At 44.2% G+C, this 72,089-nt stretch overlaps 1 protein-coding gene across 1 annotated transcript; it reads right to left on the bottom strand.

The window, feature by feature from the left end:
* Positions 1-13,077: 13,077 nt before the first annotated feature.
* PFN2 (profilin 2) lies at positions 13,078-64,680 on the bottom strand. Its single transcript, XM_069975424.1, has 3 exons — positions 64,337-64,680; positions 22,343-22,535; positions 13,078-16,065 (listed from the first exon to the last, which is right to left on the bottom strand). The coding sequence occupies exons 1-3, from the start codon at positions 64,466-64,468 to the stop codon at positions 15,968-15,970; spliced, it is 423 nt and encodes a 140-aa protein (XP_069831525.1). The 5' UTR covers positions 64,469-64,680; the 3' UTR covers positions 13,078-15,967.
* Between the last annotated feature and the right edge of the window lie 7,409 nt (positions 64,681-72,089).

Genomic DNA, 72,089 nt, shown 5'->3' with positions numbered 1-72,089 from the left:
CAGAACATCCAAGCTGTGTTCACCTAGGGTCCTAGGCACCAGCGTTACATCATTAAAGGGACTGTGTCATCAGAAAATGACCCATTGATGACATGTATAACCCTTTAGGGTATGTGCACACTACGGAATAGCGACAGATAACCCATCGCGCATTTCGCAGCTCGCAATTCTTTGGACGGAGAACGGAATCCTCCCGAGCATAGAATGGAGTCTACGACACGGGCGGAGACGCGCGCCCGCCACAGTGCGCTGGTGGGTGTGAGCTGCGGAATGCGCAACGGGTTATCCGTCACCATTCCCTACCGTGCATGCACCCTTACAGTGGCGACAATGGGACTTTAGTGATCTCACTAGTGTTACAGAGCCCCTTCCAAGGTGCATAGCTATTACTCATCTTCTCCATTTCAGGGAGTGGGACCAGACCTAGTCTATTTGCTATAAGCAGACACACCTTTCTGGCCAATTGAAGCACAGCACATATTCCTCTCTGCTATGTCATGACATAGGGCTGGTGAAAGTGCACTGAAAAGGCCACTTAGTGCAGGAAAATTATTTATACAGTACCATAATATAGACGGCATGTGGAGGAAGATGGTGTTAGAAATACTATGGGTTTTCAAGGTGCTATGTGATCAGAAATTAAAGAGACAATAGAAGTACAGCAACGAAGGGGCAACACTTAAAGGGGAACTCCAGGTAGAGGGGGGGGGAATGAACCTTCTGCAGAAACATATAGCATTACTATCCCAGTTTTGAAACTACCAAAAATCCATTTTTTTTGTTTTGTATTGTGTGTCTGCACTTCCTGGTTGAGCAGTTGTACACAGTACTACAGGTTCCAGAATGCATTGCTTTCCCTTAGCTGTTCATCACAGTCCCCCACCCCGCCCATTCCCCGCCCAAATCTGTTGCAGAACATCTAGGCTGTGTTCACACATTGCAGTTTCAATGTGCTACTGAATTTTTTGTAGTACTTCATTGTAGCCCCACCCACACAGCATGCTGTATTCTCTACCTGTAACACCACACAGCACACAGTTACTACCTGTAACACCACACAGCATGCTGTATTCTCTACCAGTAACACCAAACAGCACGCTGTATTCTCTACCAGTAACACCACACAGCACGCTGTATTCTTTACCTGTAACACCACACAGCACGCTGTATTCTCTACCTGTAACACCACACAGCACTGTATTCTCTACCAGTAACACCACACAGCACGCTGTATTCTCTACCTGTAACACCACACAGCACGCTGTATTCTCTACCTGTAACACCACACAGCACGCTATATTCTCTACCTGTAACACCACACAGCACTGTATTCTCTACCTGTAACACCACACAGCACACTGTATTCTCTACCGGTAACACCACACAGCAGGCTGTATTCTCTACCTGTGACACCACACAGCATGCTGTATTCTCTACCTGTAACACCACACAGCACCCTGTATTCTCTACCTGTAACACCACACAGCATGCTGTATTCTCTACCTGTAACACCACACAGCACGCTGTATTCTCTACCTGTGACACCACACAGCATGCTGTATTCTCTACCTGTAACACCACACAGCACCCTGTATTCTCTACCTATAACACCACAGAGCACGCTGTATTCTCTACCTATAACACCACACAGCACGCTGTATTCTCTACCTGTAACACCACACACAGCACACTGTATTCTCTACCTGTAACACCACACAGCACACTGTATTCTCTACCTGTAACACCACACAGCACCCTGTATTCTCTACCTGTAACACCACACAGCATGCTGTATTTTCTATCTGTAACACAACACAGCACACTGTATTCTCTACCTGTAACACCACACAGCACCCTGTATTCTCTACCTGTAACACCACACAGCATGCTGTATTCTCTACCTGTAACACCACACAGCACCCTGTATTCTCTACCTGTAACACCACACAGCACACTGTATTCTCCACCTGTAACACCACACAGCACGCTGTATTCTCTACCTGTAACACCACACACAGCACACTGTATTCTCTACCTGTAACACCACACAGCACGCTGTATTCTCTACCTGTAACATTACACAGCACACTGTATTCTCTACCTGTAACACCACACAGCACACTGTATTCTCTACCTGTAACACCACACAGCATTGTATTCTCTACCTGTAACACCACACAGCACACTGTATTCTCTACCTGTAACGCCACACAGCATGCTGTATTCTCTACCTGTAACACCACACAGCACGCTGTATTCTCTACCTGTAACACCACACAGCACGCTGTATTCTCTACCTGTAACGCTGATATTGGAATAAAGTAATGAACTTTTTGATTTATTCTTTTCTTTTCATTTCCATGCACATATTATGATCAAGCATCTTTTATCTTTGAAGTTGAGCCCCACATTAAGGGGCCATTTACACAGAGAGATTATCTGACATTATCTGCCAAAGATTTGAAGCCAAAGCCAGGAATGGGTTTGAAAAGAGGAGAAATCTCAGGCTTTCCGTTTAGAATCATTTACTTGTGTTACTGCATCATTTTTGTGAATATGCTGCAGTACTGCAACGTCACTCCAACATGTGTGAACACAGCCCTAATTTCACTGCACATTTTTGCACAATTAGAGATATCAGTGCAACACCTGCTTCTGGCTGGTCAGAGATGGTGACTCACTCTGGGGATTGGGGGATCCAGCCCCGCCTCCTGTGACATCACACCCTGCCCCCTGTCTGCATCATCAGCCTGATCTTAGTAAACACACACAATGTGAGACAGAAGCATGAAAGATTTGTCTCCTAAGGGGGGAGAGCAGTGGGAGCAGGAGACAATGTGGATTGGGACAGAGGCCATTTTTCTTCACTTCCTGGATTTCTATCAGCTACCAGTGTGGCAGAACCGTACAGATACGGTAATACATTATATAGACACATCTATATAACTTTTAATGTACTTTTAATAGAAAACAAGTATACCTTACCCAGAGTTCCTCTTTAAGGCCCTACCACACAAAGCAATTATCGGCTGTTACAGCCGATAATCGCCTCGTGTAATAGAAGGCGATGATAAGCCGACATGAACAATGTTGGCTGACCGTTGTCTTTCAACATATTGAAAAATCAACAATTACAATAGCACCAATCTGCTGCAGTCAACCCATGGAATAGGAGTGACGGCAGCAGACCGCGGCTATCTTCTATGGGCTGCCCAGACGATCAAGTGATCACCTGTACAGCCCCCCCCCAGCTCTTACCTGCTCACTGCTGGCGCATGTAATAGTGCCGGCAGCGAGAGGGGAACGAGGAGCAAGTGAAGGCTGATGTGACAGGTCGGCCCTCGCTTGTTCCGTCTCGTTGCCCCGTGTAATAGGGGCTTAAGCCCTGAACTGCTGCTGAGAAACTAAATGGATTGGGCAGAATGGGGGGGTAGATGTTAGGAATCACATAGGCTATCAAATGGAGCAAAGATGTTTATTTAAAGTGTCTATTGTCTATTTATCTGTGTTGATCCCTGATTTCTTTGAAAGGTCTCGTAATTGTTATGGCTTTTACATGGGTAGTCCAGCATTTAAAAAAAAAAATATATATTCTTAAAGGACAAGTGCCATGAAAAACTTTTTCCCAGTAATTGAAGCACATTATAAAGTTATATAACTCTGTAATAAGCTTCAATCGCCTATCTGCCTCCCTTCCCTGTCTTTTCCCCTTCCACCCCCCACCAGGAAGTGTCCTGACTCACACAGACCTGATTACTGTCGTCACCGTCACCAGGCAGCTCCTTCTTGTGAGAATGAGTCATCAGCAGGAGGGCTGCTCTAGGTCCTGGTACACCAGCCTCCCCCTCCCCTCCTTGTCAGGTGACTCTGCTTGGTCAGCTTATCTTCTCTAGTGACATGACTCCTTCACTGAGTCCACGGCAGCAGGAGAAAGAGGGTATGAGGGGAGGGGGGAGCTGCCTATGTGCCGGAGTCAGTCTGAGGGAAGATAAGCAAGTGAGATGTGACAAGTGATGGCTTGCAGTTGTTCAGCCAATGGGAGCTGAGCAAGCCTGTCACCTGACAAGGCAGGGGAGGGGGGAGGCTAGTGTAACAGGAGAAGGAGCTGAGAGAAGAGCTTGGTGACGGTGACGACAGTAATCAGGTCTGTGTGAGTCAGGACACTTCCTGGTGGGGGGTGGAGGGGGAAAAGACAGGGAAGGGAGGCAGATAGGTGATTGAAGCACATTACAGAGTTATATAACTTTGTAAAATGCTTCAATTACTGGGAAAAAGTTTTTCATGGCACTTGTCCTTTAAGTTTCAAAAGTCACAGAGGCTTTGCCAAGCTTCTGAACCCCTGAGGGCTGTACTGCCTCCTCGCTCCCCCTCCTATGTCTGAGCCTGCTTGGGCTCCACTTCATGACTTTGGGAATACCTCTTTGCACAAAAAAATAAAAGCATTTTTGTACATGATGGAGGCACAGATAGATATATGAAAGGTACCATGTATCTCCTTAAAAGGGTTATCCAGCGCTACAAAAACATGGCCACATTTCCCCCTACTGTTGTCTCCAGTTCAGTTCAGTTTCAAAACCCCACCCAAACTGGAGACAACAGTAGGGAAAAGTGGCCATGTTCTTGTAGCGCTGGATAACCCCTTTAACCAAGGGCCATTTCTAGTACCATGCGACCACACGAAAGACCAACAATGAGTGGATGGAACCCCATACATTGGCTCTGTTTGATAAATTGTATCTATATCCTGTATTATAATATCAAGCTCAGGAATATTAGCTGAGGAATCCTTTCATTAAAGAATATCGCAATTTGTTATCAATGGAAAGAAAGCATGTAAAATATGTATGTATATAATACATATATCATAATATATAAATGTAACATAGCACTGAGCACAACCTCCACACAGCCGTGCATGGATCATGTTTTATTTATCTGCATGAAGCTAAAGCCGTGATACATTATTCAGTTATAGTGTTATTTTTGTGACTTCAGAAATGCTGATGCGCTGCCCAGTTTCTAACCGCATTCAATGCTCCATCCCTAAGTGAACATGCCTGGTGATATCCGTGTCTCTCACAATCTAATAGAAACCAGCTGGAGCAGACGTGATGAAATTCCAGCACTGGTTATATATTCCATTGGGAGATCTGCAGCAGAAGTGTGTTTCTAAGCAATCCCGTCTCACCATCTCACGGTCTGAAAGGGAATAGTATTAGTCCTTACACGCTATAAAGCACTGTACTGTCATGCATGCAAAGACGTTCCCGGTAGAGAACAGGGGTTAACCCCTTTGCTTCCAGAACCTTTTACAATTACCTGGCCTTAATAAATTTTTTTAACCCACAAGTAAGGGTATGGAATACCGGTATACGGAATACGCGCAGAGACTTCAAGCGAATTCTGCTTTCCACCCAAAGAATTGACATAATCCTAAAGAAAACCTTGGCATGCTTCTTGTAATCAGAAAATGTGTATATATATATATATATATATATATATATATATATATATATATATATATATATTTTTTTTTATTTTTTTTCCTACACATTAAAAAAAGATATATTGCAATAATGCCTCTGGCTGCTGAGGAATCATGATAGATAAACACTTTCTGCCAGTTTTTAGCTTGTGCCACTAGGGGGCAGGATGTGCAATCATTCTGTTAACATCGGAGGGCAGGTTGTAATTGGCTGCAAGCAGGAATGTCTCCTCTCTCCCCCTCCCTGCTTTATTTACACCTGGAAGCTGAGTTCTAAGCAGGGTTATGTATGGGAGGGGAAGTAAGGGTACGTGCACACTACGGAATGGCGACGGAAAACCCGTTGCACATTCCGCAGCTCACAGACTGACTCCACACGGGTGGATTCCGCCACAGTCCGTGAGCGGGTTTTCCATCACCATTCCATAGTGTGCACGTACCCTAGGGAGGTGTTACAACTTAAAGCACGTTGGGAGCTCAGAAAAGCCTCCTAGGTCTCATTCACATGCCATTTTTTTTTTTTCAGCTAAAATTGTGGATCCATATTTTTTTGTGGTAGTATTACAATGGTAACATCCACAATAAATACTGATCTCATAGACTTCTATTCGAGTGTCTGTGCCACAATTACAGTCCGCACTAGGACATGTTTTTTTGTTTCGTCACGATTCTGCATAATTGTCAGATGTGTGGATAGGCACATAGAAACCAATGGCATGTAATAGCAGACTCGCAATAACGGACACATTTTGAGGACGTGTAGATTAGGCTTTAGGCTCTTTGAACTATAGAATAAAAGCATTCTTCTATGTTCTGGAAGCAGGAAGGTACCTGTCTCCTTGGCCTAACAGCTATCTTAGATTCTGTAATGCAATATAAAATGCAGCCAGATGTTAGATGGAGCTCAATGGAAGTTTATAATCTTCCTTACACATATGGGGGAGATTTATCAAACATGGTGTAAAGTGGAACTGGCTCAGTTGCCCCTAGCAACCAATCAGATTCCACCTTTCATTTTCCAAAGAGTCTGTGAGGAATGAAAGGTGGAATCTGATTGGTTGCTAAAAGCAACTGAGCCAGTTTCACTTTACACCATGTTTGATAAATCTCCCCCATGTGTGTTTTTTGGGGGTGGAGTTTTTGTCTCCTTTCTGGCGTTTTTGAAGCTCTGTGGCAGTTTTGTCAAAACGCAGCATGCTAAGGGTGTGGTGTTTTTTCTCCCATAGACTTCAATAGCAATGTTCTGGTTGTCTCAAAAACGTCATTGTTGTATGTAATTAGTTTTGTCATCTTTTGTGGTCCAGCAGCTAGGTCATGTGATGGCAGAGGGAAAAAAAAGTTCAGCAAACCAAATCACCTAAACCCCAAAAATATCATTCACACATGAAGTAAATAATGTGAGAAAAAAATGCAAATGAATGAAGAAAACGGCATGGGCTGCATTGGAATTTTTTTTTTTCGCCTGAAAAACGCCAGACAAAAAGTGTGCAAGGGAACCCTCAGGCATGGTTTCACAGCCTCATTTTTTAAGAAAAATTTGTTTTTCGTCTCCATTCAAGTGTTTTCTTTTTTTTGCAGAAAAACACTGTGACTGAATGTCAGCTAAAAGATAACAAGGAAATATAAAACACAGTACAAATGCTGCTTTATATTCAGCTGTGTTTTTCTTCACTATGAGTCAGATATACTTCACATAGGGCGTTTACACAGATTTATCCTGGCCAAAGCAAGGTATGAATTTGAAAAGAGGAGAAATCTCAGTCTTTCCTTTATGACCTGTTCCCTGTTTAAAGTCTGTTCCTGGCTTTGGCTTTAAAGGATCTGTCAGATAAATCTCTCTGTTTAAACGCACCATTAAACAAACGTACTAGGGGACACAATTTAATCATTGAATTCAATGAGTTTCAGTCCCGTTGCTCCAGGTGTATAACTATCAAGCCTGCACAAATACAGCATGTTGTTGTTGCAACTAGTCAGTTTGTGAAGTTTCTTCCCTCTTAGCACTTCAATGATCAGCTGGTAGTGTTATTATTGAGAAGTGGAAGTGTTTAAGGGTAGCTTCTAGAGATGAGGGAACCTGGAGCATGCTCGAGTCCATCCGAACCCGATCGTTCGGCATTTGATTAGCTGCTGAAGTTGGATAAAGCCCTAAGGCTATGTGGAAAACATGGATATAGTCATTGGCTGTATCCATGTTTTCCAGATAACCTTAGAGCTTTATCCAACTTCAGCAGTCACCGCTAATCAAATGCCGAACGTTCATATTCGGATGGACTCGGACTCGAACCCGGTTTGCTCATCTCTAGTAGCTTCACACGTACCATATCGCAGCTCATTTTCTGCTGCGGATCCGCAGCAGATTTGACTAAATGAATAAACACACCATCAAATCTGCAGCTGATTTTACAGTGCGGATTTAATGCTGTGCTTATTCTTTTAGGCAAATCTGCTGCGGATCCGCTGCAGAAAATTAGCTGCGATACCGTATGTGTGAAGCTACCCTAAAACCGAAGGAACTGGACACTGTGTGAAGTTACAGATTGGGGTAACTGGGTGCTCAGGCAAATTAAGCAACTGGATTGAGGAGCAGTGGAAACATTATGATGAATTACACTTCTCTATCTGGCAGTATGATGGATAAGTCTTGGTTTGGTAAATGCCAATAGAGATAAGCGAACCGGGCTCGGGTTCAAGTCGATCCGAACCCGAACGTTCGGTATTTGATTGGCTGGGGCTGCTGAACTTGGATAAAGCTCTAAGGTTGTCTGGAAAACATGGTTACAGCCAATGACTATATCCATGATTTCCACATAGCCTTAGGGCTTTATCCAAGTTCAGCAGCCACCGCTAATCAAATGCCGAAAGTTCGGGTTCGGATGGACTCGAGCATGCTCCAGGTTCGTTCATCTCTACAGGAGAACGTTACCTCTGCCCTAGTGCACACAGCAAGGTCCATAAAGAAATGCTTGGGCGAGTTTGGTGTGGAGGAACTTCACTGGCCGCACAGACCCTTGACCTCAGCTCCAGAGAACAGGATGGAGATTTGTGAGCCAGGCCCTTTCATCTGATGTTAGTGCCTGACCTAAAAAATGTTCTGCATGAACGGTCAATAGAGATGAGCAAATTTACAGTAATAGCTCAGCACTTTATTTTTACAATCCGCTCATCAGCCTGCTGCCTTTTTACTGACTGACACTCCTCCCTGGGCGGGTGCTGGGAAAAGCTGGATCCAGTCCTGGAAAACTTCTGAAAGTAGAAGCTATAATTACTGCAAAGTGGGGAATAGCAATGGGCGAACCTCAAGAACGCTTAGGCTCGTCTGAACCCGAGTATGTGGCATTTAATTGCCGATGGCTGAAGAAGTTGGATGTAGCTCAAGGTTGCCTACAAAACATGGATACAGGTTATGGCTATGTTCACACACAGTATTTTTGCTCAGTGTTTTTCAACCAAAACCAGGAGTGGTTTGGAAACACAAAAAGGATCTGTTCACACACTGTTGAAATTCAGTGGATGGCCGTCATTTAATGGAAAATAACAGCTATTTCAAAACAATAGTAAAATAACAGCAATTATTTGTCATTAAATTGCATCCATCCACTAGATTTTAACAGTGTGTGAACATAGCCTATGTTTTCAATCCACTCCTAGTTTTGGTTTAAAAATACTGAGCAAAAATACTGTGTGTGAACATAGCCTCAGGCTGTATCCCTGTTGTCAGGACTTTCTAGGGCTGCACCCAACTTCTTTAACCATCAGTAATCAAATGGCAACCCAAGTGGTCTCAAGGTTCGCTCATCTGTATTTTAGCCATTAGGATATAAGATTGTACAGTACTAACTTATTTGAGGGTCTTCTCATTTGGCTGCTCTCCTATTATACATTTCCAAAGGTTCTATCTGTATTCTGTAATATTTTCCTTAGTTTACCCAGCTTTTCTTTAAAAGAAAAAAAAAAAGTCCTATCATTTGCATACTTTTACCAAACTTAACACAGAGCTGAGAACAACCAACATATTTTACTGTTTCATATTCATTTCCTTCTGCTTTTGACTGTAATCTGCATTTTTGATATTTGTAAATTTCAAGATTCTTCCCGATTTTATTTTTCCTTCTTAGCTGGAGAAATGTTTCATTCATTAAAATAATCTCCTTGACCAGAATGTTGCTGTTAAATAAACATTGTTTTGTGTCATCTGAGATTTATTTGCTATGATAAGAAAGTAGGGTGAACATCCTTAACCCCTTAAGGCCAAAGCCTAAAATGACCTTGATGATGCAACAATTTTCAATTTTACGTTTTTTCTTCCTTCTCACCTTCTAAGACCCATAACTCTTTTTCCTTCTACAGCTCCATGTGAGGGCTGGTTTTTTTTTCCAGGAAGAGGTGTGCTTTGTACTCGTAATCTACAATAAAATTAATGCCGAAACCCCCAAATTATTATTTGTGTAGATTTGGAGCTATTAATCAGTTTTTATTAATTTTGTTTTACCACTTTTTGTTCACCATGCAGGAACAATATTGTTTTAATAGATCAAACAATTATGCATGCTACGGTATATATGTTTATTCATTTTATTTTTGTGTTTATTTTTATAAAACCATTTTATAAATAAAACAAATCAAAATAAAATAAACAGATTATATAATATAGCGTGCATAATTGTCTGATCTATTAAAATATTTAAAACTTTTATTGGGGGAGATACGGTCATGTTTAAAACTTTTTTTTACACTTTTAGGTCCTCCTAGGGGACTTCGACAGTTTTACATTAGATTACTGACACTGATCTATGCTATGCCATAGCATAGCATTTATCAGTCTTATCTGCGATCATTGCATAGAGCCTGCCGGGAGAAAGGTAAGAGACCTCCAGCAGTCAGTAAAAACAACCGGGACCCCAGCAGTTGCATTTCTGTCACTGTTTTAAATGCCCACCATTAACAGAAAAGACCCGGGTGCTGATAGCAGCCGGACCCCATGCTCTATGAGCTCACTTTATAGCGCCACACGATCCACTGGTGTACCGGTATGTCATGGGTCCTTAAGCAATAGGCTCCCATGACGTACCAGTACACCATGCATCCTTAAAGGGTTAAAGTGTAACTGTTATTTAGAAATGAATAGTACAAGCCATTTTAAGAAACATTGGGGGAGATTTATCAAACTGGTGTAAAGTAGAACTGGCTCAGTTGCCCCTAGCAACCAATCAGATTCCACTTTTTATTCTTCACAGACTCTTTGGAAAATGAAAGGTGAAATCTGATTGGTTGCTGGGGCAACTGAGCCAATTGCAGGATAATGTTTTGCAATGCTTCCTATTCCCCCTTTTCTGTGCTCACTCATCCCCCTTGGCCCCTCCCCCATTCATAGACCATAATGGACACAGAAATCCTGCTTCTTCTGAAGTGAGGGGGTGGGAGGATGCAAAACAGCTTTTTGACTAAAGAAGGAAACTATTTTTTTAATAAAACCTCTTAGTTTCTTAAAATTACATGTACTTCTTGATTTCTGAAATGTGACATTTAAATGACAGTTACGCTTTAAGTGCTCTTTTTCTGCCAGCTCCATAATAATCCACAGGGAGTATTTTCCTTTTTTTTCTTGCATATTTTTGGGGCACTACTCAGTACTCAGTCACATATTATCCACAGTCACTGGGCCCAGCCATGTAATGTTGCCACTGACCTTTTGGAGAGTTGTCTATCCCATCCATGTCCAAACTGTTGGTTTATAAATGAATGAAAGCTGCTCGCAGGCATAAATCATTATACAAATCTACACCTGCTGGAAAAAGGTGTAGATATGTTGGGCGAGCCTGCGCAGGGCCATCCGGATTAACTAAGGGGCGTGTGCCTCTTAGAAAATATGGCTGAGAAAAAGGGGACAGGGCTTTAAAGGGGAACTCCGGACAAGAAAAACTTGTTTTCTATCATTATATCAAAAGTACATTAAAAGTTAAATATATGTGTCTATACAATGTATTACTGTATATGTATGGTTCTGCCACACTGGTAGCTGATAGCAATCAAAGGAGACAAATCTTCCATGCCTCTGTCTCACATTGTGTGTGCTTGCTGAGATCAGGCTGATGATGCAGACAGGGGGCAAGGCGTGATGTCCCAGGAGGCTTGGCTAGATCCCCCAATCCTCTGAGTGATTCACCATCTCTGACCGGCCAGAAGCAGGTGTTGCACTGATTTCTCTAATTGTGCAGAAGTCTGTAGTGAAATTAGGGCTGTGTTTACACATGTTGGAGTGTCATTACAGTACTGCAGCGTAATTACAAAAATTATGCCGTAACACAAATAAATGATGCTAAACGGCAGAGAGGATCAGAGCCTTATTGTGGGGCTCAATTTCAAAGATAAAAGATGTTTGATCATAATATGTGTGTGGAAATGAAAAGGAAAAAAAAAATTCTAAAAGTCCTTTACTTTATTTCAATATCAGCGTTACAGGTAGAGAATACAGCGTGCTGTGTGGTGTTACAGGTAGAGAATACAGTGCTGTGTGGTGTTACAGGTAGAGAATACAGCGTGCTGTGTGGTGTTACAGGTAGAGAATACAGCGTGCTTTGTGGGTGGGACCACAATGAAATCAAATTACTACAAATAATTCAGTAACAAAATTAAACTGCAATGTGTGAACACAGCCTAGATCAGGTATGTGAAACTCAGGCCCTCCAGCTGTTGCAAAACTACAAGTCCCATTATGCCTCAACAGCCAAAGCTTTGGCTGTCCAGGCATGATGGGAATTGTAGTTTAAAAACATCTGGAGGGCCTGAGTTTGACATGTTGTTCTGCAACAGATTTGGGCGGGGAATGGGCAGGGTGGAGGACTGTGATGAACAGCTGAGGGAAAGCATTGCATTCTGGAACCTGTCGTACTGTGTACAACTGATAAACCAGGAAGTGCAGAAACACAAAACAGAACAAAACAAAACCCCCCCCAAAACAAATGGCTTTTTGGTAGTTTTAAAAACTGGGATAGGTAATGCTTTTATGCTTCTGAAGAAGTTTCATTTTTTTTAACCTCTACCTGGAGTTCCCCTTTAAGAGCAGGCTCATAGGCAGGCTTTCATAATTGCCCCCACCCCCCACACACACACACTTACTGACAGCAGCTCCCTGTGTACTATTCTAAACAGAATACTCACTCACTCCCCCCCACCCTTTAATGAATCTGTCCACTTTTTCCGTATCACATAAGGCACTACCTCTTGCCTGTTTCTTTCTTTCTCTACATATCTAATCCCTTTACTGCAGGCACTGTAGTTCCCAGTTCTCTTGGCTCCTTCTTGCTTCCAGTGATGTCACAACCATACAGAGACTGCTCTGATTGGCTAGTCAGGGGCTGTGGCTGTACCCTGTCTCAGTCTGGCAGCTCTTGAATGATCAAGATGTTATGAATAAAGTGATGTAGGAGTGGCCCTATTACACAAAGCAATAGTCTGCCAAAGCAGGCCGATGGGAACATGGGATGTGTGAATATAGCCTAAGGCAAAAGGTATGTATTGTTTATTATTTAACCAAGTTTCACTATGGAAATAACACCCCACCAACAATACCCCAAGAAATGAGACAACAATTTGGTTGGAATAAATTTAATTTCATCTGTCTGTAAACAAGGTGTTTTAATAGTTTATGGCATTTTTTTAAATGCATATTAAATCAGATGAGTTAGACTGTATCCCAGATGTAACAAAAGTGCAGGGAAAGATATGGACAAATTAACAAGAATGTTTACAGTTTTTTTTTTTCATCTTTTACATGATACACAAGACAAACGGAAGCAAAATACTAAAATGTCTTTACAGAAGTGCCATTCCAGAGGATGGAGGACCTCGTGTCAGTTAAAAGCCATCTCACAGCTTAGTTTTGTCATATGGCACAGAATACATATGAAGCTATCACAAATACAGCCAGGTTCATTCTAAAGAATGCCATCTACTATTCTTTAGTACAAAGAATCCATAGTTTTCATTTATTAAAATAGGCGGTGAGTAGTGGATTTAACTGACGACCAGGTTATACATATATCAAATAATACAAGGAAGAAAAAAAATTATGTACTGAACTGATTCTGCAGCAAAAGTTTCCCCAATTGTTAATTCGCTGTTACGGTTTGTCAGCAGCACTATTGCAAACTACTAACCCCTTAAAAACTATGAAGAGAATCAAGCAGCAATGTCATTGTTCTTAGGAGAGCCAGCCAATAAAAATATAAGCTGGAGTACGTCACTACAGCCGGCAGTCCCTTCCTTAAAAATGGGCCAGTCGTGAAGTGAAGGTGGCCATCTTGTGGCCTGAACCAAAGTTCAGAGTATGTTCTCCAACTGTGACACCGAGGTATTACGTAACGCAAGACTTACACCTCAAGGTGACTATCTCCAGGTCAGTGGTAATATTGAATATTTATTCAACCATCAAAACAGCTCCTTGCACTTTGTGACTGGTTTGCTTTAAGATACATTAAGCCTTTAAGTGCTTGGGAAAAACGTAGCTGCAATTGGTCCTATGAACAAAAATATACCACAACATATGTATATTATTATTATTATTATTATTTTAAGGGTTTTGATCACAATATTCCCTAACAAAAGAAAAAAATAAAATAAAACAAAAACCTTAGCTAGCTGATCAAGAGCCTGTGTCAATGGCTCCTTCAAAAACGAAGGATTTTTATCTGTAGTGTTCTAAAAAAAAAAAAAAAAAAAAAATTTTTATCAAATTTATTGTTTGTTTTTTAACCTACTCAAGTTCTTGTAGAGTTTGAAGTATACAGCAGGATCTTTGACCAGCCAACCTCCACTAAAAATCTTATGTGGCGGACAGGAAAGGCAACACTGTCATTTAAGCTAATGTCACAAGATCACAATAGAACTAAACAAGAGTATTGAGACTTCTAGGAGGGAAAGGGAGACCAGATCATAGGTTACGTAACATTGTGATATGGGCTATTAGGAGCCATGTCAAATGCTTACAATACAGATCCACATAGAGAAATAACTTATAAATATACCCCCAAATCTCTTACAGCTTACAGGACTATATACGCAAGGCCCTCCTATATTGGCGCTTCTGGACCAATTCTCATATTCACTCTCATGTCTGTGAAAACCTTTGCTGTGCTGCAGTGCTGGGTGTAAGATTTTATATGGGGCTTATATAGTTAAAAGGACAGTTCCCCATCTCAACTATGATGAAGGAATACATGCTAAAAATGGCTTTAAAACTTTTCTTAAAAACAAAAAACATGATTTGGCATATACTAGTGTGAAATAAAAAGGTGTAACAGTTATTGCACCGAAAACCATCCCTCCGAGCAGAAAGGTCAATGCCAACCTGGTAACAGGAGCACTGTGATCTGCACTCATAATAGAGAAGGGATCCATCAGAAACGCACCTAAATAAAATCCAAGGGTAGTGTGAATGTGGACCTAGAATTTAGTGTTTGTGTAGTTATTTCCACCTGTTTGAGCAAAGGAAGACTAAGTTGAGCTGTGTATATGCTCAAACCACTCAAAAGGCAGTCGATCCAGTGGTTTTATTAGCAAGATTTTATAGTGTTTTTTTATTCTGTGTACTACCATTCACCCCATTATACATATGCTTATGGCCCCATGCCTCATTTTAGTCCTGCAGACTTAAGACGCTAGGCTTCTACCTATACTAGGCCTAGACTTCGTGCAAGACAACACAAGCATGTGCTAAATACCCCAAGCTGGTAGCAGAGCAGCACAAATGGGAGAATCTCCTGACAAAACTGGGTTGTAGATACAATGCCAACCTCTTTAGCGGTTTATACAGAGTCAAGTACTTTGTGTTTTAAAAAAGAATAGGACTGAAAGTTATTTAGCTGAGGTACAATTTGTGGCAAGGTTTACATTCGGTACTCAAGTTGTCTTGAACCGGGACTCAAGTCCACAGTTTACTACACAAGTCTCAAATACAATGTGTCAGACACTATGTATGCTAAGAAAATTGGATGACTAGCTCGTAAACATACTTAAAGCCACATAATTCACATTATGGAACTACAAGTATCGTGGGTGGGGGGGCATGAGTAATGTCGACATTAACATGAAAATAATGGGTAAACGTAAGACAATTTGTAACCAAATCACCCACAGCCTGAATGATGGCGAGACACAGCGAATGCTGGCAGGAGATGCTGCTCAGTGGTAAAGCCTTTAGGAAGGGTGAAAGCAGTTAACAGAACATCCAGTTGGGTTGTCCCAATGTAGACATCATTTGCCATAATAAACTAAAATTGCTTGAAATGACAAAAACAAAATAAGAAAAAATAAACACTTTCCCCACTTAAATAGGGATACAAAGGAGACACAGGTTCATCCCCCATCACCCCCGGTTATTGCTAATAAAATTTCCAGATGAAATGATGCTTTGTTCAGACAGGAAAGTTTAGTAGCAATTTTTTTTTTATTTTCCCCCTAGAACTTAAGTTGGCCTAACAGCTAGAATCCCATATCTCTCAAGTATTTTGCCATTGCAAACGCCTTTTTATTCAAGCCGCCTCCATGGACTCCTTCCTTGCCCATTGCAAAGACCAAGACTGAAAGAGAAAAGAGAAAGATGGTTACATAAAGAGAATCCCCTTACTGAATGTAGCGGTACAATTCCTCACTCATCATCAGTTTACATTTTCACATACACAAGGAGACAGTGCTATATTTGGTATTATTGTCTATGGAAAAATGCTTTTATTGCCCTGTGCAAAGTATCAGAGGCTTTCCCAAGCCCCTAAAATTGTCCATGCTCCCCTTCCCACCCCTGCTTCATTAAGATGCATTATGGACAGGGGCGTAGCTAATGTCTCCTGGGCCCTGGTGCGAGAGGCCAACTTGGGCCCCCCCCCCCCCCCTCCTTTCACGACCAAGTGATGCTATTGTTGTGTGTGTGTGTGTATATATATATATATATATATATTATATATATACACAGTGGTGCCTTGGATTATGAGCATAATTCGTTCCAGGACCGTGCTTGTAATCCAAATCCACTCTTAAACCAAAGCAAATTTTCCTATAAGAAATCATGTAAATGCAGACAATTGGTTCCACACCCCAAATATATTTATTATTCTGTACTGTACAGTAATGAAGAGGATGGGAAACACAAGGGTGGACAGAGACTGCAGGGAGTATGAAGGAATGAGCAGGGCAGATGTGGGCACATACATGCAGCACTCTCTGTCCGGGGAGAGAGGGGTTACAGCTATGGAGAGATTACCCCCCCACACACAGTCCTGTCCCCTGATGTAAGCCCCAGCCTGAAGGGGATCTGCTATGATTTGGAAGGTGTTTAGAGTACAGTGCTGTAGACCCCGCTATGCAGGCCATGCCCCTTCTCCACTCGCGCTCCCACCCAATACAGGAAGTTCTTAAACCAAAGCAATGCTCTTAAACCAAGTCACAATTTTGAAAAACTGTGAGCTCTTCAACCAAAACGCTCTTAAACGAAGTTACTCTTAAACCAAGGTACCACTGTATATATATATATATATATATATATATATATATATATATATATATATATATATATATATATATACACATACACACACACACACACACACACACCAAGACAGATATTACCTATTACTGCCATACTGTTACCGACCAAATCCTGTATACTGAGACCAATATTACCAGTAATACCAGTATATAGGGAGGAAACATTACCGCCACACCACAACCACTACCATCACCACCATATTGTTACTGACCAAATCCAGTACACTAAATCACCTCATCCAGTCATATAGAGGTGGCCCCAGCTCTACACAGGCTCTATACACCATATACATTACACTGCAGTTATATCAGGTGACTCACAGGAGACGTCTTTTCTGATCGGAGTTCTTTCCTTTTCATCATCTTCTCCATCCGTCCTAGGCCGTTATGAGAACTTCTCCAAGCCACGAATCCACAGAATCTGCCAGACAGACATATTAGGCTCCACACTCTGACACCATCTCCATCTCTCTACACACTGCACATCTGTACTGTCCCCTTTACACCCTCATTTAGTGGGTAGCCCTGACTCTATGTGACCTCCTAATAATATATGCCCCCCTCTGTGTATTCCCTCTCCCCCTATGTTGCCCCCCCAAATAGATGGCCCCCTCTACCCCCTCCCTTATAGATGGCCCCCTCTACCCCCTCCCTTATAGATGGCCCCCTCTACCCCCTCCCTTATAGATGGCCCCCTCTCTCCTCACCCTCCCTTATGGATGGTCCCCTCTCCCCCCACCCTCCCTTATGAATGGCCCCCTCTCCCCCCACCCTCCCTTATAGATGGTCCCCTTCCCCCCCCCCTCCCTTATAGATGGTCCCCTTCCCCCCCCCCCTCCCTTATAGATGGTCCCCTTCCCCCCCCCCTCCCTTATAGATGGTCCCCTTTCCCCCCACCCTCCCTTATAGATGGTCCCCTTTCCCCCCCTTTATAGATGGTCCCCTTCCTCCCTCCCTTTATAGATGGTCCCCTTCCTCCCTCCCTTATAGATGGTCCCCTTCCTCCCTCCCTTATAGATGGTCCCCTTTCCCCCCCTTTATAGATGGTCCCCTTCCTCCCTCCCTTTATAGATGGTCCCCTTCCTCCCTCCCTTTATAGATGGTCCCCTTCCTCCCTTTATAGATGGTCCCCTTCCTCCCTCCCTTATAGATGGTCCCCTTTCCCCCCCCCCCACCCTCATAGATGGCCCCCTCCTTTCCCCCCACCCTCATAAATGCCCCCCTCTTCCCCCCACCCTCATAAATGCCCCCCTCCTTCCCCCCCACCCTCATAGATGCCCCCCTCCTTTCCCCCACCCTCATAGATGGCCCCCTCTTTTCCCCCCACCCTCATAGATGCCCCCCTCCTTTCCCCCCACCCTCATAGATGGCCCCCTCCTTTCCCCCCACCCTCATAGATGGCCCCCTCCTTTCCCCCCACCCTCATAGATGCCCCCCTCCTTTCCCCCCACCCTCATAGATGCCCCCCTCCTTTCCCCCCACCCTCATAGATGCCCCCCTCCTTTCCCCCCACCCGTACAGGCTGATAAAAAAACAAAACTTAACTCACCTGACATCGCGCTCCCACGTTGATCCTCACTCCTTCGCCTTCGGTCTGTCCCCGACTGCTGCGCGGCTGCCGGGGGTGTCGCGTCTTACCCCCGGCAGCGCGCGCATCCCAGAACTCCCTGCGCGCCGGAAACCGGAAGTCAGGGCCCAAGGCGCGCAGGGAGTTCTGGGATGCGCGCGCTGCCGGGGGTAAGACGCGACACCCCGGCAGCCGCGCAGAAGCCGGGGAAAGACGGAGCCAGTCTCTTGTGACCGCAAGCAAAACAATGCTTGCGGTCACAAGAGTGATTGATCGGGGGGCCCCGCGGGCCCCCCTTGTGGCGGGCCCGGTCGCGGCGGCGACCCCCGCGACCACGGTGGCTACGCCACTGATTATGGAGGCACAGACAGATATAAAAGTATATGGTCAGCAGTCTGAAACAAGGATGAAATATGACAGATTCACTTTAAATTTCACAGAAGGCTTTTCACTAGGTGGTTAACGGGGTACCCCCAAATACCCAACTGTTATATCAACACACAGAACCACAGTTCAGCAGATTGTGAACAAATTTGGAGCACCAGATATTTGTTGGTTTGGAACAACAAACTCTGACTGAACAGAACGCATTAGCTTAAAGTGACACTGTCACCCCCTTTGTTCATTTTGACATCTCTACACAGGTGTAAAGGGTAAATTTAGTGTTTTTCATACCTTATTTCATATCATATGTCATGGTGCTTGTTCAAGTAAAAAGTGTCCTTTTATCAACTGCAGATTGTATTAAGTGGGCGTGGCCTCGCGGCATTAGCGCCACATAACCCCGCCCACAACGGCACAGTTGGCCCCGCCCCCTCGCCGGCCATTGGAACAGGCTGGCCGAAAGGTCTAGACCCCACCCCCTTTACGTTGGACAACCAATGGGCGTAAAGGGGGCGGGGCCAACCGGGCCATTGTGGGCGGTGTTAAGTGGCGCTAGTGCCGCGAGGCCACGCCCACTTAATACAATCTGCAGTTGATAAAAGGACACTTTTTACTTGAACAAGCACCACGACGTATGATATGAAATAAGGTATGAAAAACACTAAATTTACCCTTTACACCTGTGTAGAGATGTCAGAATGCACAAAGGGGGTGACAGTGTCACTTTAAAAGGGTTGTCCGGAGTGTTTTTTTTTTTTTTTTAATATACTGCAGCTGGCACATAAAACATTCTATGCTTACCTCTCCGCGCTCCTCTGGTATCCTTCACTGACTGCAGGGCCTACAAACTGGTCCTGAGAGTGACAGCCTGCTCAGCCAATCAATGATTGAGACGGACCAGCCCCACAGCCAGTGATAGGCTGAGCGGGGTGTCACTCCTGGGACGAGTTTGTCTCGAAAGTGAAGGCTCTGCATTTAGCAGGGAACACCTGTGACACAGAACAACACCGGGGGAGTGCCGGAAGGTAAGCATAGGATGTTTATTGTTTCATATGCCCCAGCAGCAGTATATTAAAAAAAAAATACCAAATGCTGGACAACTCCTTTAAAGGAACCAGCTAATTTTGGCCCTAAAAAAAACTGGTGAATTGTGGTTACCCTCTTACCATACAATCTTGGAATTATTTTGCCAAAGACTACATGATAGTTTATTATTCAACAGCACAAGTACTTTGGGTTATTCTGGAGTATGCAGTTTAAACTATTTTAACAAGACAAAGAAGAATGTGTGTATGGCACAGCTGTCAGCACAGTAGGATGCATAAACTCGGAAACATAAATCAGTATTATCCCAATAGGGGGTGGCTACAGCAAGGAGAGAATGGACCCAACCATTGCAGAATGCTTTATCTGCCAGGTGAAGTCTCTCTGATCCTTGCTATGATTCATGACACTCCAGCTCCTGACACGTGAGTATACCTGCTGCTGTGCATGCCTAATATAAGCCCTGCAATAGAACATTAGTGAATGATAACGCATGCCTCCGCAAAATGTAATAATATAATGCAGGGCGCCAAGCTGCTTAGTAACCAGAATGGGGACAGCTTTCCTCATGATTCCTTCTAGCTCAGTTTTGAAAATCTGCAAGAACATTTGTGTTTTGTCAGAACACAAGGAGGAGATTTATAGTATTAAACATAATGTATACAAAGATGGCATAGCTTCTTTTCAGTTTTATGTCCCTGCATACATTCTGCCAAAATCTATCTTTTCGTCACTCATTTTAAAGGGAACCTGTCACCCCCCGTGCCGGGGTGACAGGCTCCCGACCCCCCTATACTTACCTAATCCCGCCGGGTCCCGCTTCTGGAGGTGGTCGGGTGACTGAGATCTCAGCCGCTGCAGCCCGGCGCGCGCGCTGAGAGATGAGTCCAACGCTCATAGAGAATGACGGAGCGCTGGATTCTCCTGTCATTCTCTATGGGTGTTGGACTCCTCTCTCAGCGCGCGCGCCGGGCTGCAGCGGCTGAGATCTCAGTCACCCGACCACCTCCAGAAGAGGGACCCGGCGGGATTAGGTAAGTATATGGGGCTCTAACGGGGGGTCGGGAGCTTGTCACCCCGGCACGGGGGGTGACAGGTTCCCTTTAAGAGTAATTTATCAACGGATTATTATTATACAATTTATTGATCTGCACATCAGGCTGCTTAGTGCACAGAGAAGTGTTCCTTTACCTCTAGGTGCAGCCATACGACTGCTCACTCCTCTAACAATGCTTCCTCGTGAATACTGAATCACCTCTTTTCTGTAAAGGAAACTCAGGGCCTTTCAAGAAGCTGTGAGTCAATGGGTAAAATTTTTGAACTTTTAGGACATTTAGAAGTGGTTTAGAATTTCAGGATGTTCATGGGGAAAACCTTCAGTTAAAACAAAATTGCTGAATGTGGCATTTTTAGGCTATGTTTGCAGTGCATTTTTTATGACAAGAAAGCCGTTTGTTGGCATTTAAAACAGCGGCCGTTCTAGTCATAAAATAATGCAGTGCACTAAATTGAATGCTGTTGACACACTAATGAACAGAAAAGATCCCCACCTACCTGGATCAAGAAGCAGGGTACTGGATAGAAATGGCCTCACCAACTACTGAAGCTGCTGGTAACCTTTAGGCTGCGTTCACACTACGTATATTTCAGTTAGTATATGTATATTTCAGTCAGTATATTTCAGTCAGTATTGCAACCAAAACCAGGAGTGGATTAAAAACACAGAAAGGCTCTGTTCACACAATGTTGAAATTGAGTGGCTGGCCGCCATATAACAGTAAATAACGGCCATTATTTCAATACAGCAGCCGTTGTTTTAAAATAACAGCAAATATTTGCCATCCTCTTCTCCCTCTATACAGCCCCCATCGAACAGACCATCAGCAGGTTTGGCCTGCACTACCATCTCTATGCTGATGACACCCAGTTATATACCTCCTCCCACGACATCTCCCCTGCCTTCCTGCAAAATACAAGTGACTGCCTATCTGCTCTCTCTAACACTATGACCTCTCTGTTCCTCAAACTTAATCTCTCTAAAACTAAACTTCTTGTACGTAGTGTGAACGCAGCCTTAATCATTGATTGTAAGCTCTTGCAAGCAGGGCCCTCACTCCTCATATTTTTCTTGTAGGTTACATGTGTCTGTAGTGTGGGATTTTGTCAATGTATTTACCCCCAGAATTGTAAAGTGCTGCAGAATATGTTGGCCATATTTAAAAAGTGTTAAAAGGGATATGCTAAATAATATCCCCTATCTTTTTGATAACTCCTACCGACACATTGAGAACACAGACATCTGGACGAAGGGAAAGTCTCACCTCTGACAGCTCTGCCTACAGCAATGTTGTATGTTGGTTCTCCACCTTGACTTTTTGTCCTGATGTCCATTGTGTAATCATTTTCAATATAGAGGCTGTCTCTGATCACCGAGCATTTCTTTCCTCCAACAGTTAGACCATTAGTGAAGAATCCTTCTCTGTCTTTTCCTATCAGAACATCTATTTCTGCAGCCTGGAATGTAAAGAGGAAAAAGAATTACATTTTAAGAAGAGTTTCGAACAATGACCAAACAGAAAATATAACAGCTTAACAATATTTGAAAAAAAAAAAAAAAAACACGAAACAAAGCCAGCTGTTGCACGCTTATTGGGGTTGTGTGCAGTCCCTAGCATGTTTTTGGTAAAGTGTAATAAGGGCAGATGCCAAGGGGGAGATTTATCAAGACTGGTGTAATTGTATGCCAGCCTTAAAGTCCCACCCCAATGCAGTCCGCTGGACTTACTAAGAGGCGCAGACCTTTTAGAAAATCCAGCAGGACCTGCGCCTGCTGCAGAAATCTACACCGATAAACCAAGATAAATCAGGCTTGAGAGGAGGCCATGCAGCGCCCATGAGGCACTGATTTTTGTGCCAAAAAAAATAATCTGTATATTTTCCGTGGTGTATGTTTTTTCTAGAAACCTATGTCTGAAATATTGATTACAGGAGTTGGCAACTTTACAGTAAAATTTTTAGTGTACAGTATAATTGTACTCACTGCAGCCAGTATCCACCACTGAGCCTATATGCCTATGGAGGACACCGGGGGCGGGGCATTGTCACATGCTTCTCCATGTCAGCCATGGACAGAATCACCACAGAGCAGGGCAGCACAGCCTGGAGAGGAGCCTGATTTTAGCTTTATGAGGTACACAGGGAGCTGCTGTCAGTGGCGAGTACACTTACTAATACTGTACACTGAACTATTTTACTAAAAAGTGACCAACCTCTTTAACCCAGGTGTGAGCAGTACCTTATGCTTTTACAAGATAGTCCTGAAACAATGCTTGACACTGGAGACCAGAATAAACAGTATGGTAGCTGCAGAGGATATCACTTTACAGCTAAATTCTGCAATACTAATTACTCATGAGATTTAAAGTCAAAACAATGAACAAATGATAAATAGTAATGACTAGCAATCGGAAACTAACTAGAGAGTCCCCCATAAAGTAAGGCTACTACCACACAGAGAGTGGCTCTTTATAACTGCGCTCCACTAAAGGGATGAGATACCTGAATGAGCACTAACTATGCTTTATTAACCCAGAATTTAATAGAGTATATTAACTTTTTTTTTTTTTTTTTTTTAACTGGGCAACCCCTTTTTGGCTATGCTATCATGATCAAGATATGTGGCTGTCATTTTATGCTAAAATCCTGTAGTGGGAACATAGCCTTAAAGAGTTAGATTGGCCTCCAAAATCCCCAGATCTTACTGATCTAGAATCTGTAGGATGCATTAGAGAAACCAAGCCCAATCCACTGAATCCCCACAGCTTGAAGGATCTGTTGCTATTATCTTGGTGCAAATCGAAACAACTGAAACTGGTTTTACAGTGCAGTGGTTTACCTGGATTATAAACTATACTTGTTCTGTCCAAGGTGAAATCTGACCACACACACACACACAGTTGCCTTTCAGCACGAATCGTTTTTCGGCCAAGTACGGCTGATAAATTGCTTTGTGTACTCGTACCCCAAGAGTGTTTCTAATGCTTAAATGCATGAAAGGGGATTTTAACTTTGTTCTAATACTGTATGCTAGATCCAGTAAACTTCCTACACTATGGCATGCTGTACCAGTGTGTGAACCGAGCGTTGGGGTCAAAATCAATGGCAAGAGGCGAGCTGGACTTGTGTATGGATTAGCTCAAATAATGTTTTGCAAGCCTGTTATGGGAAAACCAAGGGGCAGACATGTTAGCTATTAAAACTGGGAGAGAAACAGCTCATTCCTCTATTACTAAAGCAATAAAGATGCAGCTCCACTGACATGGGGAGGGGAGAAGTTTGTCGGCTTTAGGCTTCCTTTACACTTCTGTATTAACATCTCGTCCATAGGAGGATCATATAGTTTAAGAAAATGTATGTATTAATTACGAGAATCTACAGTCCTCCCAAGCAGCATTCACACAGTAAAAGCAACTTTATTAACACTTCCAAAGCTAAGCAGGATAAACTGGAGAGAATACTGTAAGGACCCTATTACACGGAGTGATAATCGTCCGAATTAGCTGATAATCGCTCTGTGTAATAGAGACAACTTTCAGCAGATGGAACGATCATAGGCCGACTGTTTCTTTAGGCTCTGACCTAAAATCATTGACCACTGACCGCACATCACTACGTGTAATAGCAATGCATGGCTGGCAGCTGATGACAGTTTTTACATTGCCTGTCCATGTTCCTCCCCGATCACACCTGCTTCAGTTTCAGAGAGGCCAGTCTCAGCTGACATGCTGTGCAGACAATCAGCAGCCAGTGATTGGCTGAGCGGCCTGTGAGTTCTGACGGGCCGCTCTGAAGCTGCAGCAGGCGTGACCGGGGAGTAAGCACGCGGCGACAGAGAAGTAAACTAGCATTGTCAGCGCTCGTTTGCTACTCGTTGCCTGCACTATTACAAGTGGGGGCAGTGAATGGGTAAATGTAGGGGAGGCCGCGGGGAGCTGCTCGGGTGATCGACAGATTGCCGGGGCAGCCAAAAGAGGATAGCGGTGGTCTGCTGCCACCGCTTCTATTCCATGGAGTGATGGCAGATCGCTGCTATCACAGTCGTTTGTCTTTTTTTTTTTTTTATATATGTTATTACTGATGGAAAGTTATACAATTTTCTAATGTACATTAATTATGGGAAATGCTCATATACTGCTATTTCCCTTAATTTAGTGTATCAGGAAGTGTTAGAATTATCTCTGAAGCAGTGACGTCACGACGAAAGGTGTAATTCCTATGGAGTGTCCAGCAGGGGGCGCACTATATATATATAGAAGTCAATGAGTACCATTGACTTCTATATATAGTGCGCCCCTGCTGGACACTCCATTGGAATTACAATGGATGTGTATGTAAAATGTAGTATACAGTGTTTTTGATTGAATACATTTATGAAATACTTTGGGGAGCAAGTGTCCTTGCTCCCCAAAGTATTCCATAAATGTGAGCAATCAGTACATAACAGTAAGCCCGCCGAATCGCCGCCACCCGCCCGCCGCTCTGGACTACTGAACTACTACTCTCCCCACCTGCTCATAGCATGCACAGGTGATGGGAAAGTAGTAGCTGGGTTATATCTCAGAGATCGCCGCCGCTGATGCCGCGCAGGGGAGCAGCTAACCACTGCAGCCATCACCCCCCTCCTGCTGCTTTACTCTCTGAGATATAATCCGGCTACTACTCTCCCATCACCTGCGCATGCTATGAGCAGGTGGGGAGTGTAGTAGTTCGCCGCCGCCGCTGATGCTGCAGGGGAGCCGCACGTCACTGCAGCCATCATCCCCCTCCGCTCCCCCCTCCTGCTGCTTCTTACACTATCTGACGGCTGAGTCCCCGCCCGGCCGCCGGCACGTGTGATCGGAGAGCGGCAGCCGGGCGGGGAGTCTGCCATCAGATAGTGTAAGGAAGCAGCAGGAGGGGGATGATGGCTGCAGTGACGTGCGGCTCCCTTGCAGCATCAGCAGCGAACTACTACTCTCCCCACCTGCTCATAGCATGCGCAGGTGATGGGAGAGTAGTAGCCGGATTATATCTCAGAGAGTAAAGCAGCAGGAGGGGGGTGATGGCTGCAGTGGTTAGCGGCTACCCTGCGCGGCATCAGCGGCGGTGATCCCGGAGATATAACCCAGCTACTACTCTCCCATCACCTGTGCATGCTATGAGCAGGTGGGGAGAGTAGTAGTTCAGTAGTCCAGAGCGGCGGGCGTTCGTTAGCGGCGGGCGGCGGTGATTCAGCGGGCTTACTGTTATGTACTGATTGCTTACATTTATGGAATACTTTGGGGAGCCAGGACACTTGCTCCCCAAAGTATTTCATAAATGTATTCAATCAAAAACACTGTATACTACATTTTACATGCACATCCATTGCAAGTCCAATGGAGTGTCCAGCAGGGGCGCACTCCATAGGAATTACACTTTTCATCGTGACGTCACTGCTTTAGAGATAATTCTAACACTTCCTGATACACTAAATTAAGGGAAATAGCAGTATATGAGCATTTCCCATAATTAATGTACATTAGAAAATTGTATAACTTTCCATCAGTAATAACATATAAAAAATAAATTTTGGCCGGACTTCTCCTTTAAGGGTGGAGATAACAATTATCTTCTCTAGGAGAAGCAGGGCTGTGGAGTCGGTAAGCCGCAGCTCCGACTCAGACTCCTGAATTTTATCAGAACCGACTCCAACACCCGACTGCTGCTCCTTCATAAATAGCCGGTCATATACCAGGGGAGTTATTTATCACACTGGCTCAGCAGCTTCTCCCTAATGTCCTACTTGATCCTGGGGCGACTTCTGAGGGAATAAGGAAACATGTAAAGCAGCTTCTCCTGTGTATGCAGTGGATGCAGCCAGTCTCCAGCCTCTATGTCCTGAACTACTCAGAACTGGACTAGATGGAGCAGGTGGTCTTTTCCTGCTGACAATCTTACATATAGTTACATAGTTAATACGGTTGAAAAAAGACACATGTCCATCAAGTTAAACCAAGGAGGGGATGGATACAGGGAAGGGGGAGGGGTGATAGGTTCTATACATATGCATTTATATTTTGCTTTAAGAACTTGTCTAGGCCGGTTTTGAAGCCCTCTACTGTTGTTGCTGTGACCAGATCCTGTGATAGACTGTTCCACAGATTCACAGTTTTCATGGTAAAGGCGGCTTGTCGCCTCCAGAGATTGAACCTTTTTTTTCTCGAGGCGGAGGCCTCTATGTTTCTAACTAAATATTCACCATACTTAAACACAGCTAACAATGCCAGATACATGTGATATAGAGGTCAGCCATTGTGATATACAGGGGGGGTCACACATAGTGATATACAGGGGGGGGTCACACATAGTGATATACAGGGGGGGGGTCACACATAGTGATATACAGGGGGGGGTCACACATAGTGATATACAGGGGGGGGTCACACATAGTGATATACAGGGGGGGGGTCACACAGTGATATACAGGGGGGGGTCACATAGTGATATACAGGGGGTCAAACATAGTGATATACAGGGGGTCACACAGTAATATAGAGAGGGGTCTCACACACACACACACACACACACACACACACACACACACACACACACACACACAGCCTGCTGCAGCCATAGCATACACACCCACACACAATCCTCTCCCAGAGAGAAAACGCCACACTGGGGACAGAGGTTACAGCTACACTACTTATGTCTTCTCCTCCTCCTCTATATTACACAGGATATCTCCATATTACACTGCTGCTCATATACAGTTATCCAGCATCCAGGAAGAGACCAGCAGAGATCTCCTGCCACACAATGGACTCTTCCAGCTCAGAAACAAACTGCCAAATAGCGACTGACAACTTTTCCCCGACCACCCCATCTAAAAGGGCCAGTGTCCTATTACTGATATATCCCCCGACCACCCTTATGTAATAGTGTTCTATTAGAATGTTGCTCATAATATATATTCATGAGCAAAACTTGTAAAATTCATATCAAAATTCAATTCTACATTTTTTAAAGATTTTTTTTAAAGCTGGAGTCGGAACATTTTTTTCCGACTCCAACTCCAGCCAAAGCTAGCTCCAACTCCCGACAGACTCTACGACTCAGACTGACTCCACAGCCCTGAGGAGAAGTACGGTGCTCTCAGACAGGCAGGTGAGCCTAAGCACATATTTAGCAAAAAAAGCTGTGTCCAATTTACCAACCATAGAGTCAGAGTAAGTACGACCACTTACTGGACTACCTGGTCCAGAATGAGCAGAGATTTACACGAACCAACAACATATTATACAGAGATGTTTCTCATACATGGATCCGCTCAGCTCCTCCTGCTCTATAACATGATGTCTGGAGGGAGGATTGCATATTCCTTGGGACAGGATCCCCTTAAAGAGTCACCTATGAAACCACCCTAAACTATTGAAAGTCGTGAATAGTTCAATAAGTAATAAGTAACAAATATAAATCTGTAATGTTTACCTTTCTACTCCAAGGAATCCAGTCCAATCACTGAACTTACATTGTCTTCTCTATCCATCCCCATGCTCAGTTTGCAGGCTAATGGTGCGTTTACACAGATATTTAAAGCCAAAACCAGGATATAAACAGGGAACAGGACATACAGGAAAGATTGAGATCTCTCCTTTTCAAATGCATTCCTGGCTTTGGCTTAAAAAATTTGTCAGATAACTTTGTGTAAACACACCATTAGGCAGTCAAAATAATAGTTTTTATTTTTTAAATGGCCATTACTTTTTTTATATGGTGTCAGTCCAATATAAACATCCTTGACAGTGTGAGAATGAACAGAAACTTACAGCTGCAAGGTAAGGAAAAATTAGGAATTTGGAATAATGGACGTTTGAACCATTTAGCGATTACTGGAGTTTAGGGGGGTCTGACAGAAGCATTATATTAGACTCAGTAAAAGCTTAGAGTCTCTTGTTCAAAAGGGAAAAAAAAAAAAATGTCTTCATCCTATTTATACAGTGCTATCGTGTTGTTCAGAGCTTTACAGTATGGAAAAAATGCAGTAAAACGGACACTAAAATAAAAACTATTGCAGTTATCAGATCTCTTACAACCTGGTCTGCCAGGGATCCGGCGATAGAAGACTATGTTGTACCGACAGTAAATAAGACACCACCAATGCATGGTTTTCCAATCTCACATCAAAAACACAGAATATATTTAGGCGATAGTACAGAACGTCCATAACCACCATAACCACAAGCAGTGAGCTGCAGAGCATCACTATGACACAGAACAGGACAGGAATCCTAAACAGCAGAGAACTCTTCACCTTCATCTGGCACAGCAGAGACACAGAGCACATTTCTGATGTAATCACTGACTCTTTTAATCACAGTCAAGCAGCGACTAACAGGCATCTGGGGACTGCAATCTCCTGTCTTCTGCCTGGGAGGTTTATTTCAGGACTTTCCCCCCATGTAGCCTTAGCAGCCACCCGGCTGATTACCAGCTTGACTAATCCTATGGAAAACTACATGTGCTCAAGAGGCCCAAAAATCTACTAAAAAAGCAAAAGTGAGTGAGCGATGTAGACTGAGAGATGGCAATTGGATACTGCACTGCCCTGATGGCTTCCACTACACTGCAGTACCCAGCTTTTCCAGATTCCTTAATGGAAAGTGTGTCCGATTATACAGCTGTCTAGGACTGTACTATAAACAGAATTGTCAACAGGGAAATAATAGAATACAAGAGAACAGCTGTCAGCTTCCTGGAAAATACATCTCACGGATAACATTCATACACATATACATATATATACACACACACACACACACACACAGTGGTGCCTTGGATTACAAGCATAATTTATTGCAGGACCGTACTTGTAATCCAAAACCACTCTTAAACCAAAGCAAATTCTCCCATAAGAAATCACTGATTTGCAGACAATTGGTTCCACACTCCAAAATTATGATTTTTTTTTATTCCGAACATGTAGAACAAATGAAACAATGAGGAACAGCTGAATATGTGATATTATAAGTCACTGTACAGTATAGCCATCAGCATGTGGAGTATAATGTATAGTAAGTGCAGAAACCTGATAACACAGCAGCAGTTTGTAGATCCAGAATGGAACTGCAGCTCCCCATAATGCAGTAGCGTAGTACAACAGGCTAGAATAGAGAAGCAGGGCTGCTGTCAGAGGACTGTGTGGTCACATGACAGCAAGGGGGAAGGGGTGTGTGTTCAGCATGGGCCAATCAGGAAGTGAGAATCACAGAGCTGTGCACGAGGACAGTAACAAACTTTTCTATACAGCAATATGTATAGCTGAGTGTAAGTGCAGGGATGACCGAGACTGCAGGGAGTATGAAGGAATGAGAAGGGCAGATGTGGGCACCTACATACAGCACTATGTCTGGGGAGAGAGGGGTTACAGCTATGAAGAGATTACCTCCACAGTCCTGTCCCCTGATGTAAGCCCCAGCCTGACATGGTTCTGCCATGATTTGGAAGGTGAGGGAGAGTTCCTGGGTCAGAGTACAGCGCTGTAGACCCCACTATGCAGGCCATGCACCGCCCTACTACTACCCAGTACAGGGAGCTCTTAAACCAAAGCAATGCTCTTAAACCAAGTTACAATTTTGAAAAACTGTGAGCTCTTCTTGCAAAATACTCTCAATCCAAGTTACTCTAAAAACCAAAGGTGTGTGTGTGTGTGTGTGTGTATATATATATCTATCTATCTATCTATCTATATATATATTTGTTTACACTTTGTAGTCCCTCTAGGGCAGTACTCTCCCAACGCCAGGCCATGTTTTGAGGATTTTCTTAGCACAGGTGTTTATATATGTACTGCACTGATCCAGCATATCGGCACTCGGCTGCTTCAGCCTCCTGGGAAAAGGCTGAAGCAATTGCCGATCCATAATGAGATTGTGGGACACCCGTCCGGCCACTGGACCACCGATGACAGGCATTTAGAACGTTAAAATCTGACAGCGGCATTTAAACCGTTAAAGCAGTCAGCAACAAACAGTTATAGTGAAGGCTTGCGTTGTGACCCTTCTCTATATCCCCATACCCACTCCATGTGGCCAGAGCATTATATGTGCAGCGGGGAATTCGGATGTGGGTGCACACAGGTGCGCCCGCATCCGAATTCAGCAGAAGGGAAGATCATCCGGCCGGTACTGCAGTCTGTCAGCTGTGATTCACATACCAAACTGCTCACACTATTAGATGGCTGTAAGGTCAAGGAGACACCCGGTACCTTTCATATATCCAGCTGTGCTTCCAGGATGTGGAATAATGTATGCACTGCAATACCTAATACTGGGTCATACTGCACATTATCAAAAACACATTCAGTTAAAAACACTTATTTGATATGCATTAAACCAAACTGCAGGACTGCAATAAGAATTACATGTGTAGGCAAGGCAAGTATGAATCACTTATTGACCATATAAATGTATCTTACACTTCATGATATCTATGGAGATTTTTTGTATAACCTGGGTAGGAATAAGCAAAAAGGTTAAAACTCGAGAACAAGGCAGCATTCAATACTCAGGTAGTGGCCCTATATTTTCCGAAACTGGCTACTCCTACCCACACTGGCCCTCCTTGTCCCTAATCCCACCCTTACCCAAAACACGAAGCCTATGCAGCCATAGAGGCAGCAGCAAAAAAAAAAAAAAAAAAAAAAAAAAAAAAAGCATTGCATATTAAATGTAGATAATCAAAATACAAGTGCAAAAAAGTCCAGATGCAGAATTCCACCCTTGACCAATATATAACAAGGGATCATCAGGGGTTGTATTTACAACACTCTAATAGATGTCATATTGCCAAAGCATGTGGATACACATGTGACACCAACACCTGATTGAGGTGGTGCAGCCTCACATGTATCCCACTGAATGCAGGGCCTCAGCCAATCACTGGTCGCGGGGCTGCTCCATCTCATTTAGTTATCGGCTGAGCGAGCTGTAACTCTATAGAAGAGTTCATCTCGAAAGTGGAGGCGCTGCAGACGGCAGGGGACACCAGTGACACCACAACAGGGCACAGCATAGCATATTTATTGTTTTATATGCACCAGGCACAACATGCTAAATGCTAGACACCGGACCAGGGGTAGTTCATAAAATAAATACAGTATTCTCCTGCGTATAAAAATACTTTTTAACCCAGGAAAATCTTTTCAAAAGTCAGGGGTCGTCTTACAGGGCAGGTGCTGAAAAACTTCAGAACTGGATTGGAAAATCTGCAGTTGCATACGGTGGAGGGAGTTACAAAAAACTTCCACATCCCTGCTGTATGCGGCGACCATATGAAGGGCAGAGCAAGCTGCAGGTGTCCAGGGTATGGCAAAATAAGATACCGTAGACATACAATGTGCCTGGAAAAAAACCCACCTCTTTCACCTGTCTGGCCCACCCTTGTATCCTACCAGTATTGCTGTACCTCCTCTTTTTCTCTCAGATCTCGCTGCTACCTGATGTTTATTAGTTTTTACTTGGTGTGCGTTGGTGAAGGGTTAGTCTTATACAGCAAGTAAACTCTATATTTTAACTGGAAAAGTTGGGGGTGGTCTTCTACGCCTAGTCGTCTTATACACAAAATACAGGTAAATTAAAAAAAAAAAAACAAAAAAAAAAAACCACACTATAGTGCCAGAAATGTGTAATTTACTTCTATTAAAATCTCAAGTCTTCCAGTACTTATCAGCTGCTGTATGTTCTTCAGAAAGTGGTGTATTCTTTCCAGTGTGACACAGTGCTCTCTGCTGCCACCTCTGTCCATGTCAGGTAATGTCCAGAGCAGCAGCAAATCCCCATAGAAAACCTCTCCCGCTCTCCAGACTGGAAAGAATATCACTTCCTGCAGAACATACAGCATCTGATAAGTACTTGAGATTTTTTAATATGATTATAAATTTCTCGCACCAACTGATTTAAAGATTTTTTGCTGAACTACCCCTTTAATGCTCTGGAGTGGTGTCTGTTAGTTACTATAGCTTCCAGAGGTTTGTACTAGGCCTCCATAGCAGCCACAGTGCTGATTAAAGGGGTTATCCAGCGCTACAAAAACATGGCCACTTTCTTCCAGAGACAGCCCCGCTCTTGTCTCCAGTGTGGGTGCAGGTTTTGCTGCTCAGTTCCATTGAATTAAATGGAGCTTAATTGCAACCCGCACGTGAACTAGAGACTAAAGTTGTGTTGTCTCTGAAAGAAAGTGGCCACTAATGGTGGTTTTACACGGAGCGATAATTCGCCCGATCGCGCGATTAACGATTTTGAATGAATGATGTTTTATAACGATCAGCGTTTAGACGGAACAATACATCGTACGGAAAAATCGTTTTGCGATCGCTTAAGCCTATCTCACACATAGGTGAAATCATTGAAAGACTGTTTACACTGAACGATCTGCGAATTTTTTGCGAACGATCAATGATTATTTGAGAACATGTTAAAAGATCAAAATGAACGATTTCTTGCTCGTCGCTTGATCGTTCGCTGTGTTTACACGTACGATTATCGTTCGAATTCGATAGTTATCGTGCAAATTTGAACGATAAATCGTTCCGTGTAAAACCACCATTAGAAGATTGGAGCAGGTGGTCTTTTCTGCTGACAGTCTAGTCTTGAGTTCTTCAGGACATGAAGGCTGGAAACTGGCTGCCTCCACTGTACGCTGAATCTGCTTTAAATATTTGCCTTATTCCCTCAGAAGTCACCCCAAAATAATGTAGGACATCAGGAAGAAGCTGCTGGGCCAGTTCAACTTTATACTCTGTTTGATAAATATCTCCCCTGGTGTCTGACAATCCATTTAGTCAGTCCTTTAGAAAATTCAGGAGTCAAAGTTGGAGCTTTAGCTCACCGACAGCCATGTTTAAGAGTAGTAAAATAAAGCAAAAACTATATCAAAGTGGGTTTCGTTGTAATCTTACTGTGTAAAAGGCACAACCCCCACAAAATTCACTTGCTTTACATCAAGCCCCATTAACGTAGACAGACAGCATCTATTTCACTGACATGAATGAGAAATGTTACTGGTAGAGATGAGGGAACCTCGAGCATGCTCAAGTCTATACAAACCTGATCGCTCTACCTTTGATTAGCGGTGGCTGCTGAATTTGGATAAAGCCCTAAGGCTATGTAGAAAACATGGACACACTACCTATAATCAGATTTGGCAGGGGTTAAAACAGTTTACAATTTTTTTTACTTTTGCTTTAAAATCTTGAACAGCACAAAATAGGTCTTAATAGGTACTGACAAGGGAAGAGTGCAACTAGAGCATGCTCGAGTCCAGTCATTTGGCATTCAAGCAACGGTGGCTGAGAACTTTGGATGCAGCCTACTGTCAGTGAGGGTTTCAGCCCCCCCATATGTTGTTTGATAAAACCAAAAAAATAATAGTATTGCCTTAAATGGCTTGTGTGGGCATCCCAGTAGAGATGAGCGAACCTCGAGCATGCTCGAGTCCATCCGCACCAGAGCATTCGGCATAGTGGGGCCTGCTGAACTTGGATAAAGCCCTAAGGTTATGTGGAAAACATATCCATGTATTAATGTTTTCCAGACAACCTTAGAGCTTTATCCAACTTCAGCAGCCCCTGCTATGCCGAATGCTCGGGTTCGCTCATCTCTACATCCCAGCAGTGAGGAACATGTGATAGAAGAGATCAAGTCAGTATCTAGAAGACCAAATTTAGTTCTGTACAGAATCTTAGACAGCAACCATCACAGTATTCTGCTCTAGTAAGATGAAAGCTAAGCTGTGATTGGCTGCTGTGAGGAGTTACACTTACACCACTCTCTCTTAGGCACTGTTCACACGGAGTAAAACTGGCAGAATTCTGAATCCCGCCAGCCTCCGTGTCATAATGACACTATGGGAGGCCCCGGCGCCTCCTCTCTCCGTGCTGAAGAATGGACAGATTCCGCCAGTTTAACTCCGTGTAAACAGAGCCTTACACAATTTGATAAATCTGGGCCTAAATCACTACCTATTACAGACTAATATATATTTGCCTATATCACTGTGCATAATGTATGATCAAATAAAGCATGTAAATCAGTGTTTTGACAGTTAACTGACTCTACTCAATGGCCAGGGTTCACAGCGTTGTTGCTGCCCGTTTGATAGGGGGGGGGAAACACGGATGAAAAAAAACAGAAGCATTTGTGTTCATCTGTTTTTCCATTGACTTCCATCATTACAAAAAAAGATTTTAAAATCTTTTAGCATACACAAAAACACGGTGGACCACAGTTCTTGAACGCTAAAAAAACAAAACCATTTTGATCCATTTTTATATAATGGAAGTCAATGGAAAAACAGATGCACACAAATGCATCCATTTTTTCCATTAAACGGACAGCAAAAACGTAGTGTAAACCCAGGAGTTATCTGGAGAACAGCAATGTCCAGCCTTCTGCTTTTCCACTTCTTTCCTCTGACCGTCTCTGCTGATAACTTCCCAGATTGGGGGGACGGGAGCATGTTGCAGACATTGCATGTGGGTAAAGCCATGCCCACATGCAATGTGCAACAGAAGCTCCATGTTGGTGGCAGCTATCGATCATTGCCCATAACATGCTCCTGCAACCCCAGCAGAGCAGAGATGATCACAGTAAAGAAGTGGAGCAATGGAGAGCAGAAGAGGTATGACCATTTCTGCTCTCCGGATAACCCCTATAACACATCACAAGTAGAGATGAGTGAACCGGGTTGGGGTTGATCCGAACCCGAACGTTCGGTATTTGATTAGTGACGGCTGCTGAACTTGGATAAAGCTCTAAAGGTTGTCTGGAAAACATGGATACAGCCAATGACTATATCCATGTTTTCCACATAGCCTTAGGGCTTTATACAAGTTCAGCAGCCACTGCTAATCAAATGCCGAAAGTTCAGGTTCGGATAGACTCGAGCATGCTGGAGGTTCGCTCATCTCTAATCATGAGGTTTTGACCATGCCTGTATCCTATCTATCGTGAGCACTTATGAAACACATTTAGCTTGATAAAAATCCCAAGAGGGGATAGAAAAGTTGTTATTTGGCATAAGGTAATAAAGCACCCCACTTTTTTTGCTTCACCATTAACTGGAGTGCTGTGGTTCATCTTTTTATTTCTTTATCTATCCATTCATTTATTAATCATGTCACATCTCTTTATCTGTCTCTTCCTCTCGACATACACAAACCACACACTGTTCATGTGTGCACAGAAAGTTAAGGGGTTGACTGTTTTTTGTTTCTTTATACCAGGGACAGGGAACGTCCACCCGCACACTTGCTCCCTTCTTCAGCACGCTCCTTAGTAGTCAGGGAGCATGGTGTGGAGGTGAGCGGACACACTGCGGTTGCCACGTACCGCATCTCCCAGCGTGATGTCACCTGGTATTCCCTGTTGATTGTACGCATAGCGCCGCAGCGGATGGCGGAGGTGCACACACCCAATCTGCCTCCACACCAGCAGAAGTCCACGCCAACAGCAACAGGAGCCCTTGTGTAATTAAAGTACAGTTCTTGGGGGGGGGGGGGGGAAGCAAGAGGGACTGTGCTGGGTCGGGGTAATGGTTTGGGGGTCAGGGGACTGTCAGGAGCACAAGTGCAGAATATTCAGGGGCACTGCATGTGGCACGGAAAGTGGCAGCATTACAGTCGGGGCAGTTCTTTTCAAAGCTCGGTCCGTATGGACACTGGTGGCTGTGCTGGGTGGATAGCTGTAAGGCAAATGTTTGGTTTCAAAAGTCGCTCTATGTCTTGCAGCCACCCACTAGTGTTTGAGGAGGGTCCAAATAGACCAAAACATTACATTTCCTACTGTAAATAAAAGCCTACTTGATGTCAGCATTTCTGTGGACAGAGTAATTTCTACTACAGCTTTGGGCAAATGCACTGGCCCATAGACTACAACAAGTGCATATTCTGTGGCAGAAAACAGCTTCAACTGGCATGGAATCTGGTGTATGCCCACAACTTTCTGTTTCTGCACAGGAAGCCACATGGAAGTAAAGAGACATGAAGCTAGAGGAAACAGGAAAGTATGTTTTTTCTGCACCTGATCAAGAAATGGAGGGAGATTTTATTATTGTCCAGAAAATAAATCGTGAAACCATATGTATATTTTGTATTCCCTATTTATGACTTAGTAGTTATTTGATAAACAGTGTCTATTACAAAATCAAGGCTTTACATTAGCCTGTAAAACAGCCAAGCTGGGTACAAGCAGGCACGCACCATTAAAAATGGCAATGTGCACCCGAGGTGGTAGTAGGTTTGTCGTTTTAGGAGAGGACTAAAATAAATGGATCTTCCCATAAGGCTGTGTTCCCACGGAGCAAAAGAGGCGGAATTCTCCCCCACTGAATCCCGTCAGCCTCCCTGTCATAATGCCAGTCTATGAATGGACATGTCCATTCCTCAGTGCGGAGACACGCCGGGAGAGGAGGCGTGCGAGCCTCCCATAGACTGTCATGAAGGAGGCTGGTGGGATTCAGCGGCGGAGAATTTCGTCTGTTTTGCACAGTAATTTTCTTGCATAATAGTCACATAGCAAATTGTCTCCGCACGGCTATAAAGAGGTCCTATGGACAGTGTGAACTGCTACTAGTAGTAACCCTTGTGGGTGGTGCTCGATCAGCAATAATCCAACAGAGTAACAGGTCATTCAAGAAAGTTAAAGATGTGGCACTCACCAGTCTATCTTCAATCAACAGTCAATGCATCAACATGTAAGAGTATCTTTAAACAGAGATTAATCTTTCAGATTTTTGAAGCCAAAGCCAGGAACAGACTATTAAAAGAACAGGTTATAAAGAAAAGACTGAGATTTCTCCTCTTTTCAAATCAATTCCTTGCTTCGCTTCAATAGATTGATTGAAGATAAAGAGTGGAGATAAAGAGTGGCGAGTGCCTCATCTTTAACTTTCTTGGATGACATTACTTTCTTGCAAAAACCGCACGAACCCCTGCTTATTTGAGGTATTACAATCCAGCTCTATTAATTTCAACCACACCCAAACTAAGGACAAGGGTGGTGCTGTTTGTGGAACTAATCAATGTTTTTCTAAAAGAACCCCCCACACAGGTTTAAAAAAAAAAAAAAAAAAAAAAAAAAAAAAAAAAAAATTCTTGATCCAATATAATCCAGTCTTCATGAGGGAAAAACAAAACAAAATTGGTTGATGAGGATCCAACTGCTGAGACCCCCCCCCCCCCCCTCACCAATTAACTAATTTTATGTAGCTTTCCAGCTGCTCAAAAACTACAACTCCCACTGTGCCAAGACAACCCAAGGCATGAATGGAAGTGGGAGCCACAATGTACTGGAGTGTTACTCATGCAAAACTATCCCTCCCGCATGATGGAAGGTATGGTTTTATAAAACATGGTAAGCCAAATAACATTGTAGTCATGTGACCAAATAGTTATCAGTTCACGTGCCAATAACCCCCTCTGGATGCATTGTACTGATATGTCATTGGTGCCTTGATCAACAGATGCACAGTCTATTACTAAGCAACAGCTTAGCATGAGCCTGTTAAATGGACAATGCTATCTCCCCTCCCCCCATTTTCTGCCCCATTAATCGCAGGCACAGACTGGTGGTATTAGGCTGAGAGGTGTCAAAATAAATGCCATTTCCCAGTCTGGTAACACCAGGTTGCTACAGCTTGTAGCTGGCTGGCTATGGAAAATAGTTGTTCCCCCCCTTTCTCCCCCCATAAATAATTTAATAAAAATGCATGCAGACCCCCCCCCCCCTATTTTCCATAACTAGTACAAACCTAGCAGCACCAGCCTGGTGTTCCCAGGACAGGATGAGACAATACTATCTACTACTACCCCCGACACCTAGTTATGACAGTTCTGCAGTTACCTGGCTCTTTTCAATGCTGGGTACTGGTGTAATAAGGGGTGCTTAGAGGTAGCCATTTTAAGGGCTAATGCCCCAGCCTAAAATTGAGCGACATCTTTTAAAGCGACTCTGTACCTACAATCTGACCCCCCCCCCCCCCCCAAAACCACTTGTACCTTCGGATAGCTGCTTTTAATCCAAGATCTGTCCTGGGGTCCGTTTGGCAGGTGATGCAGTTATTGTCCTAAAAAAAAAAAACTTTTTTAAACTTGTAGCCCTGTGCCCAACGGAAGTACAGTGGTACCTTGGTTTAAGAGTAACTTGGTTTAAGAGCGTTTTGGTTTTTGGTTTAAGAGCCCACAGTTTTTCAAAATTGTGACTTGGTTTAAGAGCATTGTTTTGGTTTAGGAGCTCCCTGCACTGGGCGGTAGGGCGAATGGGGGAGGGGCTTGGCATGCACAGTGGGGTCTACAGCCCTGTACTCTGACCCAGGAAGTCTCCCTCACCTTCCAAATCATAGCAGATCCACTTCAGGCTGGGGCTTTCATCAGGGGACAGGACTGTGGAGGTAATCTCTTCATAGCTGTAACCCCTCTCTCCCGGGACAGAGAGTGCTGCATGTATGTGCCCACATCTGTCCTGCTCATTCCTTCATGCTCCCTGCAGTCTGTCAGCTCTGATTGGTCCATGCTGAAAATACCCCCTTTCCCATTGCTGTCATGTAACCACACAGACCTCTGACAGCAGCCCTCCTTCTCTATTCGAGCCTGTTGTACTACGCTCCTGCATTATGGGCATCTGCAATTCCATTCTGTATCTACAAATTGCGGCTGTTTCAGGTTTCTGCACTTACTCTATAATATATTATACACCACATGCTGATTTCCATTACTGTACAGTAACTTATAATGGGACATATTCAGCTGTTTTTAAATGTTTGTTTCATTTGTTTTACATGTTATTCAGAATATAAATTCACTATTTTTGGGGTGCGGAACCAATTGTCTGCATTTTAGTAATTTCTTATGGGAAAACTTGCTTTAGTTTAAGAGTGGATTTGGATTACAAGCACAGTCCTGGAACGAATTATGCTCGTAATCCAAGGTACCACTGTATCTGTGCCCTAACTTGGCACCACCCCTCTATCCCTCCTCCCCACCCTCTTCATCATTAGGAATGCTCCAGGCAGATTGCCTCTTATTCCCCACCTGTATCAGCCCGGCACATGGGCTGGATCGTTAAAGGGGAACTCCGGATAAGAAAAACTTGTTTTCTATAAAAGTACATTAAAAGTTGTATAGATGTGTCTATACAATGTATTACTGTACCTGTACGGTTCTGCCACACTGGTAGCTGATAGAAATCCAGGAAGTGGAAAAAAATTGCCCTGTGCCAATCCACATTGTCTCCTGCTGCTCTCCCCCCCAGGAGACAAATCTTCCATGCCTCTGTCTCACATTGTGTGTGTTTGCTGATGATGCATACAGGGGGCAGGGCGTGATGTCACAGGAGGCTTGGCTGGATAACCCAATCCCCTGACTGATTCACCATCTCCAACCGGCCAGAAGCAGCTGCTGCACTAATTTTACTGATTGTAATGGGTGGGGGCTGTGAGATCACATGAGTGAAAGCATTGCATTCTGGGAAATGCCAAAAGTTTTTGTTTGCTTTTTTTAACCTCTACCTCGAGTTCCCTTTAAGGACCTGTGCAATGTTCAGCATGGAGAAAATGTTTCAGTTGCATTCCTAATGATTAAGAGGGTGGGGAGGAGGGACGGAGGGGTGGTGCAAAGTTAGGGCACAGATACTCCCATTTGGCACAGGGCTGCAAGTTTAAAAGTAGTTTTTTAGGACAATAACTATCACCTGCCGAACAGACCCCAGGACAGATCTTGGATTAAAAGCAGTTAATGAGTAACTATAATCGATCGCAAACGAGAGTTTATCGTTAACCTTAAATCGTTCACCTTATTACACAAAACGATAGTCGTTTATTACTATCATTACAACGATCGTTTACGCCATCTGACCTTAGCTAAAAGGAACGATTTGGAATTTCACTGAAAGATTAGTGAACAAATGCAGAAATACAGCGACAATTAGCGGACAATTAACAATGATTTTAGGGTCAGATCTAAAATCAACGACATTTTGATCGTTGCCTGCAATTACACAAGACAATTATTGTTTAAATTTGAACGATTTTCCATGTGATAATTGTCCTGTGTAATAGGGCCCTTCGTGTGTGTGTGGGGGGGGAGTCGTGGAGGCAACCACGGCTGCTGTGATATTTTACCTTTATCAGATCAACTAAACACAGATAAAAGGAGCATAATTTACACCTAAAAGGCCTACTCTGGGCATTCTTAGTTTTGAGATATTGTTGGAGCAAAGAGAAATTAACAACCCTAACATGCCCCCCCGGGGGTCCTCCTGTGTTGTCTTCGGGTCCTCCGCTGAATGTTCTGGACGCATTTCAAGTGACGTTCTCTGGCCACCGTACTATCCTGCTTCATTATAAAAGGGGTCACATTTTGGGGCAAATCCCCTTGTCGAAGGAGGCACAAATAGTGTCTAACATCATAATGTTTGAGGCCCCGTTCACACAGAGCAAAAAGGGCGGAATTCTGCGGTGGAATAGTCCGCCGCGGAATGCCGCTGGCCTCCATGTCATAATGACACTATGGGAGGCGGGCGCGCTGCATCTCATCACTGAAGACTGAACATGTTCATTCTTCAGGGCTGAGCGATGCAGCGTGTGCCGCCAAAGAGTTCCGCCTCTCTTGCGCTGTGTGAACGGGGCCTGAGGCAAAGATGTGCCACACTTCTCTACAGTTGAGGTTTTGTAATGGTATCTTTACTTTGTGGGTTCTTGTCTGGAATACTTGAAAAATTATTTTGTCTGGCCATGTGAAGAGTCAAGAGTTGTGGCCCAGGCCCTGGAGTGGCTGCATCACCGGAGTCCTTCCATCTGCGATTGGCAAGCAGAGTTCTCCAAGTCCAGCTGAAATTCAATGCAAGTACCATTGATCTGGACTGCAGTGTGCAGTAGCCTTCCCTTCCTAATCCCAATCCAGGACAGAGCCTCGCATCTGTCATTTATAGATGGAGAGAGACAGAAAGGTCAGTGCAAGAGCAGGGAGAGGACATGCAGCCTGGGACACTGCAAGTACCGCAGTATAGGCTCAATAACTGAATGTTCCTTTTATTCTACGATGTATTACCAAATTACACGATGCAAGACAATTTTTGTTCACAGATTCTTACTGTTCTTTTCCAACTGCTCATGTATAAAACTTGAAAAATACTAATATTTCTAATAGAACTTTGATTTTGTGACAATGGTCTACGCTAGTTTTGTATTTACCGAGATGTAACGCTGGGTTCATGCTGCATTTTTTCCAGACAGTATCAGTTTTTAAATGGTTACACACACACACACACACCGTATACGCAGCGTATTTACTGCTGCGATACGCAGCAAATACGCAGGAAATATGCAACAAATACGTAGTAGATTAGATCTAAATAACTGAACACAACAAATCTGCTGCAGATCTGCTGCGTATTTGCTGTGTGTGTTTGTACCCTAACACACACAAAAACGAGTTCAACCATGTTTTGTGTACGCTAATCAGTTTTGATCTTTTATAATGGAAGTCAATGGAAAAATACAGTGAGTCCAAGAAGTATTTGATCCCTTGCTGATTTTCTTTGTTTGCCCACTAATAAAGACATGATCATTCTATACTTTTAATGGTAGATTTATTCTTACATGGAGAGACAGAATATTAAAAAGAAAATCCAGAAAATAAATCTAAGGAATATGTATTAATTGATTTGTATTTCATGGAGTGAAATAAGTATTTGATCCCTTAGTATTCATTAGTAGTTCTGTCTTTTACAGACCAGTTAGACACTCCCAATCAACTTGTTACCTGACCTGAAGCCACCTGTTCTCACTAATCACTTGTGTGAAAAACTGTCCACACAATCAGACAGATCACACAGATTTCAAGTCTCCAACATGGGTAAAACCAAAGAGCTGTCACAGGACCTCAGAGTCAGAAGTGTTGACCTTCACAAAGCTGGAATGGGCTACAAAAAGATTAGTAAGGTTTTGGATGTGAAAGTAACAACTATTGGTGCAATTATCAGAAAGTTTAAAGAGTATAACATGACAAATCAACAGACCTCGGCCCGGTGCTCCAAAGAAGATTTCGCCTCGTGGGGTGGCAATGATGCTGAGAACAGTCAGAAATTGTCCTGCAACCACTCGGCAGGAGTTAGCAAATGACCTGAAGGCAGCTGGGACCGCAGTTTGCAAGGAAACAATTGGCAACACTTTGCGCAACAATGGATTCACATCCTGCAGTGCCCGAAAGGTACCCCTGCTGAAGAGAGCACATGTGGAGGTGCGCCTCAAGTATGCCAATGATCATTTGAAAGATAAACCAAGTTATTGGGAGAAGGTTTTGTGGTCAGATGAGACCAAAATTGAACTTTTTGGCCTCAACTCCACCCACCATGTGTGGAGGAAGAAAAATGCTGCCTATGACCCCAAGAACACTGTGCCCACCGTCAAGCATGGAGGTGGAATCATAATGTTTTGGGGGTGTTTCTCTGCCAAGGGTACAGGGCTACTTCACCGCATCACTGGGAAGATGGATGGAGCCATGTACCGCACAATCCTGAGGGACAACCTCCTCCCCTCTGCCAGGGTTCTGAAAATTGGCCGTGGTTGGGTCTTCCAACATGATAACGACCCTAAACATACAGCAAAGGCAACAAAGGATTGGCTCAAGAAAAATCACATTAAGGTCATGGAGTGGCCCAGCCAGTCGCCAGACCTCAATCCGATAGAAAATCTATGGAGGGAGCTGAAGGTCAGTTGCCAAGCGACAGCCCACCAACCTTCATGATTTAGAGAGAATCTGCAAAGAGTGGGCCAAAATTCCCCCTGGTGTGTGTGCTAAACTTGTGGTTAACTACAACAAACGTCTCACCGCTGTGCTTGCAAACAAAGGCTTTGCCACTAAGTATTGAGTGTGTTTGGCAAGAGGGATCAAATACTTATTTTCCTCATTGAAATACTAATTAATTAAAACATATTCTTTAAAATTATATTCTGGATTTTTTTCTTGATATTCTGTCTCTCCATGTTAGAATATATCTACCATTAAAAGTGCTGAAGGATAGTGTCTTTATTAGTGGGCAAACAAAGAAAATCAGCAAGGGATCAAATACTTCTTGGACTCACTGTAATTGCATTCTTTTCTTTCATAAAACGCATACGTTAAATGGACTGCAGAAACGCAGTGTGAACCCAGACTAATACAAAATTCCCTAGTGCCTGTAGGGAAATGTTAATAGTTTCAATAATAAAACACAAACATGCAACTCTAATGAAATTTGATAAATGCTGTGCAGAACAGCGCCAAAATAAGAATATTTCCTGAATTTAATTGAACTTGAATGGCAGAGCTGCCTTAAGAGGTCACGTCTCATGCGGCAGCTCTGACCAGGAAGCGGCCACAAGACGGGAGTACTGGGCGGCGCGATACGGGCACCGGCGCTGGAACAGGGGAGGTAAGTGACCTCTGGCTTGAATCTCCACCCCCTCCCCGGCAATCATCCAGAATACCTCCCGGCCCAAAGTACCCTTTTATAGATCCATTTACACAGAAAGATTATCTGACAGATTATCTGCCAAAGATTTGAAGCCAAAGCCAGTAATTGATTTGATAAGCCGAGAAATCTCTGGCCTTCCTTTATGACCTGATCTCTGTTTATAGTCAGTTCCTGGCTTTGACATCAAATCTTTGGCACATAATCTGTCAGATAATCTGTGTAAATGGACCCTAAGGGTGGTATTACACGAAGCGATTATCGTTCGAATAATCGTTCAATCGGTCGTATTTGAACGATTATCTTTAAGTGTAATAGTAGACAACGATTAAACGACGAACGATTGGTCGCTGGTCGTTTAATAGGTTTTGAATCTATTTTTATCGTTTGTCTTTTACACATCGTTCGCACATCGTTCGTTTGAATAAGATGTCGTTAGCCGTTCCCTGTTCATTCGCAAATTGAAAGGGGAGTGTTCTTGAATTTTGTTGCTCCAATATAACCGATAATCTTTCCGTGTAGTAAAACGAACGATTATTAGGCAACCGCTATTGCGATCGTTGGAGATCGTTTATCGTTAATCGAAAAAAAATCGCTTCGTGTAATACCACCCTAAGACTATGCTGCGAACTACCCATGAACCAGCCCCCCCCCCCCCCCAAATATAGTCTCCCATCATGCTCTTGTTATACTGTCCTTTGTTACGACATTCATTTTGTCCTGGTAAAAGGGCTCGCCTTGCTCCTCTAAAAAAAGCTCCTACGTTCTCTTTGAATTTATTAAGATAGGCATGTAGGATATGGGCTTTGAGTGACATCCTGCAACCTTTGCAGCACAGTCCTTTATTAGAGTCTGAACCAGGTGTGCATAGTTTCCAGCCTTGTGATTGCCTAGGAAGCCATGAACCACTGCAACTAAACTGTTCCTAGCCGACTTCCGCTTCCTACAGCGCTTTTTCCCCTTGCAGTGTTCACAGTTTAAATAAGATGCCATGATTTGTCTTGATCCCCAAGAGGCACGCCAAGTATACTTTGTAGGCCTGACATCTTAGCACATGTTTTCGTAGAGTACCTTTTTCTCTCAGCCTTATAAAGTGGTTGCAGACATAGCAAAATAAGTGTCAGATGTGTGCAACCTCTGGATGCCATCTAAGTTTAGTAACTTTAACAGTATACACTAGTTTACCTATACCTTACAGGACATCAAATGAATGTTAGTTCAAGGTAACTCATTATACTGCTATGTGCACTTGTGAAACAGTGTCAGAAGGTTCTAAAAACGTCTAGCTTGATATGTCTCACAATTCCAGAAGTCTATACTCAGCAATAAATGTTGAGCGAATATTCTTAAAAATACACAATACATACATCACAGTGCTAACCACAAAAGCAAAGTTTATGGGGAATCAGGGCTGTGGAGTCGGATGATACATAAAACAAAAACACAGCAATCCTGGCATCCCCCCCATTTATGCTGTTCTGTACCAATAATGTTGTATGTTAATAGATCAGACAATTCCGCACACTACGATATGTAATATATTTATTTTTTGTACATATTTTTATATGTACGATATATAGTACTATATATGTACAATATATAGTAAAGCTACCATTACAAAATGGGCAAGGAGGAATTTTAAACTTTCACTGGGGGGGGGGGGGGGGGGGGGAGGACTCTGCACAGATGGACGATCCGACAGGACGGAGGCAAGTGTCTTACCCCCGCCTGTTGGCACAAGTGATCGTGGCTGCGGGGGTCTCTATCAGTTATTGACAGGTGCTTTGCCTGTCAGTGACTTCCTTAAAGGGAACCATTCACCCCGTGGCCCCCGTTAGAAACAGACATACAGTGACATAAAGGTCAATATACTTACCATATCGCTCCCGGTCCCGGATCTCGTTGTTGACACGGAGAAATCGCCGATTCTTCTTCTCCCGCCCATTATGGTAATGAGCTGAGATGAGTCCAACGTCCATAGGAAACGAAGGACGAGTCCAACTTATTCATGAGGTCCTCTTCTCGTCGCCGCCCATCCACGCCTCCTGGAACTTGATTGACGTCTTCAGTCTTCAGTCTCCTCACGAATTCCCGCGCAGGCGCCGTTGCGAAGGTCTCGTCATCTCTTCTGCGCCTGCGCGGTAAACAGGATACGTGTTCGTGACGTTCCTGTGTACCGCGCATGCGCGAAGTCCAGCACGTCACTTCAGCTCTGACAATCGGCGCACGCGCAGTAAACATTGAAGCTGTGGAGCGGCTTCAATTGTGAACTGCGCATGCGCCGAAAACGACCGTCAAGGCGCCTGCGCGGGATCCGGCGAGAAGAAAGAAGACGAGGAGGAAGAAGACCCGGCGTCAATCAAGTGTCGGAGGCGGGGAGAAGGCTGGACTTCGGGCCGGCGGCGCTCATTACCATAATGGGTGGAGGAGAAGAAGAATCGGCGATTTCTCCGTGTCAACAACGAGATCCGGGACGGGACCGGGAGCGATATGGTAAGTATATTGACCTTTATGTAACTGTTTGTCTGTTTCTAACGGGGGCCACGGGGTGAATGGTTCCCTTTAAAGCGACTCTGTATCCACAATCTGTCCCTCCAAAGCCACTTGTACCTTCGGATAGCTGCTTTTAATCCAAGATCTGTCCTGGGGTCCGTTCAGCAGGTGATGCCGTTATTGTCCTAAAAAACTACTTTTAAAACTTGTCTTCTGTCAAATTGGCGTGGCCTAGAATATCTGTGCCCTAACTTTGCACCACCCCTCAGTCCCTCCTCCCCACCCTCTTCATCATTATGAATGCCCCTAGAACATTTTCTCCTGTCTGAACACTGCACAGGTGCCTTAAGGATCCAGCCCATGTGCCGTGCGGACAGCAGGAGAATAGGAGAAAATCTGCCTGGAGCATTCCTAATGATGAGGAGGGTGGGGAGGAGGGACAGAGAGGTTGTGCCAGCCTAATGCATACACAATCTAAGCCCCGGCCGTTGGGCACAGGGCTGCCAGTTTAAAAGTTGTTTTTTAGGACAATAACTGCATCACCTGCCGAACGGACCGCAGGACAGATATTGGAATAAAAGCAGCTATCTGAAGGTACAAGAGGTTTGGGGGGGGGCAGATTGTGGGTACAGAGTCGCTTTAATCACCGCAAGTGGTTAATGATCAGGGCAGTGCAGTGTCCCTCACAAGATCCCGATCTTATGTCATATCCCCACTCAGAAACACCCTCAGATAATCTGTGTAAATGGACCCTTAATCACAGCAAGTTTATCCTCAGATTAACCCTCCCATCATTACAAAGAAGCCACAGAGATGCAGATAGGGACTTTTTTAATTCAGCAGTTTTGAAAAGGAGGGGAGGGGGAGGGGGAGGGGGAGGGGGAGAGAACAGCTCACACAGTTTGTGTCTTTGGAAGAAATCAGCAGTTCAGAACTAGAGGAAGGAGACTAAACAGATAACAAGTGGAACAAACTGTTAGTCTCACCATGGACGGCAACATAAGAAAAGTTATGTTTGAGTGGAATACCCCTTTTAACACCACGAAACAAATACATTTTTGTAAAATTGTTAGTGTTATTTTTGTATTCAAAATTTATAGACTTCTAGTCTGCAACATGAAAGTAAAAAAAAAATAAACCATATAAACCAGCACAAACTTACAAGAAGTGGCTCATAACTTATGGGTAAAAAAAAAGTCAGCCCCCACTCATTACTTCTATATGGAACGTGCCAAGACTTATGGAGTACTAGCATACCGAAGAGGGCAAACCACCATCTCACATCATGATCTATATTATTCTATGCAAAAAATAAATAAATAAATAAATCCTTGGACTACCCTTTAACAAACATAGAAAAAAAAGAGCATGGAAAAATACAGACAAGACCAGAATACACATACTGTAAGCTAAGCAGATTTTATTTTCATCCAGCCCACACAGAGTTTCATTCCTACCACCCTGGGGAAAAAAGGTGTTTTTGCGAGCCTTAGAAGACATTTCCTTAATTCCCATAATGACTATATTCAGAAACTTACAAGTGACAGACCAAGTTAAATATGCAATTATGGACAAAATTAAACGCCCATTGATTTCTATAGGACTATTTACAGTATCCGTACCATGCAAAAAAATAAAAAATAATAAACATTATAAGACATGTCCCTATATGGATCATAATTACAGATCAAAAGAGCGAATAGAAGTCTATGGGATCTGCAGTTTTTTTTTGCTAATGGACATGACATCTGTAATGCCTGCAAAAAAAAAATACAGATCTGCAAAAGTAATGTACAGACCAGAAGCAAAACAAAAACAAACACACACACACTCTGAACTTGTGAATGAGGCCCAAGTTAAAAAAAATAAAATAAAGTAAAAAAGCCAGATTCCAATGGGAGATGTGGTACCCCATGATACAGTATTATAAGCAGTGTAATCAGACCACTGTGAGGAAGCTGCATTTTATTGGGTCTTATACACATGCTCTCTTATATTGGATACAAAAAAAAAAAATTTAAAAAAAAAAATCAACCCTCCGAAGGTAAAACAAGTTTGTCAAGTAAAAAAATAAATAAATAAAATCAGATCAAGACACAATTTTATTTATTTCTACCTTCAATGTAACTCCATTCCACTGAAAAAAAAAATATTAGAATTAAGAAATACTAAAAAAGGTGGTCGCATAAGTGTGATGTAGTCAGTCCAGTACACACAGAGCAAGAGGTGGAAATTCTGAGCAGATCCGCTTGAAAAATTCTGCCTGTCCCATTGGGATTTCTTGTGCACCTCTTTTCATAGAATGGACATGGTGCTCCGCTTGAAATTTCTGCCTCTTTTGCTCTGTGTGGACTGCACTCAGGCTGCATTTCCACATATGTATGTTTGGAATGCAAATACACTAGGGCCCACATTGCTCCCCAAATAAGAGTTCAGAGTGTTCATATCCCATTCCAAACTCCACCTAACATTGCACTACTCCATCAAAAACGCACACAGTTGTTATAAAGTATCGCTAACAGCTGATTTAACACAGGCAATACTTATTAACAAAACAATTAACCCGAGATGGCTATAATGCTGCGTTTACACGGAGCGATAATTCGCTTAAATCGATTGTTTAACGATTTTGAAGCAGCGATTTGGTTTTTATAACGATCAGTGTTTAGACAAATAAATCGTAAGAAAAATCGTTATCGCGATCGTTTTTAAAATCACTTAAGCCCATCTTTTACATAGGGTAAATCGGTGAAAGACTGTTTACACAAAACGATCTGCGAGTTTTCAGCGAATGGCGATTTAAGAACATGTTGAAAGATCAAAATGAACGATTTCTCGCTCGTCGTTTGATCGTTTGTTGTGTTTACACGGTATAATTATCACTCAAATGAGATCGTTTATGAGAGCATTCGAACGATAATCGTTCCGTGAAAACAGCATTACACTGCAGTTTTCATGCGTATATAATGGTTAGATAATAAAACAATTAATCTAAAAAAACAAGACAGAAAGGAAAAAAAAGTCCCACAAAATATGCACTGAATGTCATTGGTAGACTATATTCAATGCAGTTTGTAAAGGTTTCCTCACAAAGTAACACACATACATAGATAGGGACTAGAGATGAGCGAACCTGGAGCATGCTCGAGTCGATCCGAACCTGAACTTTCGGCATTTGATTAGCGGTGGCTGCTGAACTTGGATAAAGCCCTAAGGCTATGTGGAAAACATGGATATAGTCATTGGCTGTATCCATGTTTTCCAGACAACCTTAGAGCTTTATCCAAGTTCAGCAGCCCCCGCTAATCAAATGCCGAACGTTCGGGTTCGGATGGAGCCGAACGTTCGGGTTCGGATGGAGTCGAACCCGAACCCGGTTCGCTCATCTCTAATAGGGACCTATCAGTTAGGGACACCAACAGATATCTGACAGATTTTTAAAACCAAAACCAGAAAGACTATAAATAGAGAACAGGTCAAAGGAAAGACTGAGATTTCTCCTCACCTGGCTTTGGGTACAAAAATCTGTCAGATATCTGTTGGTGTGAAAGACCATTGTTTAACTATAGGAAACGTAAAAAAACGTCCGTTCACGCAGAATGGCCGTTTTTACATCAGGGGAACATAGCCTTGAAGTGTACTGGTGATAACAAAAATTCAACATGTCCTGACCCTGACTAGACCCTGACTAATCAGCAGAATGAGTGTAAGTGTATAAACCCACACACCGTATATGCAGCGTATTTACTGCTGCGATACACAGCAAATACGCAGCAAAAACGCAGCAGATTAGATCTAAATAACTGAACACAGCATCAAATCTGTACCAACAAATCTGCTGCGTATTTGTTGCGTATCTGCTGTGTATACGGTGTGTGGGTTTGTACCCTCAGGGCTACCGTGCTGCTGCACGCTCCTCTCCCTGCTCTCTATGAGACATGGGCAGCCCCACAGATGTGACTCTCTTTGCTTGTCTTTGCTTGTCTTCCTGATCAGTCATGACTCTGACCTACCAAAACTTTTTTTTCTAATCACAGGTAAGCGTAACCCCTTAAGGACCAGGCCAATTTTCATTTTTGTGCTTTCGTTTTTTCCTCCATGTGCTTAAAAGGCCATAGCACTTTTTTTTCACCTAGAGACCCAGATGAGCCCTTATTTTTTGCGCCACTAATTGTACTTTGTTAAGACAGGCTGAATTTTTGCATAAATATGCTGCAAAATCAGGAAAAAAACAAAACAAAAACACAAACTTTTTTTTATTTGGGGGAGGAGGGGGGGGTTAGTGTTTACGCCATTCGCCCTGGGGTAAAACTGACTTGTTATGCATATTCCTCAAGTTGTTACGATTACAACAATATGTAACTTGTGTAACTTATTTTATTTGATGGCTTTTAAAAAAAATTAAAACCTTTTTTAAAAAAATATATGTTCCTTAAAGCGTAACTGTCATTTCTTTTTATTGCAGAAATCAGTAGTATAAGCGATTTTAATAAACTCTGTAATAGGTTTCATCAGCCAAAAAAGCCTCCTTCTGTACTCAAGAAGCAATCTCCCAGCCTCCCCCCCCTGACTTCTTATCTGTGCATTATCAGGCAAACACATCTTCATTACAGAGAAGCCAGTGAAGACGGGTTCTGCTCTCTCCATTGTAAGCCTATGAAGGGGGGAGGGGCGACATGAAGGTCAGCTGTTTGTAGACTCTCTGGGCACCTAAAACGCTAAATTCAGGTGTCAGAAAGGTCAGTGCTTATCTATGAACTTACTGAGAGAAGATTGCAGGGTGTTGTGCTTTGCAGGACTGCTCCGTGCTCACTCACTCCTAACAGCCCCTCCCCTCTCCATAGCTACATAATGGAGACAGAAATCCTGCTTCATCTGATGTGAGGGGGGAGGCTGGGAGATAGCTTTTTCAGTACAGAAGGAAACTCTTTTAGTACATAAAACCTATTACAAAGTTTCTTAAAATCGCTTGTACTGTTGATATTTAATGTTTAAAAAAAAATGACCCTGAAATGACAGTTACGCTTTAAAAATCACTATTCCCATGCTTATAGCGCTTTTATCCTTTGGTCTATGGGGCTGTGTGAGGTGTAAATTTTTGCGCCATGATGTGTTCTATCGGTACCTTAAATGCGCATATGCGACTTTTTGATCACTTTATAACATTTTTATGGATTTGATGCAACCAAAAGTGCGCAGTTTTGCACTTTGGAATTTTTTTGCGCTTACGCCGTTCACCGTGAGAGATCAGGAAGGAAATAATAGTTCGGGCGATTATGCATGCGGTGATAACAAACATGTTTGTTTATTTATTATTTATAAAATGGGGAAAAGGGGGGCATTCAAACCTATTAGAGGAGGGGATTTTTTATTAACTTTTATTTTATTTATTTTTTTACACACACACTAGAAGTCCCCTTCTACTTCTAGTATACCTACACTGATCTCTATAGATATACTGCATAGATCCATGAGATCAGTGTTCTATTGCTCTTGGCTGCTGCATTTAAAAGGCTAATTAGCAGTCATGGCAATCAGACCATGCCACTAACTGGTGCGGTCCCGGGCTGCAGATAGCACTCGGAATCGGTGGTTCAGAGCCGGCCCCCTCTGACACAAGGACCTACATTGACGCCCTTGGTTGTTAAGGGGTTAAAGTGACACGGTCATCCCCCTTTTTGCATTATGACTTCTCTACACAGGTGTAAAAGGGTAAATTTTGCAGTTTTCATACCTTAATTTATATCATACGTCATGGTGCTTGTTCCAGTAAAAAGTGATCTTTTATCATCTGCTGATTGTGCTACCTGGGCGGGGCTTTGTGGGCACAGCGGCACTTAGTCCCGCCCACATAGCCTGGCCCCTCTGTGACGTCATCAGTGCATAGGCCCCATCCCCTCAGTGGCCATTGTCGGGGCTGGCCTAATGGGGGTGGATTACTAGGTCATCCCCTTTAGGCTGGCCATTTCAATGATCGCTGAGGGGGCGGAGCCTATTTGGGGACACCTAGGCCTCATAAAAAGACTAAAGTGATGCCAGGTCCTAACCATTGGTTATGGATGTCCACATACTTGGTGTAACTGTACTTTGTACTATGTGACGCATAGTGGTGTTTTGTAAAGTCTTCTCACCAACTTCAGATAAGAACTGATGCTTTTTACATAGCAAGTTGTGACATGTATTTACATCAACTAGGGAGACCATTAAAAGACACACAAAACGTAAAATAAGAAGGGAAACCCTAAGGGCTTATTCCCATGTCCCGTATTTTATGGATGCTACGGACAGGGAAGCCCTGTAGTGCGTTTCCCCACCCAGCAAGATGTATCAATATCATGCCGGGAGCGGGGAAACTGTTTGAATCTCTGCAGCACTGTAGTGACAGCCAGGCAGGGAAACCCTCCACTACAGGGCTTCCCTGTCCTTAGCATCCATAAAATATGGGACATAGAAATAAGCGCTAACCCTTTAACATGCACTTTCCATGCCCATTATAGGCACACAACGCAGAATTTATTCATATTGCCCTTGGATATATTTATACACAGTTATGGCGCTGTAGTCCACCCATCTAAACACACTTAAGCTCTACTAGGTCTCTTGTGCACAGAGGCCCAAAATGGCACACAAAATGCCATGTCTAGCCTGAATAGCAATTTATACACTGTTAGAACCATGTTCTCATCATGAGCATCCATGTTACCCCCAAACCTGCACCCCCAACACCCATATAGGCCCTGGCAGCAGCTGCAAAATATCCAGAGTGCCATTACGATCTCTGCATTTTTGCACTATGTAAACCTGGATTCTAGGACCTAGGTCAAGGGCCTGTAATTCAGCCCCCCACTCCAGTCCTGACTCATCAGTCTGCTTGCTCCAATGTATCTCTGGAGAGGGTATGATCTTCTGTCAGATCCTTACAGTCCAGAGCAGCTGCTACTTCACATAACCTAATAAAGACAAGTCACAAAATCAGCTGCTGTAATATTATGTCTACCATAAAGCCCCGCCAAGTGACTGCTGTAGCAGCTGGAGGATCCCCGAACAAAGTGCAAAGGAAGCCACAGACAAGAATCAAGTTGTATTTCACAAGTGTGACAGGACATCTGTTATACAGATATCACAGGGAAGGACAGAGCTGAAAAAAAAAAAAACTACTATGGATCAGAAGGCATAGAGAACATGAGAGAGAAGATGCATGAGGGTAGAAGTCACTTTCACATCTCTACTAGGGTTGCCAATTAGACAATGGATGCGGCACATTGTTTTCTATTCTGACTCATAGTGATGTTCCCCAGTTCCCTTAGTCTCAATGGCCAGAAATACTGCACATGCTGCTATCAAAAGTAAAGAAAAAAGCTATTGCAAAACGGCCACAAGGTATTACGGCCTTCTTCATAACAAACAATGACGGACCAGTGTTCTACACTCTGCAAGAGCTGTCCTGTATCAGACCAAATTCACAGGCTTATTTCGGCCTCGATTACCACCTGGACTTAAATCCAGATGTGTATATGGGGCCATGACATGCCTGTGTAAAGCCGGGCTTAGCCCCTCTGCAAAGGCTTTGCAGGGGTAAATCACTCCTGTGGTGGCGCTGCAGTGGTGTAAAAAAAAAAAAAAAAAAACACAACAAAAAAAAAAAAAACTTACTGCCCCCTCGCCCATAAATTACAGCAAAAAAGGAACGCTGTGAAGGTTTAAAATAAAGGTTAAAATTGAGCAGATAAACAGGGATGGTCCAAAATAGAAAACCCCTTTAACCCCTAGCCGCACCATGCAGTTATAACACGTCATGGTAGAAGGTTAGTTTCAGCACAATGACGTATTATAACTGCGCAGCTTCAGATGCTTGCTGTTTACACAAACAGTGACTGGGAGCCGCAACTAAATTGTCAGCTGATAGTCTAGTGTAACTGCCACTGGACCCCCAAAGGAGTTCCAGCATCGGCAATTGCCGGCATTGGTGGATCGGTAACGGTAATTGGTGTGGTAAAAAATACATAGGATTGCATTGGAATCTCTGCAAAGAAAATGCAAATTTTAACTTTTCACTCTTACTTTGCAGCTATTCCTGTGAAATGCCCAAAGGGTTAAAAAAACTGTGTGACTGTAGATTTGAATACTTGAAAGGGTGAAGATTTCAAAATGGGGTAAATTATGCGGGTTTCTAGTATACAGGCCTCCAAAATATACTCCAAAACTGAACTGGTGCCTAAAGAATTTCTCAGCTTGAAATTTTCATGAAAAATTTGAAAATTGCTACTAAACATTAACTGCCTCTATCAACCTAAGTAAAAGCATTTTTTCACAAAAAAATTCTAAAGTTACAAACCCAATTTTACCACTAACATAAAGTAGAATATGTCACGAAAAAAAAACAATCTTGGAATTACATTCCAAAGTTATTGATGCTTAAAGTGACACGTCATATTTGAAAAATTTGGCCGTGTCATAAACGCCAAAACTGGCTGTGTCCCCTATGGGTGAAGTATCAAACTAGGCTGTGGCTTTGAAGGGGACTTACTTGTCAGCAAGAAAACAGAAGTGTAAATAAACGCATAGCTAGATACGGCCAGTCATCAAGGTTCTAAGCCTAACTATTGTCCCCATAGTCCTTTCCAGCGCCATATTATATACTTTTTGTTGATATGTAAATGAGGCTCAAATGCCAAGGTGGTGTTCCCCAGCAAGGCAAGAGCCCAGGTAACCTCTTTATTCAATGGCTGTCAATTAAAGGAGTTATCCAGAGCTACAAAAACATGGCCACTTTTACCCCTCTTGTCTCCAGATTGGTTGGGGTTTCAAACTCAGTTCCATTGAAGTGAATAGCGCTTAATTGCAAACCCTACCTTAACTGGAGACGAGAGGGTGAAAAGTGGCCATGTTTTAGTAGCACTGGATAACTCCTTTTAAAGGGGTAGTGCGGCGCTCAGAAATTATTCACAGAACAACACACATTACAAAGTTATACAACTTTGTAATGTATGTCTGTGAATCGCCCCGTTCCCCGTATCCCAACACCCCCACCCGTGTACCCGGAAGTGTTGGTGCATTATACATTACCTGATCCGTGTCGAGGGCCGTCCGCCATCTTGTGCCAAACGTCATCTTCGGACGGACGGCCAAGTCGCTGCCGCCCCCGTCCCCCCTCCGCCGTGTCACAACTGTGCTCAGCCGCGATTGGCTGAGCACAGTTATGCTCAGCCAATCGCAGCTGAGCATCGGATGACGCTGCAGAGGGCAGCTGGCATTCGGGACAGTCGGAGCTGTTCGCCGGCCGCCCAAAGACGACGTCATTTGCTGAAGATCGGAGACTGGTGTCGGCACGTGACAGGTGAGTATAGCGCACCACACTTCCGGGTACACTGGTGGGGGTGGTGGGACACGGGGAAGGGGGCCATTCACAGATATAACATACATTACAAAGTTGTATAACTTTGTAATGTGTGTTATTCTGTGAATAATTCTTTACCGCCACACTACCCCTTTAAATTAGGTAGGCAGGTACAAGTACAGAAGCAGTGAATAAGAGGACATGGCCTGTACTTACCTGGGCTCTTGCCAACTTAGGAAACACCCCCTGGAGAGGACTATGGCAATAAAAGGTATGCCTGAAATCCTGATGACCAGCCATATCTAGCTATGGGCTTGTTGACACCACCGTTTCACCAGTCATTTCTACTAAGGATAATCTGCCCAAAAGTATCTGGCAGCTTCTCATCTTCCTTTGACTAACAAAGACTCAGCCCATGCTGAATGGATTGTTTGTAGGGAGGGGATGCTAGAGACAGCTGCTGGCCATATGGACAGATTAAGGTCAAGTTTTACATTGGGTCATATGCAAAAATACAATTCTAAGACAAAAAGTCACCTGCCCTTAGCAACCAATCACATCACTGCTTTCATTTTCAAACCTCCAGAATCGGAGGCAGGCATATCATTGGTTGCTACGGCTGGCACAGCTGTTTGTCAGGCCATCTTCACAAATGTCCCGCAATACAGTTTTGCTTCTGTGGTAGAGAACTACTGTAGAAAAACTGATGGGCGATTCATATGGAAGCAGTTTTGGCACTGACGCATCAGTAGTGAGGCTTAAGGTCCACAGGCATGCAGTGTCCTCCCATCTGTGCACCATGCACAAAAAAAAAAAACAAAAAAAAAAAAACACAGAATTTGCTGCAACCGACGCAGACATAAAGCAAGTAGCTGAGCACAACCTAAGAACAGTATTATAGTATTAGCCGGGCAGCCTATCGGCATATAATCTGCACGTAGCATCCACAGGTTTGCGTTCATTCATATTAAGGCTCCGCTCACACGGAGTAAAACTGGTAGAATTCCGCCTAATACTTGAAACTGCTACTGTCCCCTCAAAACCTTACCATTGAATTTACTGCTCAGAAGGGAATTATTGCACATGCACATCTATCTAGAGATCCAATATCACTCAGAAACGTATAAGGCAGGGGTGGGGAACCTCCAGCCTGCGGGCCGCATCCGGCCCGACACCTCCGGATGCGGCACGCGGCTCCCGTGACGTGCGGCACATCCTCACCGCATCCTCCTGTGTCTGTGACAGCTGCCAGGAGGATGCTGTGAGTGCCGGCTCCTTCCCCAGCAGAGCGGCGCACGTCTTCTGACTTCTGCAGGCCACGCGCGATGACGTCATTTCATCGCGAGCACCCTGCAGCAGAAGACAGAGAAGAGAGGAGGGAGAAGAGGACCTGAACAGCGTGGGAGCAGAGGAAAGGTAAGTGGGATGTTTATTTTTTTTTTTTATTTGGGGCAGGCACTTTGGGTTAACTAGGCCACCACGGACATGACTGAGGGGCTTAACTAGGCTACCAGGGGCATCACTGGGGGTTAACTCTGGCTACTGGGCATCACTAAGGATTCAAATCAGGTACAAGGGGCATCACAGAGGGTTAACTACAATAGCAGGGGCACTAGGGGAACAATACTTTGCCTTGGCCTGGGTGCTGCAAACCCACGCTACTAACTGCCACGCAGGGTATAACATTGAGTGCGGCCCTCGACATGGAAAAGGTTCCCAACCCCTGGTATAAGGCCTACTACAGTAAAGTGTCAGCATTTTGGATTGTAGTCTGTTCTTGTTGGTGAATGATGTCCCCTCCACCCCCGCTATTTTAGATAGCATAAGGGTTTTATGATCTTTGTACAGCTCCTGGATTCCCTTATCCTGACACTGATAACCCTGGAATGAGAAGCAGTCTCAGCTTTCAGCAGTATTTTGTGGAGGTGGTCAGTAGTTGGGAATTGTACGGTACCTATAAAACAGAGGGAATAAAATTGCCAAATATAGGCCTATTTTACAGAGACGACAGGAGGGACATCTGCTCATACTCAAATCCACCATGACCTTAGCAAACGTTGTATAGTGGCACGTGCGCTGCTGAGTGTTAACACCTTCCCTCCCTCACTGGTAGGTGGGCTCAGCATGAAGGCCTGGCCTAGGTCAATGGATGCCATTATATTGAGCACATACCTCAGAAAATGCCCAGCTATAAACCGTAAGAGCCCATGTCTTGCACACAATAATGTGAAGGTTAATGAACTCGAAGGAGGAGTAGAATGGAAAGGCTGATAAGTGCACACTTCTATTGTGGTCCTGTTAGATAATGCAGACAGTGGAGATCCAGCACGGTGATACACAGAGCGTAGGCCTCCCGAATAACTGCAGAGTCATCCCAGGCCTGCTGACTGATCAGCAGCCCCAGCAAATGTGTCTGCATGCGTGGGTCTCATCGGGGAGGGAGGAGCGCTGCACTGACTCATTGTGACGCACATGGAAAGCCAGAATGAATTCTCCTATTTAAATTGAAAGTGGTTACCATTCAAAGGAAGAATAAGCGGCGACCCAAGCATCTGTTCTGTATAAAGAGTTTAGTATGATAGCTCAGCTATACAGAAAGGCACATCCTCCCCATAGTCTATACACAGGGGTGGAGGCATCACCTCCATCACCTACTACAGGTCTAAGAATAAGGGTGCCTTTACCGAGATTTATCGGACAGATTTTTGAAGTCAAAGCCAGGAATAGATTATAAATAGAGAACAGGAACATAAAGGAAAGACTGAGATTTCTTCTATTTTCAAACCCATTCCTGGCTTTTGCTTTAAAAATCCGTCACAAATCTCTGTGTAAAGACACCCTAATGGCCCTTTTACATGGAACGATTTGTCGTTCGAATTTGCACGATAACGATCGAATTCGAACGATAATCGTACGTGTAAACGCAGCGAACAATTAAACAAGCGAGAAATCGTTCATTTTGATCTTTCAACATGTTCTCAAATTATCATTGATCGTTCGCAAAAAATTCGCAGATCGTTCAGTGTAAACAGTCTTTCAACGATTTCACCTATGTGCGAGATAGGCTTAAACGATCGCATAACGATTTTTCCGTTCGATGTATCGTTCCGTCTAAATGCTGATCGTTCATTCAAAATCGTTAATCGTGCGAATTATCGCTCCCTGTAAAAGTACCATAAGACTCAAGGCCCTATTGGCCATCCAGGTTGCAGAAGTACAACTCCAATCATTCCTTGCTGACAGACCATGATGGGAGTTGTACTTCTGCAACCTGTGGCCATCCGGATTGCAGAAGTACAACGCTCATTATGCCTCTGCTGGCAGGCCATGATGGGAGTTGTAGTTCTGCAGCCTGTGGCCATCCAGGTACACTAGGGGCTGTGTGGGTACATGTGATGTATGTTGGCATACTAGACCATATTAAGAACTTTTTTTTTTTTCTCATCAGGAAATCCTGAAGGTTTTTCCTGATAGTTTCCTGATGTTAAAAACGGATTACTATCAGGAAATCCTGATACTTTCCTGATTACATTTGAGGCCTCCTGATCAGGATTTCCTCACAGTAAAAACTGACACGGACGTGTGAATGGGGCCTAAGATGGCGGCCCTGGAGGAAGGTCAGAAGCTGGAACCTTACCAATTCTACAATGAAAAGGGACATCAGCAGTCTTTATATTTCTGCTCCTAAACTTTCATGGCACCATTAGCAGCACTGCCATGGGCATCTTCAGGGCTGCATGCACATTTTACTGTATGGATTGCCTAAAGAGTGAAGCTTAAAGTTAGTGATGCCACACCAAGAAGAAAGTTATCAGCCACATTATTGATGGTCCCAACTCCACGATGCCCACCCATATAACAATGAGCCTGTATGCCCTGATGAGAAAGCAATATAGTGAAATGCAGAAGAATATTGCCACCCAAGCCACTGATGTCTACAAGAGAAATTATTCCCATCATCCAACATACCTAAAAACAAGAGGCGTTCAGTAAGGAGTGTTATATTGACTGGTACAGATGAGGGGGGAGGCCAAAACACTGGGACAGTTTAGGTACCAGTGACTGTAATAAGCATTCAGAGAGTCACAGGGAGGGATGGCACTGGGGGAATCATTTCAAGTCATGATCTGTCCATGGATCAGCTGCTCCTGTGAATGCAAAGTCCTGCAGAGGCCTCCATGGCCTATTAATAAGCAGACGTCTATTAGACACCCTGTATACACAAGCTGACTAAAGGCCCTATTCCATGGAACGATTATCGTTCGTATTCGGCCGATATCGGCTGCTACGGACGATAATCGTCCCGTGGAATAGAGTGCAACGATCAGCCGACATCGTTCATGTCGGCTGATCGTTGCAGTCGCTTGTTTTTTTAACATGTTAAAAAACAAGCGACTGATATAGCAGCGATCTGCTGCCGTCGCTCCGTTGAATAGGAGCATCGGCAGCAGATGCTGCTATATCCTATGGGCTGCCCGGACGATCTAGCAATCCCCTGGGCAGCCCCCCGCCGCCCCTCCCACACTCACCTGCTCGCTGCAGCCGCGCTGAATAGCGGCGGCAGCGAGCGGGGAACGAGGAGCAAACGAGCGCTGAGAGCGCTCGTTTGCTCCTCTGACGACCAGTGGAATTAGGGCCCTATTCAACCAACAGATCTGACGACAGATTATCTGCCAAAGATTTGAAGCCAAACCCAGGAGTGGATTTGAAAAGAGGAGAAATCTAGTCTTTCCTTTATGACCTGTTCCCTGTTTATAGTCTGTTCCTGGTTTTGGCTTCAAATCTTTGGCAGATAATCTGTCCTCAGATCTGTTGGTCGAATAGGGCCTAAGTGCAATGGACGTCAACAAATCTCCCTTCCCACCAATGACTTGGTAGATTCAGCTCTCTTACAATGTGTGGCTTTAGAGTGTCCCCTTCCTTGCCGGATGTTTAGTGGGTGATAAATCACTGGGTTAGTATTTCAAGGGCATCTGAAAGGTGGCAGACTGTGCTGGTGAAGCCAGTACTACAGAAGTATTCCTTTATCTCACTATTTATTCACTGTAAGGCCATGATGTAATGACATCACTATGACGACTGATCAGCCCGATTACATCATCCATCTAACATGTGACCAGATTAGGGGGCAGACATCCCCAGACTATGATGGGCAGAGTTTGATGCTAGAAGTACTTGTTTTTGTTGTTCCCCCAAGGAATCTCACACTTAGGGTGGTATTACACGAAGCGATTTTTTTCAATTAACGATTAACGATAAACGATCTCCAACGATCGCAATAGCGGTTGCCTAATAATCGTTCGTTTTACTACACGGAAAGATTATCGGTTATATTGGAGCAACAAAATTCAAGAACACTCCCCTTTCAATTTGCGAATGAACAGGGAACGGCTAACGACATCTTATTCAAACGAACGATGTGCGAACGATGTGTAAAAGACAAACGATAAAAATAGATTCAAAACCTATTAAACGACCAACGACCAATCGTTCGTCGTTTAATCGTTGTCTACTATTACACTTAAAGATAATCGTTCAAATACGACCGATTGAACGATTATTCGAACGATAATCGCTTCGTGTAATACCACCCTAAGGGTACTATTCCACCAACAGATCTGACAGATTATCTGCCAAAGATTTGAAGCCAAACCCAGGAACAGACTATAAACAGAGAACAGGTCATAAAGGAAAGCCTGAGATTTCTCCTCTTTTCAAATCCACTCCGGGGTTTGGCTTCAAATCTTTGGCAGATCTGTTGGTGTAATAGTACCCTTAGATACAGCCGATATTGCAGATTGTATTGTACAACTGACAAGTACCGGCAGGTCATATAAATGCCTATTCAGAGTTCTCTCTTCCCTCATCCACCCATTTCGGGGTATGATACGGTCACCATATCACCTCATAGGGGTTGTCACCCAGCTTCTTTATACCCCAGACTGTCTAGATACACAGCTATATTGGACATGAAGAAGGAATAAGAATTATTATACACCATTATTATACACCCCAGCGGGCAGCAGGAGGCGGCTGCCCCTGTATACCCTGCTCTTAACACTGGCCACAATTACCATGCAAGAGGTTGGGAAAGTTGGTTGCAAATCCATGCAAGAAGATGGGTATTAGTCCTCATCATAGAGAAGAGAGTAATAGAGGTGATGGTAGAATTGTCAGATAGATCATACAAAGGACTAATCTCCATAATGGACTCCTCTGCATTAATAATGAGAAGGGGCACCTATCCCACTGAACAGATCCCCTCCAGTGTGAACAGCCCCTTACATCAGCAGCTCTCCATACCCCCCCTATGACATCACACAGCCCCTTACATCAGCAGCTCTCCATACCCCCCTATGACATCACACAGCCCCTTACACCAGCAGCTCTCCATACCCCCCTATGACATCACACAGCCCCTTACACCAGCAGCTCTCCATACCCCCTATGACATCACACAGCCTCCTACATCAGCAGCTCTCCATACCCCCCTATGACATCACACAGCCCCCTACATCAGCAGCTCTCCATACCCCCCTATGACATCACACAGCCCCTTACATCAGCAGCTCTCCATACCCCCCTATGAGGTCACACAGCCCCCTACACCAGCAGCTCTCCATACCCCCCTATGACATCACACAGCCCCCTACATCAGCAGCTCTCCATACCCCCCTATGACATCACACAGCCCCCTACATCAGCAGCTCTCCATACCCCCCTATGACATTACACAGCCCCTTACATCAGCAGCTCTCCATACCCCCCTATGAGGTCACACAGCCCCTTACACCAGCAGCTCTCCATACCCCCCTATGAGATCACAGCCCCTTACACCAGCAGCTCTCCATACCCCCCTATGACATCACACAGCCCCCTACATCAGCAGCTCTCCATACCCCCCTATGACATCACACAGCCCCTTACACAAGCAGCTCTCCATACCCCCCCTATGACATCACACAGCCCCTTACACAAGCAGCTCTCCATACCCCCCCTATGACATCACACAGCCCCTTACATCAGCAGCTCTCCATACCCCCCTATGACATCACACAGCCCCTTACACCAGCAGCTCTCCATACCCCCCTATGACATCACACAGCCCCTTACACCAGCAGCTCTCCATACCCCCCTATGACATCACACAGCCCCCTACATCAGCAGCTCTCCATACCCCCCTATGACATCACACAGCCCCCTACATCAGCAGCTCTCCATACCCCCCTATGACATCACACAGCCCCTTACACCAGCAGCCCCCTATGACATCACACAGCCCCTTACACCAGCAGCCCCCTATGACATCACACAGCCCCTTACACCAGCAGCCCCCTATGACATCACACAGCCCCTTACACCAGCAGCTCTCCATACCCCCCTATGACATCACACAGCCCCTTACACCAGCAGCCCCCTATGAGGTCACACAGCCTCACTGCCAGCCAAGGATCTCATCCATCTAGAAGGAATATGCAGGAGGGGAAGCTACAGCTCCGGATCCTCCAAGATGAGCAGGACCCTAGGAGAAGCCCCGGGGGTGCCGGGCGCCGTGAGGCCTCCGTGCTGCCCGCTCCGCATCACCGTGCAGGCCGCTTGTGCAGGATAAAAATCAATGGGAGCACGCCATCTTGCAGAAGAACATGGTGTCAGCAGCGGCGGGGGCGGGATTCACGAAAGCTGATTACGTCAAATACGTAAATCTCCTGGTGACAGTGACTTAGGTCTACGCAAAACAGCCTTAGTGAGCAAAAATCTGCGCCAGGCCCTGTGGGCTCCGGCAATAGACTAGATAGCTGCAATGCCGCACCAGTGTGTATTATTCATAAGAGCCGCATCATGGAGCCGCCGGCCGTACCGGAGGATGAAGGTGAGGAGGATGCGGCTCCCCGCCCCCCGCGGCAGGTGCACGGTACACACATCCATCACCTCAGCCGTACATCACATCGTCTTACCGTGAGTGTCTGGAAGAAGCCTCCGGGGGTTGTTGCCCAGACGTATTTGGCGTCCACGTACCCGACAATGGCGGCCTCCTGGCAGCTGCCATCGGCCATCAACATATCCACGTAATCCTGCCAGCCGGACATCTTCAGTGGGGGGACACCGACAGGGGCGACCAGAGGTACCGGTGCTAGTGAGAGCGGGGAGCCCGGGGTAGGGATGAGGGTAGCCGGTATCGGGGAAGAAGCGGCTCCGTCACGGCCGGAGATAATCTGAGCTCCGACAGCCGGGAGAAGCCGAGGAAATAGGGCAGCGCCCGGGTGTAGCCCCCCTCCCCCTGTAATGCCGCTACAGATCCCTCCGCCAGCAGCGGCGGAAGGACACTGGCACACCTCCACGTAAAGGAAGAGCGTCTGCTGCACAGGGAGCTGTGTGTCTCACATCCCTGCCCGTTATAAAGTAGCTCCACAACACAGTGCGCTGTATGGGGAATAACTAGGCACTGCACAGATACCCAGTGACCGTTATAAAGTAGCTCCATTATATCATATCCATACTACAGTGCGCTGTATGGGGAATAACTAGGCACTGCACAGATACCCAGTGACCGTTATAAAGTAGCTCCATTATATCATATCCATACTACAGTGCACTGTATGGGGAATAACTAGGCACTGCACAGATACCCAATGACCGTTATAAAGTAGCTCCATTATATCATATCCATACTACAGTGCGCTGTATGGGGAATAACTAGGCACCGCACAGATACTCAGTGACCGTTATAAAGTAGCTCCAGTATATCATATCCATACTACAGTGCGCTGTATGGGGAATAACTAGGCACCGCACAGATACCCAGTGACCGTTATAAAGTAGCTCCAGTATATCATATCCATACTACAGTGCCCTGTATGGGGAATAACTAGGCACCGCACAGATACCCAGTGACCGTTATAAAGTAGCTCCACTATATCATATCCATACTACAGTGCGCTGTATGGGGAATAACTAGGCACCGCACAGATACCCAGTGACCGTTATAAAGTAGCTCCAGTATATCATATCCATACTACAGTGCGCTGTATGGGGAATAACTAGGTACTGCACAGATACCCAGTGACCGTTATAAAGTAGCTCCAGTATATCATATCCATACTACAGTGCGCTGTATGGGGAATAACTAGTCACTGCACAGATACCTACTGCTCTTTTAAAGTAACTCCAATGTAATATAAACATACACAGTGCACTGTACGGAAAGTAACTAGTCACTGCACAGATACCTACTGACCATTATAAAGTAGCTCTAGTGTATTATAAACGTACACAGTGCACTGTATGGAAAATCATTATAGTCACTGCAGAGATACCTATCGCCTGTTAAAAAAAATAGCTCTGGTGTATTATATACACAGCGCACTTTATAGAAACTTAGAAGTCACTGCACAGAATCATAGTGCCCCTTATTATACAGTAGCTCCAGTGTCTTTTAAACACAACACAGTGCACTGTATGGAGAATAACTAGTCACTGCACAGATCTGTAGTACCCCTTACATAGTAGCTCCCATGTAGGTCCCGCACACTATGCACTGTATGGAAAGTTAAGAGTCTCTGCACAGGTACTTAGAGCCCACTATAAAGTAACTCCAGTCATTTAAAACCATCAGGCAATACACTGTATGGTGAATCAGGTGTGACTGTACATATACCCAGTGGTCATTATATAATAGTTAATCACAGTGCACTGTATCAGGAGATACTGCCCATGTTCTGTACCCAGTGCCCATTATATAATAGACCCAGTTCTTTATATACATCACACATTGCACTGTATGGAAATTCAAGAATCACTGCAGATACACCTAGTGCACACTGTAAATGAGTCCCAGTGCATTATATTCATTATACAGTTCACTGTAAGGAAATGAATGAGTGGCTGCACAGATGCCTAGCTCACATTATAAAATAGTAATTTTATTCATTAGAGTGCACTGCGTGGAGAGAGGGGTGGTCACTGCACACATACCTAGTGACCATTATAAAGTAGTGCCAGGGCATTATGTTACACAGTGCACTGCATGAAGAGAGGGGTGGCCACTGCACACATCATACCTAGTGACCATTATAAAGTAGTGCCAGGGCATTATGTTACACAGTGCACTGCATGGAGAGAGGGGTGGTCACTGCACACATACCTAGTGACCATTATAAAGTAGTTCCAGGGCATTATGTTACACAGTGCACTGCATGGAGAGAGGGGTGGTCACTGCACACATACCTAGTGACCATTATAAAGTAGTTCCAGGGCATTATGTTACACAGTGCACTGAATGGAGAGAGGGGTGGTCACTGCACACATCATACCTAGTGACCATTATAAAGTAGTGCCAGGGCATTATGTTACACAGTGCACTGAATGGAGAGAGGGGTGGTCACTGCACACATACCTAGTGACCATTATAAAGTAGTTCCAGGGCATTATGTTACACAGTGCACTGAATGGAGAGAGGGGTGGTCACTGCACACATCATACCTAGTGACCATTATAAAGTAGTGCCAGGGCATTATGTTACACAGTGCACTGAATGGAGAGAGGGGTGGTCACTGCACACATCATACCTAGTGACCATTATAAAGTAGTGCCAGGGCATTATGTTACACAGTGCACTGCATGGAGAGAGGGGTGGTCACTGCACACATACCTAGTGACCATTATAAAGTAGTGCCAGGGCATTATGTTACACAGTGCACTGCATGGAGAGAGGGGTGGTCACTGCACACATACCTAGTGACCATTATAAAGTAGTGCCAGGGCATTATGTTACACAGTGCACTGCATGGAGAGAGGGGTGGTCACTGCACACATCATACCTAGTGACCATTATAAAGTAGTGCCAGGGCATTATGTTACACAGTGCACTGCATGGAGAGAGGGGTGGTCACTGCACACATCATACCTAGTGTCTATATAGCTTCAGTTCATTGTATTCACCCCACAATATAGTGTATATGTGTTACTGCACACAACAGACTATTAACGGAGAACGGAGGCGTGGGAGCTCTTCCATTCAAACAGATAGCAGGCAGGATTTTGGCGCTGAGTCCACGTGCGGGGGTTGAACATGGAATTTCGGCACCGATTCCGTAGTGTGAACGGACACTTACACCTGTAGAAGTTCTTTCCATGGTGCACTATATGGATGGGCTGACATATAGTATTTGCCCCAGCATAAGGTCTATAATTGAATCAGTACTTTCCCCAAAGCAATACTGGGTCCTACAAAAAGTGAAAATCTTTCCAGCACAGTTTGCTCTGGACCAGCTCAATTTCTGGTTTTGGTTCTGACCAAAATGAGGACCATATACTGACCAAATACTACATGTGAACCCAGCCTGAGTGTACAAGGGTTAAAGATGCATATTTGCGGAGTCTCCGTGGCAGATGGTGGTGATGCGGCTTGTGTGCACTCCTTTACACCAGTGAAAACATGGCATAAATAATAGAGCAGCAGAGAATCTGTGCACTGTGTATGCTGTGTAGAGTACCTGCAGTGGAATGTAGTCACACAGTGCATCATCTGGCCCATAGTAACTTATGCACTGCACCAACACTGGAGGTATAACTTTTTAAATTCAGTAATGCAGGGGTTAACAGCCTGCAACTACTTCTACTGCGGACTGGGATTCCCATCCTCTCCAGTGTGCTGAAAGCCAAGGAAGAGCTGAGAAGGCTTCAGTCCTGGGACGCTGCAGGGCTCCTTTGTTTCAGTATTCTTATTTAGGGAGTGGGTGGTGGTTATGATTTATATCCATTCTGCTAGTGGTAGGAGGAGGAGGAGGAGGAAGTAAGGAGAAGGCAGGGCGCTGACTGAGAAAGGGGGATGTAGGAGAAGAGAGGGCTTGAAGGAGAGGGAGCAATGCAGAAGAAAGAAGAGGAGGAGTGTGATGACTGGGAGGAAGGTGACTGCTGCATAGAAGCAGAGGGGCGGACCCTGAGGAAGACACAGGATGGAGGAGGTGTGAGCGGCTTCATCCTGTTGTCATGGTAACACAAGTTCTGCTGGGGAAGCAGACTGGTCCATGGCCTGTCTGTCACGTTTGCAGCACCTGGACGTCCTGGTACGTCCGTCACGTCAGTTCTTCCCTCATCACTGGAGCATCGTATCACTGCAAATGATCAACCACACATCTAGTTATATACACTCTTTTATTAATATGTACTAAAAATGGCAATGAGTCAAAAAAGTCATAAAACTAACAGCACCAACAGCTGTATAGGACTGCAGTAAGGGATATATAGGCAAGGTAAGTATGAATCACTGATAAACAGGATAACACTCTATAGAGAGTCATTATATAGCCTAGGTAGGGAATAAGCAATAGGTTAAATATCAAACAAAATAGAGCTTAAAACTCGAGTAGTGGCCATATATATATATATATATATATATATATATATATAACACTGGCCCTCCCTGTCACTGGTCTCTCCCAAAACAATGCCATGAAGCGGTATAGCCAGCAAAAAAAGAAAACGTTGGATATCAAATATAGTAGATAATCCAAAAATCCCTGACAAATATATAACAAAGGCTCATTAGGGGATGTAGCTACAACACCATAGTAGATGTAATGATGCCGCCTCCATCAGGTGTTGGTGTCACACATGTATCCACACACTCCAGTAATATGACATCTGTTATAGTCTGCGTTGGGATTTTTCTCTTGTATTTGGATTATCTACAATATTCAATATCAAACAACTTTTTTTGCTGGCTATACAGCTGCATTGGCCTGGTGTTTTGGGTAAGGGAGAGACTAGGGACAGGGAGGGCTAGTGTGGATAGGAAGGTTCTACAGTTGTTTAGAAATACATAGGGCCACTACCCAAGAATCAAACGCCATTTTGTTTTTATATTTAACCTATTGCTTATTCCCTACACAGGTTATACAAAGAATCTCCATAGAGATGTGTGAGTAAGATAGTTTTATACGATTTATCAGTATATCATGCTTACCTTGCCTATATATCTCATTGCAGTTCTATGCAGTTGTTTGGCTTTATGATTTTTTTTTTTTTAACTAATTGTAATTTTTTTTTGCATATTGTGCATATTGGTAGGAGAGTTTTTACTCAGATGTGTCTTTGATAATATGCAGTGATAGGCTATGTGCAGACTATGTATTAGACTGGCCGTTCCAGGTCACTGAACGGCAGGTCTCTGAAAAGATCATTCCGGCCGGTACTGCAGAACCTGCTGGATGATCTTTTTGGCCTCAGGGTTCTGATGCGGGCGCATCCGTGCGCGCCCGCCTCAGAACTTCCCACTGCACGCTATGGAGCGTGCAGCCTGTTCCGCTCGCTCCACAGTGTGCACTGACATGGTTTTCTGTGCTCGCTATTCACTGAATAGCGGACGCAGAAAACTGACATGTCAGTTGTTTGCGGCGCCGCTAGGGATCCCCTCCGCAGCGTATACTATGTGTATACGCTCCGTCCGGGATCCCACAGACGGAGAGGTAATGTATATTTTCGTAATAATTACGGCCGTTGTACTACAGACGTGCTTTTACGAAAATATACGTTGTGTGAACATAGCCATATAGTGCAAAATGACACCCCCGCCGGTATTTATCAGGTGTTGCAGTGAATCTTGATTTTTTTTTACCTAGATATGGCTTTGAAATAGATTGGTGCATATCACATTATAATATAATGGATTTAACTTTTTAGCGTTTTTGTTGCTGATGAAAACAATGTAAATTACATTTACAGTGGTTTTCACTGACATGTGATGCCACCATCATAAAAAAATGTTGTCCTGTTTATATTTCTTCAATCTATTTATTTATAAAATAGGAAATTACATTGTTTTCTAATATACACACATGTACATTTTTGTTCACATTCCTTATACCAGTGCATTCTCCCCTATCTGCACAGTAGAATGGTACAGCCCCAAACTAGTCCTATATAATGCCTGAATAGCACCATCATGTGACATCAGTCATGTGACTCAACACACATACCATGTGAGTCCTGATATTCAGGTGGCAACAGGGTCACATGACACCCATGTGCTAACTGAATAGGAATATTATGTGTGCATACTAAGGCTGGGTGCTCACTGTATTTTTGTTTTTTTGTTAATAGAGGATGGTAAAATGGATGCTGGTGCATGCAGCTGATCTATGTGATGGTGTTGGGAAACTTACTAAGTGTGAAGTGTGAGGAACCCAAGCGTGCGGCATTTGATTACCAGTGGCTGAAGTTGAATGTACCCCAAGGGAGTCCTGGAAAACATGGATAAAGTCATAGGCTGTATCCATGTTTTCCAGGTATGTGAAAAGTTATTAATTACTGCAGGTCTTACTGCTTAAACCCACTGTGATCAGGAAATACAGCCGGGGAGAGATCCCGGAAGCTGTATCTTTTACTCTCTGGCCGTATATCTGCGTAATGGCTTTAATGTAAGTGTATGAGACTACATGGTCGGAATTAGCAGTTGTTGCTCTCGTTCCCCAGTTATATCTCCTGATCACAGCAGGTCTCACTGTTGAGACCCACTGTGATCAATAACTTTTGACATGCCTGATGACATTAATTGCAAAAAATGGCACTCCAACATCTCTGTTCACACTATGCTTTTTGCACACGCTGTGGCTAAAATACAGCCAAAACAGGAAAGTGCAACAGCAACCTGCAAGTGCCAGGACTTACCGCACAGACTCCCTCCAGTGTACACACAATAAAAACATGTTCTAATGATTTTCAAAAATTAGGTTCTTAGCAATCTATTTGATCAAACAGAGTGTGCCATCTCACCACGCCAAGGTGCCCTTATAGAGATGGTCCTACTCTAGCAATAGCTTCTCTTAAGCTCACATTAAGCCTACAAACTGGGCATGAAGGATCCATCTTATCAATGTTTAAAACACCCACAGAAGATGGATGATGCCTGATGACAGGCTCGGACTGGGCCACCGGGGGGCCGGGGAAACCCCCGGTGGGCCCCGAGCTGGAGTGGGCCCCGCCCCCCTGTCAGGGGACACAGGGCTGGAGACTGCAGCCATGTGGTCTCCAGCCAGCAAGCCCAGCCGGGGCCCCGTGCTCCCGGGGGGCCCACTCGGGTGCCGCACCTATCTTTTTAACTGGAAGCGATCGCAACAATCGCTTCCAGTTAAATGTAGTGTGCTGATTGACAGCGCGAGAAGCCATAGGCTTCCCGCCCTGTCAATCACTCTTGTGACCACAAGCAGCGTTTGCTTGCGATCACAAGAGTGTCAGTGTCACCTCCGCTCCCGCCCCCGACAGATCCGCAGCATCCTGGGGAAGTCCCGGGCAGCACGTTGCTTCTGAGTTCAGTGTGCGCTGCGGCGGCTGGGACTTCCGGCTGGGAGCGTGTACCGGAAATCTCAGCCGCCGCGGCGCACACAGAGCTCTGAGGCGACGTGCTGCTCGGGACTTCAACAGGATGCGGCTGATCTGGCGTGAAGAGAGAAGAAGACACCTGCGACCGACGGGGGAGCGTGTTGTAAGGTGAGTTGTTTTTGTTTATTTTTAGGGGGACAACAGGAGGGGGCTATATGGGGGATGGACAACAGGAGGGGGCTATATGGGGGATGGACAACAGGAGGGGGCTATATGGGGGATGGACAACAGAAGGGGGGGCTATATTGGGGTGAACAACAGAAGGGGGGCTATATTGGGTGAACAACAGAAGGGGAGCTATATGGGGATGGACAACAGCAGGGGGCTATA

The sequence above is a fragment of the Dendropsophus ebraccatus genome, chromosome 6 (genome assembly GCF_027789765.1).
Source record: "Dendropsophus ebraccatus isolate aDenEbr1 chromosome 6, aDenEbr1.pat, whole genome shotgun sequence".
NCBI lineage: Eukaryota > Metazoa > Chordata > Amphibia > Anura > Hylidae > Dendropsophus > Dendropsophus ebraccatus.
This window is presented reverse-complemented; position numbering and strand designations above follow the sequence as displayed.

Bases quoted from the DNA above. Each gene is read 5' to 3' on its own strand.
- PFN2 (XM_069975424.1), bottom strand. From the start codon at position 64,468: ATGTCCGGCTGGCAGGATTACGTGGATATGTTGATGGCCGATGGCAGC. The intron at 22,536-64,336 runs GTAAGACGATGT...TTTACATTCCAG, and splicing joins GCTTCTTCCAGACACTCACG to GCTGCAGAAATAGATGTTCT. The intron at 16,066-22,342 runs GTGAGACTTTCC...TTTCTCTTTCAG, and splicing joins TGTAGGCAGAGCTGTCAGAG to TCTTGGTCTTTGCAATGGGC.